The following is a 72,089-nucleotide window of genomic DNA, read 5'->3' on the forward strand; positions in this document are numbered from 1 at the left end:
ATATGATGCACAATGAGTATACTTGAGAATAGGGCCACTACAGGAGCATGCTGCTAGGGTTGGTAATTTGCCTGTGATCACAGCCAGTACTCCAGAGCCATTGTTAAGAAGACATTTCAATTTGAGAGCTCAAGCACTATATTTTTCTCTTTGCAAGATCTTGGGGATAGATGAGGGTGATCAAATTCCAGGTTCTGTGGTCCTTATAATTGCTCAAACCCTTCAATTTGGAATGAGGACCATTCTGGATTTTGCCACTTTCCTAGCAAAAGAGATTCACAAAGGTCTGGTTGGAATAGCAAAGCGGAAAGTAAACAAACCATTCTGTTGGTATTCATTGATGATGCATGTATATTTATACAAAGGATATACTTTCTTCTCCAAGGGTATGGAGTTAGAAACAACAAAGAATGGAGAAAGGAATCTAGTGCAGTTATGGAGTGTGGATATGACTTCAGAGGCCACTAATGCTAGTTATGTAAGATTTGACAAGTATTTTGCATCAAAGCTTAGACTACTTTTAAGAGGAGATAGCCCTAGAATCCCACAAGCATTATTAGAATTGGTCAGACCCAAGGACCATGCTAAAGGGCTACTTGTTAGTCACAACTGGGGGGAATATAATTCCCTAAAATGTTTCAACAGTAATAAGATTTTATGGTTTCTTAGGAAAACCTAATGTGTTACCTTTTCATGTACCTTTGAAGATAGGGATAGCTGAGCTCTTATGGCAGATAGGTACTATAGATGAGAGGGAATTGGTCAAGAAGGGCACTTTCTTTCGAATGGTTATTGTAGTGCATGATTTTGTTTTTGTTAAAAAGGGGTGGAAGCATTTAAATTTGTTTTTGAATAAATATAACATGGCAGAATCTCATGCCAAATTCATTGACCCTAAAGGATTCTATGATCTATTAAGAGAAAGGGTGAGAGCTTCCCATATGGTACATCAGGTTTACTATCTAGGAGATATAATTAGAAATATTTTCACATTGTAGGAGCAAGAATTAAGAAAAGAGAAATGGATAGTTTTCAGTAAAAACCTAGAATTCATTAATGCTTTTGACCCCTAGTACGACCCATTGAAAGATAAGAAATACTGGGGAGATAAAATACAGGCATTAATGAATAATTTTGCTATAATAATTAAGACTATGAATGAAAAGAAAGATATATTTATTAAGACATACCCAGACAAGGCAGTAGAAATACAAAGAAGAATGAGTGGTAGAAATGTGGTAACTCCTGGCCAATATACATTACAGAAAAGGGCAGGTTATTTCATGGTTCAAAGTGTGCAACAGGTACCCCCTCATAAGGAGCCAAGGTCAAGAAGCCCATCTGCAGCCAGCTCTCCAAAAAGACAAAAATTAGAGCAGGGGTCTTCTTGTTCTCAAAAAGAACAATACTCCCCAAGCAAATCTCCAATCCAAATAGATGATGAAGCATCTCTAAAGGAACATCTTAGACAAATGGGAGGAGAAGGGGATGTGATTGTCACTTCTATAGACCTGGATATTGGAGAGCCACAAGAACCTCCTACACCTTCCTTGGACCTAACCATTGTTGATTACCAAGGTAAGGAAATTGACCCAATTGTTGCCCAGGCTTCTAAAAGATTTATTAATGATGAAAATGTTGTAAGATCTAGTGCTTTTTCTCAATTTTTATGGAGATTAAATATAAAGAATTTTGAGAAAGCCTATGAGAAGATCAAGGCTGAGCAACCAAATAAATCTGACCCAGTTATCAAGGAAGAGGTAAAATCAAAGTTTTTGAGTGATTTTTCCCAGTTCACTCCTGAAGCTGGAAGGCAAATAGTTAGACAATCAGGAGTCCTCCTTCTACTAGAATGGGATATAGAAAATGCTATTGTTTTTTATTCAGTAAGGAAGCAGAAGGATGTTCAACTAACAACCGCCGAAGAAGTACTACAGGCTCGTAGAGGGGTCAAATTTAGTGATGACCACCAAGCCCTTATTTTGTGGTCCATAGATAAGAGAGAAAGTACCAGGATGCATGAGTTTCCCACTGTAGAACATACTGGTACATTGACAGTATACAGGGCTGGTGAGGTAAGTAGTAAACAAGTAATGGGAATGGCTTCAAAAATTCTAAAATTGGGTGGTGTTGTATCTGGACAAGAAGAAGATAAGTTTTCCCAACTCAATGCTAGGTTTGAAGAAGTTTTGAAAGCATATGAGGAAAGGGGTATACAGATACAATCACTGGAAAACAAAATGTCTCAAATGGAGAGGATACTTGGGAAAAGAAAAATGGGAGAATCTAGTGCACCTACAATTGCATACCCTTCATAGCCATTGGTTGGATCTGGATCAACCCCTATTATTGAAATACCTGACATCCCTAAAAGGCCCCAATTCTATACTGTAGAGGACTTTGAAGAGGAAAAAACAAAATTGCATGAGTTGCAGATAGAATTGAGAAATCAATATGAAGAGAAATTAAAGCAGGGTGTGATATATTTGAGGGATAAAATACAATGGTCAACTTTTTTTGATCAGTTGACAAGAATTGCAACCCTCATGGATGAGTTGAATAGGGATAAGGATAAACTAACTCCTCTTGCACCAAAATGGAGGGAAAGGAATAATGATATTACAATCATATGTATATCTTCAATCCAAATGCCTTATCATCAAGTTGAGAAAATTTTTGATCTATTAAATAAGCTAGAAAATTTTGATGATAAAAGAGATTCTTTACAGAAAAGATTAACACTCTTTTTTTCCAGATATATTGCTAAAAAATTCACCCTATTTCCTTGTGCTTTAGAATCTATTGATACAATAAAGGAAAAGGAAAAGTGGAAAAGGGAGATGGATGATTTATTCAATGAAAGAATAATAAACATCATGAGTGAAACTAGCCACTGGTTTTGGGCAAAGACAAATGAAGAGCTAGTGAAAATACAGTTATTTTATACTACTATGAGAAAAGAATTTGATGATTTAGAAGAAAGTGGAAATTCTTTAATAATGATACAAAGAGAAGCTCTAAGTTTTGATTGGCCAGATGATGATGCTTTTAATAAATGGAAAAACTAGTTTCCCGAACAAATGTCAGAGGATGATGAGGAAGAAAATGTAAAAGTAAAAGTCACCCTCGTAGTTAATAGTGAGGACATGGAAAATCCCCAGGTTGAAATAAATTTACAGGTAACTGAAGCTGATACATCACTTTCAAACCTCATGCCTATTTACTCTGAGGATGAAGAATAATTGAAGAATCAAATCTTATCTTCTTTTTTCAACAACTGAGAAGCATAACAGAAAGGGACCCACCAAGGATTGTTCGATGTATTAGCTTTTCTGTTATTTGTTTTTGTCTTTTATGATAGACATTTGCCAGTATCCTTTAGAAGACACATGTCACTTTCTTTAGCCCAAAGCTTGTTGCATCTCACACTATTTAAGTGAGATTCCAAGGCTAAAGAATGGTCCAAATTCTATTTCTTCTAAGTATTGTGCTTAGTCTAGTTTTTGGTCCAAATTTTGAAAGTAAGTTTGTAATGTATTTTTTTGTCAATTCTTTGAGAATACATGAATATAGAATGAGCTATGTTTCTTTCTGAAGGCCATTCTGAGTCTACTGTAAAGGATATACCATTTTTAAAGGAAATGAATACAAATTATGAACTGTCCCCATATCAGTTCTTTCTGAATTTTGTCTCCTTTTAAATACTTAGCTACCTTGATGTTGTATGAGTAAAAGCTTGTGCAATTGAATGCAATCTAGTTAGGTTGTATATCCATTTATCATTGTTGTTAATTCAATGGATTAAATAAAGGCTTTGATGAATGTGATGAGATTTCTTAAGTATTGAAAAGGATTTTGAATGATAAATTCTGATAAGAATTGCTGATAGAATTTGTTGTAAAGCAACAAATTAGATCTAAGAATTTGCTATAGACTCTGAACCCCAATGGATTAGGCACTGATCAAGTTATTTCAGCTGAAGGAGAAGTATATTATAAATGGTTATTCAAATGCATCATGAAATCAAATTTTACTTTTATTTCCTGTAGATCTTCAAATTTGGCCAGCACTTGTCTACATGGAATGTTTTAACTTCAGTTAGCCATTGTTGTTGAAAACATCTACAGATCTATAGAAAAATTCTTGGCCATATCTATTTATGGGATGTGTTTACCAAGTTAGTAAGAATTATGTATATGTTTGAGGATCTTGAAATGAGAATCAGAATGAAACAAAGAATAATCATCATATAGTTGTTCCAGTTTTGAACCATCCCTGGGTACACCCGCCTTGGTTTTGCAGAGCCAAAAGAGTAAAAAACCATCTGTGGTTTTGTTGAAGTTGGGTCCAAATACCTTACATATGCAATTGTTAATAAGAATAGGCTAGTCTTTAGACTGTGTATGTACTGTCATTCTGGTATTAAGCATTTTGTCGCTTAGTAGTTTTAGTACTTTTTAAAACAACAACAAAATGGCAACTCTGTTGGGGAGTTGTCCAACACACTTGTGAAAAGTACTGTAGTTTCTGTGGTCCTGTTGTGTACGTGTGTGTCATGTGATCTATGTTTTTCTCGTGGTTATAAGGGAATCTTTTAATGTCAAACCTTGAGAATTTTAAGAAGATAGAGCCCAAGTACCATTGCTACACACTGACGTACCCAGCCTATCCAAGTGCCTTATCTAACAAGCAAGAGTTGCAATCTTACGACATTAGTGATTGGTTTGTCTGTGCCAGATATTTTTGTTCCTACTTGTGTATTTTTTTCCTTCAGTTAGCAAAAGTGTCATTACATATTTCCCTGAAATAGGGTGGCAACTCAGTCAAGGTTTTGAAGCTAGTGCTTATTGTAACAAAAGATGAATATGGCTGACAAGAGAAAAAACACAAGAGCTTACATGAGAGCCAATCCCGATGTATCAATGTATACTGATCTACCCCATGGTGGTAGGAAGAACCAAAATAAGAAAAAGATAGATCCAAATCCTACTTGGAAACCCAGAGGTAATGCATCCATCAATTCCCATTATCAACCAGTAATAGGAAGAGAATCTTCTTCGCTTAGCTTTGAATCTGAAACTACAAGACTCTTAGGAGGCATTTTCAGCACCCCATTACCAGATGAAAGAGTTTTTCAAGACAAGGGCGTGTCTACTATGGGAATTGCTTAATTAAGACCAGATCCTATAGCAGATATGAATTATAGGCTAGGATTTAGGAGTTCATCTGATAATCCTTTTAATCCCAGAGTAGCCCCATATGTAGAACCAGACCTTATAGATCTGGATGACCCTGCTGATTCCAAGGCAACTTCTGCAAATCCTAAAGAAGTGCACTCTGAAATAGAATTTTTGAAGAAATGGATTGCTGAGGAAGAAGCTAAACACATTCGTCTTGAAAAAGAGAAGGAGCAAGCCACCTTAGATGCCACAATAGAAAGAGATGCTCTGCTAAGAAGGATGGCTACTTTGAAAGAGCAAAATAAAAAATTAGAAGAGAATACCACAACTCTCCATAAGGATGTTTTTGGAGATGTTGATAATCTGAGAGCTAAAGTTCAAGAACAAGAGAAATGCCTAAATCAAAGGCAAGAACCAGTTATTGCTCAAGTTCAAGCCTATAAACCTGTTCAAGTTGATCCTGTAGAGCCTACTGCAAAAGCTCTAGATAAAGGGAAAGGAAAGGCTATAGGAATCCAAATAAATGAGCCTCAATATATCCCAAGCAAACTTATACAACCCTCCATGTCTAAATTAGATCTAGATCTTGAGAAGGCTCGAAAAGTGAGGGAAGATCTTGCAAAAGAACTTGAGAAACTTGAGAATGAAGCTCAAGCTGCAAAAACTAGAAGGAAAATCCAATTCATAAAGTCTAATTCTACATTGGCTTCATGGCCCAATTTGTCTATTCCACCTACAAATCCTGCACCAGTTAGTGGTCCCACAATTTCAACTTAGGGAGTACCCCAATCTGCTCCTACCTTATCTTCCACTATTGGCACCCAAGTCCCATTTGTCCCACCACAACAGTCCCAAGTTGCTCCCCTGAATCAAGCTAATATAGCTAGTACCTCAAATGTTCCTAGTTTCCAGAAGAAACCTATATACCTGGAAAAGTATAGACAGATATCATTTGCTGGTATTCCTGGTGCCCCACATCCCATATCATTTGATTTAAGAGATAAAGTGGTTAAGTTTTTTGAAAACAATGTTGTTACTGGTGAAGAACATTTGAGGATTTTCATTGACATGTTGAATGATTATGAAGTTGAACATGAAGACATGGTAATGAAATTGTTTGTGCATTCACTAATAGAGGATGCAAGGGATTGGTTTAGGAGGTTGCCTGATGACAGTATTACCTCATGGAGTGATTTGGAGAAATTGTTCAAGGAGCAATATGGGGACAATACTAATGTAGGATTCATGTTGAACGAGTTCAATAATATCAAGAAGAATCCAAATGAGTCCACATTTGATTTTAATGTGAGATTCCAAAAAGGTATGTACAAAAATTTTCAATTTATGAGGTTAAATGAAGACGTTTGTCTCACAACCTATTTCAATGCTTTTGATAGCAAAATGGCTTATCAATTGAGGGATAAAGATCCTAAAACTTTAAGAGATGCCTATAGAGTTGCAATAAATATAGAGAATAATAGAAAGGCATCTAGAAAACTAGGTAGGAGGGATGATCCTAAGCTTTTTAATCCTAAAAACAATAATAAAAGGGAGGGTGACAAAACTCCTATAGGAAAAAAGCTCGAAGAACCTACTATAGGCCAGGTTTTAGAAATGCTCAAGAAGATGAATCCCACTAGTTTCAATAAGCCAAATGTTGTTGAAAGACCCCTTGTGAATAACAACAATTTCAATTAGCAGCCTAGGATGCAAAATTACCCTTACACCACTCAATGGAAAGATGGTAAACCAGTGCCCAACAAGACCCAAAATGTGAAGGATAAGGGTACTCCAAACCCCTTACAAAGGAACACTATAAATATGAATGATGATGTACCATGGTGCATTATATGCCAATCACCTCATTCTGCTGATTATTGTGTTGTTGCTCAGTCATTTTCCCAAGCCCAAGGAGTGCAAGTTGAAGAAGAAACTGAAGAGAAAAGCCATGACGATATAAGTTGCAATATGGTGAGTATGTGTGATGATTTGATAGATTCTGATTCAGAAGAGCCTGAAAATGATATTACTAGCCAGAGAATTTCTTACCAGCTACATCATCAGCAAGTGTTTTCAGATGATGAAGGGTATGATACAGATAAGGTATGCAGTAAATTTTCTGATGTAGGTCTCACAAGTTTAAGAATGCCCTCCAAAGAGGAAATTGATAGAATTACAGCCGAAATGATTTCACAAGTCCATAGTAATTATAATTTGAGAAATATAGCAATAAATAATGATGTAGGAAGGCCATCTAGTGTGTTCATCAAAGACATCACTCATAAGATGAATGATCAAAACAAGAAAGTCAATGTAGATGTGCCTAAGATCAAGGAGAACAAGGGTAAGAAATGGGAACCAAAGAAGAAGGTTCAATTTCAGATAAGTGAAGCAACAAAACCAGTTGTGCAACCAAAGAAGTCAAAACCAGATGTTATCAAGCAAAATGTGGTGCCTACTACTCAAAAGACTCTGATTCCAGGTACTATTGTAAAACCCACTGTGGTTGAACCTGTTGATATGATATCCATGTTATCTCAAATTACTGTAAAAATGCCCTTGTCTGAACTTTTTAGAATTGAAGAGCATAAGAATAAGGCTTTTTCATGGTTGGGTGGAATAGCAAACAATAATATTATTGTACATCAAACTATTTCCCAAAAGACCCCATTAGTAATAGAGGACAGTGGTATCATATTCCAGATTCCTCAAATGTTTCTAGATGATTCTTCAGTGGCATTCATAGAAGATATTGATCCTTTTTTCCTCAGTCTAATCATAAAGGGGAAGACCTTAAAAAATTGCATGATAGACTGAGGAGCTTCCAACACTATAATGCCTTTCAAAGTAATGGAAGCCTTAGGATTGAAGGTGGATACCAAGCAGGGCAGATGCAGAGGGATGGATGCTAGGGAAGTCCCAGTCATAGGTACTATAAATGCCTTACCATTCAAACTAGTTGCATATCCTAAAGTAGAATTAACCATGTCTATCCTTGTGGTAGATATACCTCCACACTACAGAATGTTACTCTCCAAAAAATGGAGTGCTGCCATGGGGGGAAGCCTACAATGTGATCTTACTTATGCCACTTTTCATATAGTAGACAAAGCTGTCAAGGTAAATAGGGAACCAAGGGTTAACCACATCTTAGGTGAAGAAATTGACAAAGATACCACTTGTTTCCTAGACACTGGGATTAATGCTTTCAGGGCTAAATTAATTATTCAAGAAGTTGAAAATTTACTTGCTATCATCAAAAATGAAGTTGAATGTTGCATGAATTCACCAAAACTATGGACAATGTTCTTTGATGGGGCTAGTTCTAAAGAGGGTGCAGGGGCAGGTGTAGTCTTTGTGTCCCCTGAGAATAACACTTTTAGGTATTCATTCACCTTGAAATTTTCCTGCACTAATAATATTGCAGAATATGAAGCATTGTTGCTAGGACTCAAAGTTGCCATCCATCATAAAATTAAGAAATTATGTTTCATAGGGGATTCTGAGATCAAAGGAACCTACTCATCCAAGAATAGGAGATTGAAACAATATAGAAATGCAGTCTGGGATCAGATAGAATTCTTTGATGCATTTGGGATCTCATGGAGAGATATGACCCAAACAAGATGGCTGATCTATTGGTAAATGTAGCAATCAAGCCAAAAGAAATATCATTTGCAGGAATCTCCCAGATTGAGATGCAAAACAGACCTTCCATACCTGACAACATTGAAAATTGGCAGGTTTTTGAAGATGAAAAAGATATTAAAAAATTTTTGTTAAATGAAGACAAGTACCACAGTCAAGAGATGGATTGCAGTGGACTGATTGAAACCATAAATGGGAAGGAAACCATTTTTGGTCAAGAGATAATGCAATTGAAAAAAATAAGATGTCGAAGGGGTTAGTAGTCTTGGAAAATATTTTTGATAACCAAGACAGAGTAAAATCAGGAGTAAACGACCCCAAACCTCAGGAGTTAGAAGAAATAAACTTGGGTACTGATGAAGTTCCTAAAAGGGTTTATATTGGCCAAAATTTGCCTATTGAAATTAGGAAAACATTGATTGACCTACTTAGAAAATACAGACATGTTTTTGCTTGGTCATATGATGACCTTAAGGCTTATAGGGAGGATCTTTTCCAGCATGTCATACCATTGAAGGAAAATGTAAGACCTTTTAGGCAAAAATAGAGACCAATCAATCCTACCCTTGCCCCAAAAATGCAAGAAGAACTGACAAAACTAAGAGATGGTGGGATAATCAAACCAATTAGGCATTCCACCTGGGTTTCAAACTTGGTTCCTGTCAGGAAAAAGAATGGAGATATTAGGCTTTGTGTTGATTTTAGAAATTTAAACATTGCATCTCTGAAAGACAATTATGGATTACCTAATATGGAAGCCATGTTACAGCAAGTGATTGGCTCTGAATTGATGTCAATGATGGATGGTTTCTCTGGATATAATCAAGTTCTAGTAAAAGAAAGTGAACAGTTCAAGACAGCCTTCACAACACCTTGGGGAACATATGTGTATGTGAGGATACCTTTTGGCTTGATTAATGCAGGAGCTACCTTCCAAAGAGCCATGGATGTAGAATTTCATGAGTATATTGACAAATTTATGGTTGTGTACCAGGATGATCTTATAGCATATTCTAACAAGGCTGAATATCACTGCAAACATTTGGAAAAAATCTTTATAAAAGCCCCAGAATATGGAGTATCTTTAAACCCAAAGAAATGCACATTCGGGGTCACAGAAGGAAAATTATTAGGACACATAGTGTCTAAGGATGGGGTAAAAATAGATCTTGAAAGGGTAGTAGCTATTGAAAAAGTCCCCAAACCAAAAAATGTGAAAGGAATTTAGTCCTTTTTTGGCCAAGTAAATTTTCTAAGGAGATTTGTTACCAATTTTTCTGAAATCAGTAGACCCATCTCAAAGATGCTCAAAAAGGGAGCCATTATAGATTGGAATGGTGAACCTTCACAAGCATTCCAGGATATAAAAACTACAATAAAGAATGCTCCAGTGCTGAGGACCCCAGATTATGCAAAACCCATGCATATTTTCTCTTTTGCATCATTCCATACTGTAGCTGCAGTCTTATTGCAGAAGAATCAAGAAGGATATGAGCAACCTATTGCCTTTTTTAGTAAGTCCCTGTAGCCTACTTAACTGAAGTATGAAATAAATGAAAAGCAAGCATATGCTTTGGTAAAGGCTGTAAAAGCTTTCAGAAGTTACTTGGTAGGTGCTACTATTATCACTTTTGTACCTAGTGCTACAGTCAAGGATATATTCTCTCAACAGGAAGTATCAGGCAGGAGGTGTAGATGGATCAATAGAATCCAGGAATTTAACATTGATATACAAATAACAAAGTTAGTAAGAGGTCAAGGTTTGGCCAAACTCATGGCCAAAACTAATCTAGAGGCTAATCAGATAAATCTGGTAAATGATGATCTCAGAGCTAACTTATGTGACATGGACCAATGTGACTGGTACACCAATTTCATATATTACTTGCAGCATATGGAAGCTCCTCCCCATCTGCCTAACAATGAAAAGAGGAATACTAAATTGCAAGCCATCAAGTATATAATTGTCCAAAATAATCTATGGTGGAGAAATTTTGAGGGAGTTCTATTGAAATGTGTTGATAAAGAAAAGGCAAAAGAGGTTTTGAAAGAAATGCATGCTGGAGTGTGTGGGGGGGGCACTATATGACCAAAACTATTGCACATAAGACAATGAGGGCTGGATTCTAGTGGCCTTCTCTTTTCAAGGATGCTCAAGTTATGGTTAGGAAATGTGATCCTTGTCAGAGGTTTTCTGGAAAACTAAAGTTCTCAGGAAATACTCCATTAAAGCCAGTGGAGATTCAAGCACCTTTTCAACAATGGGGTCTGGACTTCATAGGAGAGATTTTCCCCAAGTCTAGCACTGGCTATTCTTGGATTTTGGTTGCCACTGACTACTTTACAAAATGGGTAGAGGCTATCCCCACAAGAAATGCAACAAGTAAAGTGGTAAATAATTTCTTGTTGAATAATATTATTTCTAGATTTGGATGTCCATAGAGAATTTTAATAGATAATGCTATGTGCTTTAGATCTGAGGAGTTCATCAAGTTTTGTGATAAATATGGAACGACAAGGTCATCATTTGCTCCATATCATCCACAAGGGAATGGACAAGTTGAGTCCATAAATAAGAGCTTGTTCAAGGTCATTAAGAGAACCTTGGATGATAATAAAAAGGCATGGGATTCCAAGTTACAGTTGGAAATTTGGGCTGACAAAGTAACTGTAAAGAAAGCAATTAGTGTAGCTCCATTTGATTTAGTGTATGGGATTCAAGAAAAATGCCTCAAAACAACTTGATGGGACTATACAATTGCATCCAGTTATATGATGAAGATACTACAGATGAAATGCAAGAAAGAATGGATGAATTGGTAGGACTGACCGAAACTAGAAGAGAAGCATCTTTAAGGAACCAAAATTTGCAATTGCAAGTCAAGACACTCTATGATAAAAGAATGGTAAGTAGGAAATTTGAAAATGGAGATTTAGTTTTAATGTGGAATGCTAGAATTGAAGATAAAGGAAAACATGGAAAATTTGATCCTATTTGGTTAGGCCCATATCTCATTGAGAATACTTGGGGTGAAGATTCTTATATACTCAAAGATATATTTGACAATATTCTTGAATTGCCAGTTCATGGACAGTTCTTGAAGAGGTATTTTTCTTGAAAAATACTCATTTTCTTCTATGAATAGTAGTTTTAGGGTTTCCTGTCATTTTGTATTTTTTGTAAATCCTTGTAAATATCCTTGAGCAGTCTGGTTCCTTGTTTTTGTGTGTTGCTTTGTGCTCTCTAAAGAAGTTGTCATCTTACCAAATATATGGTCTGCTCTCCCAGAGATTCTAAATTCTTGTATAGACTTAGGTAGTATATCATCCCCAGAAAGAGCCACTGTTGGTGTGATTTTTCATAGTATAGAAATTTTTTGATATCTGGGTGAAAAATCAGTTATGCCTTTGTTTTGTGGCGCCCTCATTTTCAAATTTTTGAAAAAGGTATTTTCTTCAAGAATTTTGGCGGGGGTTTTTATCCTAATGTTTTATTTACATCAAAATGCCTTTGGTAAACCTTTCATGTACCTTTAATTGCGATATTCCATTTGAAAGGACCCCAAGTTGAAGTGTTTTTCAATCACCGTTGATCTATCAGAGATCAAGGGTCAGCGCATCCCTGCATTATAGAGTTGTAGGTCTTTAAGCAATGCGGGGAAGTGCATTTGTGACATGTAGCCCCTGATATTTTATGAGATCCAGTATGCTGCAAAAGCTCTTGTATGTCAGCTTTGTCAGTACTTTTGCACACGTTTTGTTTTTTTGTGATATCATTGGTGGATTCATTGGCAGAGTTATGAAGATTACTTACCATGCAGTATCACCGTTCATCCTATCTTGATCAATGGTTAGCGCATCCCCACATAATGAAGATGCAAGTTTTTAAGTAATGCGGGGAAGTGCATTTGTGATGCGTGTCCGTGATGACGTCAAACACTTTCTTGCTCAAAAGAAGATACGATATCTGCTGGCGTGAAGTGTTGTCAGACAGTATGAGCTAATATGGCAGTTTCCTATTGGTCAGTACAGCTAGCTCGTTGTTAATACAAAATGGATTATTCTGATCGTCGATCTTGTCTTGATCGATGGTTGGCGCATCCCCACATTATGAAGATGTAGGTTTTTAAGTAATGCGAGGAAGAAAAATGGTGACACGTAGCATTTTTCTAAAAATACTTTAAAGCTTGTTATTTTTAAATCAGGACTGTGCAATATGATAAAATCTACGAATGGGATTCAAATTTGAGTACAAATTGCGGGCAACAGTTACTGAGAGTAAATGTGATCCAGACCTGGTGCATGCGCTTTTAATTCATAAAAAGAACCCATGATTTCACCATTAATGAATCACCAAAGTGCAGAAAGAAAAGGGAATTCAAGATTTCAGAGCTAAGGCATGAAATTTCTCGGTTAATACTCCAGTGAAATTGTAGAAGACATCATATAGTGCAGAAGTGTGATTTCTGGCGAGTAAGTGCTCTGTGACTTTGTGAGTAAAATTTGAAGCATCTGTTATTGTGAATTTTCCAAAGTTTCATTAAAAATGCCGCCTCGAAAAGAGTTTACTGGACAAAAAGATTATCTAAAACGTTCAGTGCATGATGATTTTCTTGAACAATTCCCCTTATCAATGCATGAAATAACTAAGGGAAGGGAACTCATTCAAAAAAACCCTAGATTAGTTGTGGCAGAAGGATTTTATGACAAAGCTAATTGGATAAGAGATTACCAGATTTCCATTGGAGGTTTGGAGTTGTTTAAGAAGTGGTTTTCAGAGCGAAAACTAAACACTCCTATGAGCAATGTATGGGAATTTGACATTCAAAAATTAGTAGTCCCCAGTGTCTTCTTTGATAGTGATTTATTGATGGACCTAGCAAAGAAGTATGATCCTATCACAGGGTGGGTAAAAAATCATTCAGGGGTCAACCTTTTTAGGGTTTTCCCTGAGCTGTTCAGTGAGGTTTTCAACCTAAACCCTAACCATGTTGTGCATGAAATCATTGATTTGGATGATTTGCAAGCTAGATATGATGCACAATGAGTATACTTGAGAATAGGGCCACTACAGGAGCATGCTGCTAGGGTTGGTAATTTGCCTGTGATCACAACCAGTACTCCAGAGCCATTGTTAAGAAGACATTTCAATCTGAGAGCTCAAGCACTATATTTTTCTCTTTGCAAGATCTTGGGGATAGATGAGGGTGATCAAATTCTAGGTTCTGTGGTCCTTATAATTGCTCAAACCCTTCAATTTGGAATGAGTACCATTCTAGATTTTGCCACTTTCCTAGCAAAAAAGATTCACAACGGTCTGGTTGGAATAGCAAAGGAGAAAGTAAACAAACCATTATGTTGGTATTCATTGATGATGCATGTATGTTTATACAAAGGATATACTTTCTTCTCCAAGGGTATGGAGTTAGAAACAACAAAGGATGGAGAAAGGAATCCAGTGCAGTTATGGAGTGTGGATATGACTTCAGAGGCCATTGATGCTAGTTATGTAAGATTTGACAGGTATTTTGCATCAAAGCTTAGATTGCTTTTAAGAGGAGATAGCCCTAGAATCCCACAAGTATTATTAGAATTGGTCAGACCCAAGGACCATGCTAAAGGGCTACTTGTTAGTCACAACTGGGGGGATATAATTCCCTACAATGTTTCAACAGTAATAAGAGTTTATGGTTTATTAGAAAGACCTCATGTGTTACCTTTTCATGTACCTTTGAAGATAGGGATAGTTGAGCTCTTATGGAAGATAGGTACTATAGATGAGAGGGAATTGGTCAAGAAGGGCACTTTCTTTCCAATGGTTACTGTAGTGCATGATTTTGTTTTTGTTAAAAAGGGGTGGAAGCATTTAAATTTGTTTTTGAATAAATATAACATGGCAGAATCTCACACCAGATTCATTGACCCTAAAGGATTCTATGATCTATTAAGAGAAAGGGTGAGAGCTTCCCATATGGTACATCAGGTTTACTATCTAAAAGATATAATCAAAAATATTTTCACATTGCAGGAGCAAGAATTAAGGAAAGAGAAATGGATAGTTTTTAGTAAAAACTTGGAATTCATTAATGCTTTTGACCCCTAGTATGACCCATTGAAAGATAAGAAATACTAGGGAGATAAAATACAGGCATTAATGAATAATTTTTCTATAATAATTCAAACTATGAATGAAAAGAAAGATATATTTATTAAGACACACCCAGACAAGGTAGCAGAAATACAAAGAAGAATGAGTGGTAGAAATGTGGTAACTCCTGGCCAATATACATTACAGAAAAGGGCAGGTTATGTCATGGTTCAAAGTGTGCAACAGGTACCCCCTCATAAGGAGCCAAGGTTAAGAATCCCATCTGCAGCCAGCTCTCCAAAAAGACAAAAATTAGAGTAGGGGTCTTCTTCTTCTCAAAAAGAACAATACTCCCCAAGCCAGTCTCCAATCTAGATAGATGATGAAGCATCTCTAAAGGAACAGCTTAGACAAATGGGAGGAGAAGGGGATGTGATTGTCACTTCTACAGACCTGGATATTGGAGAGCCACAAGAACCTCCTACACCTTCCTTGGACCTGACCATTGTTGATTAACGAGGTAAGGAAATTGATCCAATTGTTGCTCAGGCTTTTGAAATATTTATTAATGATGAAAATTTTGTAAGATCTAGGGCTTTTGCTCAGTTTTTATGGAAATTAAATATAAAGAATTTTGAGAAAGCCTGTGAGAAGATCAAGGCTAAGCAACCAAATAAATCTGACCTAGTTATCAAGGAAGAGGTAAAATCAAAGTTTTTGAGTGATTTTTCTCAGTTCACTCCTAAAGCTAGAAGGCAAATAGTTAGATAATTAGGAGTCCTCCTTCTGCCAGAATGGGTTATAGCAAATGCTATTGTTTTTTATTCAGTAAGGAAGTAGAAGGATGTTCAACTAACAACCACCGAAGAAGTACTACAAGCTCATAGAGGGGTCAAATTTAGTGATGACCACCAAGCCCTTGTTTTGTGGTCTATAGATAAGAGAGAAAGTACCAGGATGCATGAGTTTCCCACTGCAGAACATACTGGTACATTGACAGTATACAGGGCTGGTGAGGTAAGTAGTAAACAAGTAATGGGAATGGCTTCAAAAATTCTAAAATTGGGTGGTGTTGTATCTGGACAAGAAGAAGATAAGTTTGCCCAACTCAATGCTAGGTTTGAAGAAGTTTTGAAAGCATATGAGGAAAGGGGTATACAGATACAATCACTGGAAAACAAAATGTCTCAAATGGAGAGGATACTTGGGAAAAGAAAAATGGGAGAATCCAGTGCACCTACAATTGCATACACTTCATAGCCATTGGTTGGATTTGGATCAACCCCTATTATTGAAATACCTGACACTCTTGAAAGGCCCCAATTCTATACTACAGAGGACTTTGAAGAGGAAAAAACAAAATTGCATGAGTTGCAGATAGAATTGAGAAATCAATATGAAGAGAAATTAAAGCAGGGTGTGATATATTTGAGGGATAAAATACAATGGTCAACTTTTTTTGATCAGTTGATGAGAATTGCAACCCTCATGGATGAGTTGAACAGGGATAAGGAAAAACTGACTCCTCTTGCAGAGAAATGGAGGGAAAGGAATATTGATATTATAATCATATGTATATCTGCAGTACAAATGCCTTATCATCAAGTTGAGAAAATTTTTGATCTATTAAATAAGCTAGAAAATTTTGATTATAAAAGAGATTCTTTACAGAAAAGATTAACACTCTGTTTTTCCAGATATATTGCTGAAAAGTTCACCCTATTTCCTTGTGCTTTAGAATCTGTTGATACAATAAAGGAAAAGGAAAAGTGGAAAAGGGAGATGGATGAGTTATTCAATGAAAGAATAATAAACATCATGAGTGAAACTAGCCACTGGTTCTGGGCAAGGACAAATGAAGAGCTAGTAAAAATACAGTTATTTTATACTGCTATGAGAAAAGAATTTGATGATTTAGAAGAAAGTGCAAATTCTTTAATAATGATACAAAGAGAAGTTCTAAGTTTACATTGGTCAGATGATGATGCTTTTAATAAATGGAAAAACCAGTTTCTAGAACAAATGTCAAAAGATGATGAGGAGGAAAATGTAAAAGTTAAAGTCACCCTCGTAGTTAATAATGAGGACATAGAAAATCCCCAGGTTGAAATAAATTTACAAGTAATTGAAGATGATACATCACTTTCAAACCTCATGGATATTTACTCTGAGGATGAAGAATAATTGAAGAATTAGATCTTATCTTCTTGTTTCAACAACTGAGAAGCATAACAGAAAGGGACCCACCAAGGATTGTTCGATGTATTAGCTTTTCTGTTTCTATTTCTTCTAAGTATTGTGCTTAGTCTGGTTTTTGGTCCAAATTTTGAAAGTAAGTTTGTAATGTATTTTTTTGTCAATTCTTTGAGAATACATGAATATAGAATGAGCCAAAAGAGTAGAAAACCATCTGTGGTTTTGTTGAAGTTGGGTGCAAATACCTTACATATGCAATTGTTAATAAGAATAGGCTAGTCTTTAGATTGTGTATGTACTGTCATTCTGGTATTAAGCATTTTGTCACTTAGTAGTTTTAGTACTTTTTAAAACACCAACAGAGTCTCTCATCTTTTGAATTCCCCACCCATTCTACAATTAACAGTTCTACAAGAACAAAGCTCAAATTACTTACACAAACAACCCCAAATAAAATGATTGCCCAAAATTTTGGAAACAAATTATTTAATGCTTTGTTCGCTAAAAATACCCTTGGAAAAGATGAAATGTTTCATGCACATAAATAAATTTATTTTTGTAACTATTTTCCTTGTCATCGTTAATTGTTAAATTGCTACACTTGTATTATTTCTTATCCTAATGTAAGACAACACTAAGATTGATCATTTGAATTTTTTTGTTTACTTTTGGATTAATGGTTTTTCACCACATGTTGCCTAAATCATTACCAAAGGGGGAGGTTCTTAGGAATTGTGGATATTATTGGAACTTTGATGAGCTTATTAGATGAAGTATAGGTTTTTTTGTGATGACAATATATGCTATTATGTTCATGAAAAACTCAAATTTTGTATATCACAAGCTATTTAGAAGATGAACAATGATAGTGGTTGACATATTTAGATATGAAACCTTATAGTTGTGAAGTATAATGAGTGTAGACATAATGTCTATGGTATCTCTACTTTGTGTGATGTTTTGGTTGAGTTACATTAATAGTGAAGATTCGTCGCAAACTAGTGTACACAAAATAATGAAAGAGATAGTTGTAGGTATTTTTCTATATCTTATTTAAAAACAAGAATTGATGTTGGCTTGCATGGAATATGGTAGAAGAATTTTTCATTCATGTATTTTCATAAGTGAGAGGCACTTGAATTACTCTAGAAAGGTTAATGGTGTGTAACATGTGATACATTTTATTGGAAGCTAACTATGTTATTTTTGGACAAAACTAAATTGGTATGATTGACTGGGAAAATAATGAGCAAAGAACTCAAGCATTGAGTAAGTGTTGATGTGTCTTCATTGATTAGGAACTAGTTAACAATAGGATTGAAGTTTTGCAAGTACAACCACTGGTAGACTGGCATACTAGTCTCAACAAAGGAAAGAAGACAAATGTGGAAGTTTGATGATTAAAGCTTAGTCATTATGGATGTGATGAAGCTAGAGAATGTCTAAAAGAAACATGGCATGCATACAGATAGAAGTGTTGGATATGATAGAAGTACACAAGGAATCAAGTCTACAAGTAGACTTGTAGATGGAAATGTGTGCCTACATGTATAGGCACCTACGGATAGATAGTCATAGGTGTCTTATTACTATGATCACTATGTGATTCAAATTTCAAATTCATAGTTTGAGGGAGATAGTTTTAGGGTTTCTACCCATGAATATGATGCATGATTTAAGGACACTTAGACTTCATTTTTTAAGTTGTGGTTGTTTTTATTTTATTTATTTTAATTGTGTTGAGTAGAGATCTGGAGAGGCAAAGCAAAATAGTTATGAACAAAGTAATATATAAAATTAGTGCACAAGCACAAGGAGGAGGACATGAATAGAACAAGTTCAGTAAGGTAAGCTCTATTAGAGGAAGGATATCATAGTATCTTCAAAGAATTTTCATAAAGGATCTATAATTCAAGGCATGCCAAATACCTAGGTCTAATCTTTATATTTCTTTCTCATCATTGCAACTATTATAAGCCTTTGACAAGAAAAACATGTAATAAGTCTTTGAAATCCTCTAGCAATGTATCTCTTATAAAAATATCAAAATCCTCTAGCAAGGTAGCTTTAATAAGATTTTGTAATCCTAACAGGTTATATGCATTCCTAACAAGATGAGTTCTAAGAAGGAACAAATGTGATCCTTTAATAAGGCACCCTTTTACTTTCAAGGAAAGGCTAGTTGGTATATTATCCCCACTGTAGTTTTTATCCTCTCTTCGAGGGTTTCCACATATAAGTATATGTGCCATTGATGTATTCATCCTTGTGTAGTCTTGTATGGTGTGCAACATTGCCTTTATTATCACCTTAATAGTATAAGTGTTCGTAATAAGGTGTGTGGTTAAAATAGTTACATTAATTAATAGAATTTATAGAACTGAGTACCAATAATTGGTATCAAAGCACATACCATAATAGCTACAAACCTGATAGCTTGAGGGAAGATTAGATAGAATCCATGAAGTATAAGAAATATCTTGATGAAGCACTTGACACTATTGAATATCTAAAAGACAAGCTGGGAGAATCCTTAGCCAAAAGAAAGAAGCTAACGAAGAAGTTAGGATAAAGCCAAGAGTTGATTAAAAATATTTGAAGAGAAAAGTGGTTATAAAGAATCTAAAGAAGCATTATCAAAACTCACAACTAAGAATGAAAATATAATAAAAAGTGGGAAGGTAATGAAAGGGGAACAAGAATACATAGTAGTTAGACTGTGTGAAGTATAGGATGATAAAGGAAATGCCATCCTAGTGAGAGATCAAGCTTATGAGGAATTCATATTAGATCAAGAAGAAAAACAAAGAGATGAGGACTTTCTTAAAGAAAAATAAGATGAGATATCCCTAATGGAAGTAGTACACCCATGCATCATACAATAAAATAGTGTCCTACAAGAGCACTATCATGAAAAACTAAATAGCTAAAAGTCCTAATTGAAGAAGCCAAGCAATTGGATGAACAAGTTCATCAACTAATGGGTGAACTGAAGAATTAAAAATAAGAAAATAAATAATGAGGAAGGTTTTCAAAAGAAAAAATAATCTTGTGGAGTAGATAAAGATTCAAAGGAATACTATTGAAAAAATTGGTCTAGGATTCAAAGGAATCAACACAACTAAGAAAGGAGAGTCTTGAAGAGAAAAAGACTCAAATCCCACATAGAATAAAAGGATGAAAAAGAAATTTATGTCATCATTAAAATATAATTTTTTTTGTTTTAGTAAAATAGGACACAAGTCAAATGTGTATTGGCATAGTTGAGGCTATTGTGATATTTGTCACTGGTATAGATATAGTACACATGAGTGCAAAGATCTTGTAAATGATGCAAGAGAAGAAGGATAATGTTATCATAGTTTTAGGTATGATCATAGTACCAAATACTATAGATCAAAATCTCAATCATATTAGTCATCTCAAAAATTAGAGAGACATACTAGAAGCAAGTGTGAGAGATAGGTTTTCTTCACTTGTGCTAATGATGGGTACTTGGCATTTTACAAAAACTTGAAGATAGATCATTAGAACTAGATTGGACCATTGAGAAAAATAATAAGGTTATTCTATAGATGTCATAAGATGGTTCATATTTCCAAGGATATTTGGGTCAAGTGTAAACCCAAAAAACATCACAATGGATAAAAAGGAAAAGATAAGGTCATTGATATTGAGAAAGTTAGAAAAGATTTTCCAGAGTATGGAACAAGAAAAGGTCAGATGATACTGGAGTAAAGATTGGAGAAGAAAAAACTCATTGAAAAGTAGTGAAACTTCCTAATTAAGCTAAGATAGTAAATCTTAAGAAGGGTTAGGAAAGAAAAGTTAGTCTTACATCGGTCCTTGCATTCAAACTAGTTAGTCGTGGCTAATGACGTACTAAAAAGGGAAGATAGATTGTCTCTAAAATCTATCTTTCTAATGATGTAGATAAGAAATGAGGTTACCATTAGGACTTCAATGTTAATTTTATTCAGATCTATAAATAGATGCATCATTTTGCAAATGTCACTTTTGCAATCTTGAGATCTAAGGAGATTTTGTTTGTAAAATCCTTGCTACCAAAAGAGAAATCTTTGTGTGAATCTGAACAAGAAAGTGCTAGTCACTTTGAAACCCTAGAACCACTCTAGTACAAAAAATCATGTGAAAGGAGATAATTTTAGATTAAATCTATGATGGTAGAAGAACAATATCATGATCTATTTGATATCAAACTGGTCAATGGATAGGAAAGAGAGCCAAATATCTATGAAACATCTTTCAAAGTATTGATGACAAGGACATGATAGGAGCCTTATCCTCCCTTTAAATTAATTTTGTATTTATCAAAGACATGGATGGATATCTAAAAGAAAACATATTTGATTTGGGAGATATAGACATTAGATCAAAATATGAAAAGTTTCTTGATAATGATCGATGCAAATTAGATTTTGAAGACCTAGAGGAAATGATCCTGGGTCATATTAGATATCCCTAATTTCTCCAGGGATAAATGGGTGAGATTCATGCTCAAAAAAGTGCATGATGAGTACATGTCACTTGATAATTTTAGAAATAGCGAATACTGAGAGGGGGTTGAAGCAGTATTCTACAAAATTTTGCCCACAACAGGATATTGTTACTTACTTTGAACTATGCATAAGAAAGTAAACTAATAATGCAAAATAGTAAAGATAACCATACACAATGAGAACTCATAACAACATATTTTTTTAAATAGGGAAACCATGGCCAAGGGAAAACCTCGGTGGAGATGGTACCTACAAAATGACCACTAAACAAAAGTATATGGTTAAGGATATTGACCCTGTTAGGAGTCTTTTATAAAATATAGTGTCTCAGTCCTTGTTAGAGGACTAGGACATGTTAAAAGTCTCAACCCTATTAGGAGTTGCTTCAACCCTATTTCAAGTTGGTGATATAAATACAATGTATGTAGGATGATCCCACTACCCAAACATGCAATATATAATTAATCTTCTTTACAAAAATAAAGATACATACAATATTGTCTCACTATTGTACTTCATAGTTCCTTTAATCATACATCAAACTTCACATCATACAAGGCTTGAATATCACAAATAAAATATTCACATAAGTTCACATATGATCTATGACCATACTTAACTTCACAAGTTAAGATCTTTACTTATACATTTGCCTTTTAGCAAAACTATTTCTTGTCGGCCTTGATGCTTCCACACGCTTGACTAATTATAAAATAAGCATCAGATAACTTAGGGTTAACATCTAGGATATCATCACATTATAGTTAACTAATTATTTTTTTACCAAAATAATTCCTTAAGTCTAATACTCAATCTTTTGTTGTGTTATGTTCTACCTTGCTAATTACTTGTAAATCTTCTGTAACTATCATCGTACTATCTGTACACATCTGTGCACTAGCACACATCATCATGACACTACCAACTATCTATCCTCAACTATTTACATGTCAACTTTGACTCTATCATCTATACATATAGAATCTATCTATGTGCTAATGCAAATTTTCTAACACTTAGACCATTTTATGTCTCTGATCTCATAATCAAATACCAAAATATATGTTTCCATAAATGACAACACCAAATCAACTAAATGCTCAACTAGCTTAACCATATTTTCAATGTATAAGCCCTATAAGATCATGAAGGAAGTAATTAAGAGATTTACATAGTTCAACAGTATCATAATAGAACTAACAACTCATTAGGATGAGCCAGCAGTAGTGGAAAAGTTAACTGGATGTCATCATGATGGTAGAATGTGTTTACTGAAAGATGTCATAGATGAGAAAGTGTAGTTCATAGCAAGGGTGATGGCACATAATATTTACTAGTCAAGTTGGATAATTAGTGCATCCAATGGAGTGGTGTATAGTGTACACCATATCATAATGGATAAGATTAAGCTTAACCTAACTAGGTGACTACAAAGATAGATGATGAAAAATCTAAAGAAAATTAAGGGATAGTAGTGCTTGTATATTCATGTTTAGTACAAAACTAAAAAGCAAATTTGTCCACTTCAAGGAATAATACCCTATATATAAGAAGTTCTAGTAGAAGTCAAAGAGTTGCATTAAAGCTCAAATAACAAACATGTATACCAGTGCCCTTGACAAGCTTGATAGGAATTTCAAGTAATTTAAGTCTAATATGCAAATAAGAAAGAGGATAAAAATGAACCTAATTAATTATTATAGAAGAGACAATTTTTTCTTAGCAAGCACAAAAATGTGCATTGTAAAATGGTCAAACCATAAATCTAAAGAAAATTAAGGGATAGTAGTGCATGTATATTCATGTTTAGTACAAAACTAATAAGTAAATTCTTCCACTTCAAGGAATAATACCCTACATATAAGAATTTCTAGTAGAAGTTAAAGACTTACATTAAAGCTCAAATAACAAACATGTATACCAAGGTGGATAGCAAAGCCCTTGACAAGCTTGATAGGAATTTCAAGTAATTTAAGTCTAATATGAAAATAAGAAAGAGGATTAAAATGAACTTAGTTAGTGATTATAGAAGAGACATTTGTTTCTTAGCAAGCACAAACATGTTCATTGTAAAATGGTCAAGCCATAAACTCATTGGTTGACCAAGTTTCCTTATGAGGTTGAAGAAGACCCAACCCAAAATAACATTGACCAATTACTAGCATAATTGAGAAAAGAGTTGAAGGAATAGTTAGAAGAGATCTAAAAGGAGAAGAAGTAAAAGAAGATAAAGAGAATAGGAAAAGTTGTGTTGAAAATGAGATGGAAAAAGATAATGAAGGAAGTCCACAATTGAACACCAAAGGTGTCTCTATACCTAAACCAAAATCAAGAGAGGAAGAGGAAACATCTAGTAAAAGGGAATTGGTTATTGTCAAGCCTCCAACAATGAAGAGATACAAGAGGAAGGAAATAGATAATAGAAAAAGGAAACCTCCCACCCATTCAGAGGAAGAAGAGACTGAAAAATAGAGTCGTATATCACCTAAAGAAGGTAAGAAGCATTTATTGAAGAAAATTGTTGAAGATATTGAAAATAATAGAAATTATGATACTTTGCTAAAAAGATTTTTAAAATTCAATAAACAAAATAAAATTAGAATTGTGAAAGTTATACTTGTAAGCTTAAGAGTGCTCAATAGAATACTAACCAAATTAGAGTCATAGGTTTTGAGTGAACTATTTGAAATAGTTATGGAAATGTGGTCCAAGGCCATACTAGAGTGGAAGAATATTCCAGATGATGATATATATAAGATTAGACATGACCTAAGAAAAAAGGATATAAAAGACCCAATTGACTCATGCAAACAAAATGCTAACACACTAGACAATATAGCTTTGATAAATATAGGTCTAAAGAAGGAAGCCTTTATAAATGCAAGGAATTTTTTATCTCAATTGTATGAAAAGAAGAAATCCATTTTGAAAAGAAGCAAGCCTAAGGCCAAGAGGAAAAGGACAAGATAAGAGGGAAAGAAAAACCAAAAACTACAGGACCAAGAATTATAAAGAAGAAAACAATAAAACAACCTATTAAATAGGTCAAGAAAAGGATCCAAATAAGTCAAGGCCTGAATAAAGAACCAAAGGAAAGTAGAGAGACGCAAGATACCTCCACAAAATCAATCAAAGAAAAGGGATAATAGAAAGATGATAGTAATGCAAGGCGAGATGATTACTAGTGCCAAAGGCTTGTATATGTGAAATTGGGGGTCTTTGATCCTCACATACACTTCAACATAGTCCTTACCTACAAGATCATCCCTAGATAAACATTGAATTTTTCATTCAAGATGTATGATAGAGCAACCTGTTTCCTTCTAACTAGAAGGATTTTTCCTATTTGCTCTCAAACCAAGAAGTAGGGAACCAAACCTTTTAGTGTGAAGAATTTTATGTAGCTGTATGATCATGCAATTAATCTAAATGAGAAATGCAATTTATTCTAATAAAAAAAGGAAATTTAAACTAAATGAATGCATTATAATCTAGATGATATTTAAAATGCTAAGTAATATGGAAGCTAAAAATCAAATGAATACTTAATTTAACATAAATTCAATGGAATTCCAATTATAACCCCCATAATGAGGAATTAAAAGCCTCTTATATAGAATTCCCAAAATTAATTGATGGTTGAGATCAACTCAGATCAATGGTCAGGATTGAAGTTGAGATCCAGTCAGGATGGAAAATTCCTAGTGTAAGTGAGGTTAACTAACTCAAATCCTGAGTGTGATGGAGAGTTAATTGAAATTCACTTGAATGTGAGAATAAGTTGATTAAGCCAATTCCAATTTGAGAGACAGATCACTTGGAATTCCCATTCTTGAATTGAAGAGAAGAAATTAGAAGGTTATTTAATTTAATAAAAATGAGATATGACCTCATAAATGCATATTTCAATTAATTTAATAATTACATTCAATAATTAAAATGAGAGCATTATTAAATTAAATACATTTAATTCCCTTAGTACATTAGCTTAAAGAGATGATTTAATTAAATTAAAGTAAAAAAACACTTCAAATTAAATCAAATCTAATAAATAGGTTTAATGTAGCCAATTCGAGTCCATACTTTAGGAATTAAATAAATAGTGTGATTAATGCAAATTACAATTTTTTGCATTTGATAATTAAGTTAAGTAGCAAAATTAGAATAAGAATTTTCTAGTGAGATAGGACTTTAGGGTTGATCAAAATAGACCAGAATTGGTTGTCATGGCAATGAGCCAATTTTGGGGTATTACATTTGCCCCTCTTTGAATGAATGTGCAAGTAGCACGTTCAATTCAAAAATAACAAAAAGCATGATGCATAGATCAAGAAATGAGATTGTTTCTACATTGATGACACAAAGACCAATTGATAAGCTTTAAAGGTCATCTCCAAAATGGAGCTTAACCTTAAGGGATCCAGATAGAACACCTAGATACCTAGGATGAATAAGCTTTTAAGGACTATCTCCAGAATGGAGCTTAATCTTAAGGGATCTAGATAGAACACCTAGATACCTAGGATGAATAAGCTTTTAAAGATTATCTCCAAAATAGAGCTTAATCTTAAGGGATCTAGATAGAACACCTAGATACCTAGGATGAATAAACTTTTAAAGATCATCTCAAGAATAGAGCTTAATCTTAAGGGATCTAAATAGAACACCTAGACACCTAGGATGAATAAGCTTTTAAAGATTATCTCCAAAATGGAGCTTAATCTTAAGAGATCCATATAGAACACCTAGATACCTAGGATGAATAAGCTTTTAAATATTATCTCCAGAATGAAGCTTAATCTTAAGAGATCCAAATAGAACACCTAGATACCTAGGATGAATAATCTTTGAAATATTATCTCCAGAATGGAGCTTAATCTTAAGGGATCTAGATTGAGCACCTAGATACCTAGAATGAATAAGCTTTTAAAGATTATCTCTAGAAAAGAGCTTAATCTTAAGGGATCCAAATAGAACACCTAGATACCTAAGAGAACAAGATCTAATCATGAGTCATAGAATCATCCCCAAAATGAGGCTTGATCCTTAGGAGTTGGGATTCAGACTATCTTGATACTTGTCCATCGGACACTGATAATGACTATTATAAGGTCTGATCAGCTGATGAAAAGGTAAGATAAATGACAAAGATGCTAGATAGAGGGGAATAAGATGGACCAAGTGATGAGATGCCCCTACTGATGAGCACATAAGATGGGAACAAGATGCCCTAAGTGATGAAGATTCAAATTGATTTGAGATTCAAGTTCAATGATATAATCATCCTACCCCCTTAGGAGTGAAATTGAAAGATGACACACCAAAAATATGATGTAGAGTAGTATATCAAGAGATACAAAAGAAATGTATGATTAAAAATGTTATAGAAGAGATCCAAATGATCAGAAGAAAATTTGGAGTCAATTCAGAGTGATTTCAAGGTCCAAAAGACCAAGTTTGATCAAAAAGTTGACCAGATTTAACCATAGTTTACTTGAGTTGACTTTTTCCAAGAAAGTTTGAAAATTTTGAGAAAAATGTAATGGGAAAAGATTCCAAAATTCACAAAGTATCAGAAAAATGGACTGCACAAGCATTTGATCACGTCGATCCCAAATTTATAAAATGTGACTTTGAGCTATTGAAATGTATTAGATTTTGAATTCAATCCCAAAAATGGATTTAGAGCGGTCAAATTAGCCAAGGGATGATTTTTGCGCAAATTGGAGCACTTTAAAAAATTAGGTCAAAACCTATATAAGGGCCTAAAGGGTTATGTTCAAATCATTTTCACTTTTCTCTGTAGTGAATAAGAGAGCTCTAAGGTGAAAATGGTGGTCCTTGTATCTTCTCATTGATTTGAGGGCTCTCAACAACATAGCCAGTAGGCGGACTATGGACCTCCAATGAGTAATCGATAACCTTGCCTCGCATTAAGTTTTTCATGCATTATGATGTATTTTTAGTACATTTTAGGGCTTTTTAAATTTTTTCTCATCGATTCGTGCAAGGAGATCTCATTCTTCACACAAAGCCAATCTTTCCTTATGCAAAGATCCATTAGTCCAATGTTTCTTCGCACGGGGTAGGGAGGTTTCTCATGAGGGAGATACTGACCTTTTGCATGGAGAGCCCTAATTTTTGGGATCTTTTCACTTATAGTCTAATTTCTCTTCACGCAAATAATTGAATCCTCATGCAAAGAAGTGTAATTTCATGTGAGGAAGTAAAATTTTGTGCAAGAATCTAGTGTCAAACATAAAATTAAAAGTTAAAAATTTGATGCTTCGTTGCAAATTTGTATTTTTGTTTTCATCGTATTTGTTTTTTGAGTGCAGACTAACCATTTGTATGTTATATTTTCTCATACGTGTAGGTTATCTGTGATGATATTGGATTTTGGTCCCATTATTTGCCATATGGAGCTCTATTGCAAAGCCTTTATGCTACCGATATGGCACATATAGATAGATTGGAGTTATCACATCTATGCTAGATTCTATTAGTGCTAGTGAATCATAGCCTATTAACTACATTGGTGGAGAATTTCCATTCAAAGATGAACACATTCCATTTACCATAGGGAGAGATGATTGTGACTCTTGAGGACATATATAGGATCATTCATATACCCCTCCATGGACCAAGAGTGGTGTACAATACAGTTCCCTGAGTTGGTATAGAGGCACTATAGGCCATCTTTCAATAGGACTTGATTATAGGTTGAGTGATCACATGGGAGGAGCTGGTGCACACCTATGGGCTGACTCATAGATTAGCATCATTTTTGGTGATATTCATCAGCTACTTCTTGATGCCTAATAGAGGCTAGCATGGATTGGAGTGAAGTTAGGGCAAGATGCTCCAAAGAATGTTGGATACCTTAGAGAGATATGAGTGGGGATAGTGCATGCTCATACACATGTACCATGAGATGCATGAGATAGTGTATCATGATCAAAAGAGCATGGCCACCAGGGTGTATCTGCTTCAAATCTGGGCATGGGAGCATCTGCTAGTGATGTGGCCCATTTTTAAGGATGAGAGGCAGCCAATAGAACCTTATATTTGTAGGTATATAGGCTAGCTTACCTAGGAAGCTTTGGGTAGGACTGGGTAGTAGAGGGCTCATCTTGATGACTTGGTATCTATATGATGGTGGCCTTAGAAAGAAACTGAGGACTGGTACAATGCACCCCAAGAGTTGAGCCATATCTTTGTATCACGGCCACTGATAGGCTGATCAATGCAAATAGTGGAGTGATTCCCACTAACTCATGTATGGTGATAATATGAGAGGCCACAGGATATATCACAAGAGTACTACTCCTATGTGTGTCTCGCAAGAGATGTGGGGCATGGATGGTCACAGAGACTAGATCCTAAGAGATCCAGATAGACATCATTAATTTTGTTTTGACACAGTAGGACTACTTGCCAGTGGTGGCAGATGTAGGAATGACACCACCCTACCAGGCATATTTTTCTAGCATTCCCTTCCCACACTTCACTAATCCAATGGGGATGGTAGCACCAAGATAGCCAGTGCAAGCACCTCAAGCTCCACAATAGTAGGCACCACAACAGGTACCATAGCAGCAGGCACCACAGTATGTACCTAAGAAAATACCATAATAGGCAAGGCATGGGGTTCATCAAATACAAATCCCATCTTGGTAGATGGGGGTAGATCTAGGTGTGGAAGGCAGCGAGACTAGTGAGAGGCGATGGAAGAGACCTCACACAAAGGAGTAGCTACCTATTGAGTAGGGTAATGAGGATATGTCGAATCAGCTTGCTGTGGGAACTGACCTCTTGGCATAGACACAAAATACTCTAAGGAGAGCTAGATAGAGAGTTTGGACCACACAGTAGTAGCTAGGGGATCTACAAATACAGGTGGCTATGCAAGATACACAAATAGTAGAGAAGGATCAAGAGATCTATGACTTACGGGGTCAGCTAGAGCTAGTGACCCAAAGACCTAAGCAATAGCAAGACAAGATCTGGCTAGAGTCAGTGAAGCTACAAATAACTTTGTGGCCTATGTGGCAATTGTCCTAGATGAGGTAGAGAAAGTGCCTTGATTTTTGTAGTATGCATAAGAGTTAGGAGGTGCATGGCCAATGGCGAGAACTGAGATGCCTCCTCCATCGCCTCCTCCGCTAGTGGGAAGTGAGGGAGCTGGAGAGATTTAGATTGATATTTCTCTAATTTTTGACCTGGCTCTGTATTTATTGGTGTGCCAACACCATTTTGTATCATTTTTTATCGGCAGTGCTCGAGTAGCATACATTTTTTTGCACAGATGTATTCTTTTTTATACTAATATATAGATGAGATTTTGAGTTGAGTACCATGTGCATGTGTCATTGTCTATCTTTTAATTTGGTGTACATGAGATGTGTTTATGTTGTGATTATGAAATGCCAATATAATTTGATATGTGGATGCATATGTGATTTGATGTAGTTTAAATGAGATGAAATGATGAGATTATACATGAAATACAAAATATGAATGAATTGACATCTCACATAGTGTTCCATGTTTTTGTTGATAGTGATAGGTATCCATTTGAGAAGTGAGAGGACAAACCAAAGAGTCAAACACTTGTGTAGCCATGAAGAATCATGATACTTTGAAGAGGCTAACAATCTCTCATCAAAAGGATATAAGTAAATTAATTATCAAACCATGTGCTTATGCAATGGAACCCTATGCTAGATACAACCTTTGGTCTAGTTACCAAACTTTGACCATTATTATCATTGGGCATATAGTGAAACCCCATCCATCATATAATTCCTTTTGACATTGCAATCATAGGAATATGAATAGGACATATGTTCTAGTTTTTTTGGGATTAAATGTAAGCATTCAAGGCACAAGAAGCTAGAATGACCAGAACATTTGTCCCTTTTAATGTAGCAAGTTAACGTAAGCATTAGAGCATAAACCCTAGGATGACCAGAATGTTTCTTATGTGCACACAAACTACACACATGAGAGATCCTTCTTATGCTAAGTAATCAACTTAAGTATTCTATCTACAATGACCCTTATGTTCATAACCTGAGATAGAAGTGTACTATATATACTCATAGTGACTCGTACATCCACTTAGCAGGATAAGTATTAGTATTTACTGTAGCATGAAGAGTTCACTCCAAAAAGAAAGGAGAAGAACCAACCTCACTAATTTATCCATATAAAAGGAGTCAAGATACACATGGCCATTCAATATGAGATGGAGGCTTTTATAGGGGACACCTCTCTTATATGGATGCTTCAGATTATTTGGAACTAAACCACACAAAAAAAGAAAAGAAAAGATCATGTCCCCAGTCCTTTCTTCTCTAGTCAAAGAGGACATCATTGAGTTTCTCAAAGAGAAATTATAAAGAAAAAGTGAAATAAACAAAGAAAAGCTCAGCAAATCCCAAATAAATTCATCACTTTTGAGTTCAATATTTTGTGTTATATGATTGATGTCAAGTATCAATGTTCAAAACATGTATGAAAGAAATATATTCAGTAGGAGGATGACAGTAGATAGACACATTCAGGATGACTAGTGACTAAAGTCAAGAGGAATCTTCAATAAGAAGAACTTGAGTAGGACTGAGCAACAATAGATAGATGCAGTTAGAACAACTGGTGACTGATGTGAGAGACTTTCCATAAGATGAGTCTCTAAGTGACACTAGTGATAGTAGGCAGATGCAGTTAGAACAACTGGTGACTAATGTGAGAGACATTCTATAAGAGGAGTCTCTAAGTGACACTAGCGACAGTACACAAGCATAGTTAGAACAACTAGTGACTATCATGAAAGAGATTATCCATGAGAGGAATCTCTAAGTGACACTAGCAATAGTAGGAAGATGATATTAGAACAATTGGTGACTATTGTGAAAGAGATTATATGACACTATAGGGTATTGTCCCTAAGCTATGACAAGACTCAATCCATGGATACATGACAAAAAGAAAGAAACTAAAGTAGGAAAGCAATTGTACATGAGCCTAAAGATGCACTGTAAGATATAGCATTAGAAACAAGAGGCACTTGTTTCCCAGGTTTTCACCTTCTTGGTAGATATTCTTTTTTTTGCTACCATCATGCCTATTTGCTAGGTTTCATCAATGACACTTTTTTGTTTTTAAATTTTTTTGTATTTTTCTCTTTTTTAATTTTTTTGTATTTTTTATTTTTTTCAAAAAAATTTGTATTACCAAGGTGCCTATTGCTAGGTTTTCACTAGGGTAATGATTTTCTTTAGGACTTTTTGCAATTTTTAGATTTTTTTTAAGACATTTAGATATATGCAAAGAGCTTTTGAAATCAAATTAGCTGTGGAACCACTTTAGGTAGAGAGTGTTGATAGGCTCTTGAGCACCTCTCCCTTAGTTGTAGAAAGCTAATAAGAACCAGATCTCTACACTACAATGACTATGTAAGGACCAAGCTAGTTGAATTCAAACTTCCTCTTTTGGACCCCTTGTTGCTAATTCTTAGGATTTTTCTCTCAGAACAAGATCACCCAGAACAAATTCATGTGCCTTAACTTTCTTATTGTAACTTCTAGATATACGCTACTGATAAGCTCGAAGATTATCACACACCACTTGCTAACATTCATCTAATAATACTAGCTCTTGAAGCTAAGATATTCTATAATCTTCATCAGTAATGAGGCCCTTCATGGAGACTCTCAAATTAGGAATCTCAACCTCAATTGGAAGCATAGCATCCACTCCATAGACCAAAGAAAAGGGTGTTGTACCCATTAGAGTTCTAATACTTTTCTTGTATGTCCATAAATTAGGATTAATCTAAAGGTGCTAGTCCCTTCTAGATTTACTAATTGTGTGATGCAAGATCTTAAAGATCATCTTTTTGGATGCCTCTGCTTGGTCATTACCCAAGGGGTATTAGATAGAAGACTAATGTTGCATGATTTAGAACTTTTTGCATAACTCCTTAAGGTTCTTATTTTTAAATTGTCCTTTGTTGTTAGTAATAATAGAGGAAGGTATACCATACTTACATATGATGTAATTCATGATGAATAGAGGTACAGTTTTTTTGTTTTCTATTGAGAAAGGGACTGCCTTGACCCACTTTGTGAAGTAGTTTGTAGCTGTAATAATGATATTATGTCCATTAGAAGAAGATGGTTGAATCTGACCCACAAGATCAAATGCCCATTGTTGGAATGGCCATAGTGTAATAGATGGAATTAGCTCCCTATCTAGAGCATGGATTAGATTCCCATGGAGCTAATATTATTTGCAAAACTTGGCATATTTGATTTCCTCATGCTCCATATTTGACCAATAATAATCAACTCTAATAAGTTTAAGATCTAGTGTCAAGCCATTTGAGTGAGATCTACAAATACCCTTATGGATATCAATTGATGTGCATTTGGGCTCTTCAAATTCTTGACACCTAAGGAGTGTTCTATCAAGACCTCTCCTAAAAAAGTCATCAATAATAATGACATACTGTGAAGCATTATGGATAAGGTGACATTTTTCATTTAGGGTTAGATTGTATAGAATGGTTTGGTCATGCAGATAAGAGTATATGTGGTGGTAGTAGGATGAACCTTGTCCTATGATAGAATAGATAATCTCATATTTAAGGGTATCATAAGTAATGTAGAGTAAAATTTCCACCAGGAACTTGTGTCGAAGATTATTCTATGGCCTCTATAATAAGAAAGCTAAAGTAGCCATGGTGTTAGTTGCTTTGTTGTCTACTTGAGGAATTTGTTGGCAAGTGATATGAGCTAAGTATCTCTTCATTTCATTAGCCATGCATTTGTAAGGGATAAATTTCTCATCCTTTGTTTGATATACATCATTGACCTAGTTGATTATGAGTTGGGAGTCCCCAAAAATGCTCAATTGATCTACTCTCCAATCAGCTACAATTTTCATGTCATTAATCAGAGCCTCATATTCTATAATGTTGTTGGTACAAAGAAACATAATCCCATACACCTTAGGCAATGAATATCTCTATGGTGTAATGAAGAGTAATCTAGTACCAAATCCCTATTGTATGAAGGAACCATCAAAGAACTTCACCCAAGTTTGGTGTGTGAGTCTCAGAATTGATTCATCAGGAAAATTAATGTTTAGTTGGAGAAGACTCTACATCAGTGTATCTGCTAGCTGATTAGAAATTGCTTGTCCCTTGATAGCCTTTCATTCAATATACTGGATGTCAAACTCACTTAGTATCATGACCCACTTAGCCAATCTCCCTGTTAGAGTTGCCTTACTAAGAAAGTACTTCAATGGGTCAATTTTAGCCACCAATCATGTCGTATGAGCAAGCATGTAGTGTCTCAACTTTTGGGAAGCAAAGACAACTACCAAGCAAGCTTTCTCAATAATACTATAATTCATCTCATAGGAGATTAGCATGTGACTTAGATAGTAAATAACCCTTTCCTTGTTATTGTTGTCTTCTTGAGCTAGTTAGATTCCCAGAGATGTCTCTATTGTTGAGATGTACAAAATCAGAGGCTTCCCATAGATAGGAGGCATCAAGATCGATGGATTAGCAAGATTTTTTTTATCTATGTCAAGATTTTCTCACAATCTTGAATCCAATTATATTTCACACCTTTATGTAGAGTCTTTGTAAAAGGTTTTTATCTATCCGCCAACTGTGAGATGAATTTGTGAATAGATCAAGTCTTCCTCATAGGCCCCTCATCTAACTGATATTATGAGGTGGAGGCATATCCATAATTTCTTGAACTTTCTTTGGATCCACCTCAATTCCTTTTACAAAAACAATATATCACAGTAGTTTTCCTAATGTGATGCCAAATGTGCATTTCTTGGGATTAAGCCTTACATTGAATTTTTCCATGTGATCTAGGATAGGTCCCAAATTTTGAAGGTGAGTACTATGCTTTGCACTCTTGGCCAAGGTATCATCCATGTAGTCCTCCATGGTCTTATGCATCTTATCATGGAAAATTATAGTGACTACTCTCTAATATGTAGCACCAACATTTTCCAAGCCAAATGGCATCATGTTCCAATAGAAGGTTCCCCATGCACAAGTAAAAGCAATATTTTACTAATCTTTTGGTGCAATTTTGATCTGATTATAACCAAAAAATATCTTCATGAGTGAGTACATCTCATATCCTATTGTCATTTCCACTATCATATCAATATTAGGAAATGGACAATCATCCTTAGGACATGCTAAGTTTAGATCGTGGAAGTTAGTACAAACTCTATAGATTTGTCGTGTTTGCAGACTGGAACAATGTTTGATATCCATTCAGCATAATCAATAGCATGGATGAAACCAACTTTTAGAAGCTTCTCCAATTCAGCTTTGACAAGCAATACAACATAGGGATACATTTTCCTAAGTTTCTATTTGACTAGTTCAATGCCTAGTGTGATAGACAGGTGAAGCATAATGAGGTTAGGATCTAACCTTGGCATGTCTAAATATGTCCATGCAAATTTTATCTTTTTCTCTTAGAAGAAAGCAATGAATTCCTCTTTTTCCTCTAGAAATAGTGATTGTGCAAGATGTATCATGTGAGGATGTTCTTCCATTCCCAAGTTAATCAATTGTGTTGGCTCTATAAACACTGATGATCTTTACTGGAAATGACTAGGAAGTGCATCAAGTACCTCATTTTTGGGTGCTTTAGAGAGGTTTTCACCCTTGGATATGTCTTTTATTTTTACTTTTTAAGGTTCTAACACTACCATGATGTGTTTTTCACCATCAAACCTTCTATTTTTTCTTTTTGATTGTATGACTAAGATATTTGATGTCAGCTTCAGTCATATTGATGCTTTGTTTTCTGGTGGAAGACATTACTGGTTTGGTAGCATTTAAGTAGTAGGCAAGAGCATAGTCATTATGGAATGTAGGGACTTCACTAGGTATATCAAAATTCCAATCTATAAGCTTGGGATATGTGAGTGAAAGAGTAGTGGTAGGTTTGATTCTGTTCATGGTATAATCATTAAATTCTTGGACAAGCAATTTGAGACCTAGAGCGATTTCATCCACAAGTGTGTTCGTATGCCTTTGAGTGCTAACATCATCAACCAAAGACTCAAGGACTCTAGTTGGATCAGACTCATTTGACCTAATCCTAGATTTTTCACCTACTTTGAGTTGGTTTTCATAGACATGAACTTGATCTATGTCTTTATCTATAGTTGCTTCTAAGAGAGTTAAATTCATATTCCTTAGAATTAGTGTTGCATGGTGATAGACTGTAGAATTCCCCAATAGTGATAGTGACATACTTTCCTTCATCATTTGGATTTTTGCATAGGTACTCAATGCGTAAAGCTTGACTAGACTCTCCCTATTCTAAATGAGCATGATGTGAATCAATAGTGTCTTTAGAAGAATCACTAGTACCAGTCATAGTGCTAACATGTGGCACAAAGTCATTAGGTTCAGCAAAGAATTTTGCAAGATCATGAGGAATAGGATAAGGATAGGAATCTTCATCATCAATATTATCTTCCTAATCATCAGACTCAACTTGTGATTCATTTCCATATGAACTCTTAGGTTCTAGTATGAATTTATTAATCCCTAAATGGAAGCGAATCTTCTTAAATACTAGACCAGATGTATCTCTATTTCTTCAAGCTATTTCTTTAATAGTATTGATTAGGCCATTGTTGTTGCATCCAATAGGACCAATTCCCTTATAGCTAAAGTATTTCATGAGTTTAAGACCAGGGCCATATTTCTCAGGAGTGATCTCATGAGTCCATTATGTGAGGTCAGTTGGAGTCTCCTCTTTGTAAAGCCACATAGCAATGGCTATGTTTCCACTTTCATCCTCTAAGGGGACTATAGCCTTAAAAAAATTACCATTGTACTTGGCTTGAGGTGTCAACACAAATGGCTTCTTTGCTTCAAATGGTCTCCCATAATGATGAGGAGACAGGAAGAGATGTCAATGATAGCACTAGTTCAATGTGATATTCACTCACGCCAGTTTCTTTCATTTGGAGTGACTATTTTATTTGCTTCAGCTTGTTATCATGATAATTGGAAGATTCCCTATTAGTAGGTTCAAATTTTTTAGCATCTTTTAGCATGTTATAGGTATAGCTAGTACTTGCAAGAATAGTCACTTCAAAGCCATGAAATGGGAATTTTAAGCATTGATGATAAGTGGATGGTACAGCATGCATCTCATGTATCCATGGTCTTCCTAGCAAAATATTATAAGCCAAGGGAATCTCAAGGACTTCACAAGTGACCATCCCTTTTGATAGGACCAATGCAAAGAGGCAACACCATAAGACCTAGAGACTTTCACTCAACTTTGTCATATGCCTTAATAGTGATCTTGTGATGAGGATCAATAGACTCCTCAAAATAGTCTAACTACCTAAGCAGAGTAGTAGAGACAATGTTTAACCTAGCTCCATTATCGATGAGCACCTGAGAAACATGTTTCTAATGTATCATTACCTCAATGTGTAGAGGTTGATTGTGTGGGTGACTTAGTGAATTTTCATCCTTCTTAGAGAAGGACATATAGTAAGGTGAGGTTAGATGACCTACCATAGATTGGAACTACTCAAGATAAAGATCTAGAGGAATGTTTGCCTTAGCGAGGGCTTTGTTGCGAATATACCTAATAGGAGCTGATATTTTAAGCAACTCAAAGATCATGATTTGAGCATTAGTTCCTTGTAACTGATCAAGAATACTATAGTTGGTAGCCACTAAATTTGTCACAATTTTTGCACCTTTGCTAGATGGACCAGCAAGGGTTATATCTTTGTGTTGTTCAAGATCAAGAGAAAAAGGCACAGGGCCTTTGAGTACCAACTTGGCACGAGAACATGTAACATTGTTGGCATAGGATTGTGAAGATTCATTGTCAAATGTGTGGTAAGTAGGGCCCCTTAAGAAAAATGGTGTCTTGGGTTTATTTTTATCTTGCTTTCCCTTGATGGTAATAATGTCATAGTACTCAAAATCTATAGGTTCAACCATATTGATCACATTTTCATCATTAGAGTATGTATAGTTGACCTTGTTGTTAGGTTTTAGTTTTGAGATCTCTCCTTTTTCGTAAGATGAGAAGGGCTCCTTGAAAGCCTTGTGAGTTGAGTTATTGTTATGTCCATCCACCACAATGTCACCATCATCAATCAAGTCTTGGACTTTGTGATGCAGGTTTATACAGTTTCGAGTTTTGTGACCCTTTTTTTGGTGGTATTCACAGAATGTGGTTTTGTTTCATCATGGTGGCCATGGTTGTGGATTGTAAGGGTGAGAGTTGTCTAATGGAGAAATGAGCTTGTCTTGTAGCAAGGTCTTATAGACCACATCCATAGGTTTAGTAAGAGGTGTATACTCTTGTTTTGGGTGTGAGACCCAAGAGTTCCTTGGGTTTTTTCTAGATGCCTTATTGTTAGAAGGAGATTTCTCAACATTCTTGGTTGCTTTGAGATTATCTATGAGATTAAAGGTTTCCTTAGTAGGTTTAGGAGTGATTTTGTCAACAACCCCATCATATACAACCTCTAAGTTCTTTTTCACATACTTGGGTTTGTCCTTGTTAGAGGTGGATCCTTGTTTTCTGTCATTTTGAAGGGTAAGTTCACCCTTCTTGACCACGAATTCCTCTATGCAGATTGCTTGTGTGACCATGTCTTCAAAAGTGCATGGACCTTGAAGTTGGACTCTACCCAAAATTAGGTAGGAAATTATCAATGAAGATGTCAAGCTTTTTCATTTTAGGAATCTTGCATGTATATTTAGTATAAAGTTGTCTCCATCTCTAAAGGAATGTGAGGAAAGGTTCTCCAACTCTATATTTAAGATTGTAAAAGTCTCGAATGTTAACTAGGTGTTGTACATTATGAGAGTATTGTTGGACAAATAGGTTAGCAATTTCATCAAACATTTTGATGCTAGTAGGAAAGTGTGAAAACCATTCTATAGCCTAACCACCTAAACTTTTTGGGAATAGATGCATGAGATATGTCTGATTATGCATAAATTCCATAGACAAGGCCCTAAATTCCTACAAATGATCTTGGGGATCAGTAGTACCAAAGTATTTTTAATGCTTAGGTAAGTCCACTCCTTTAGAAAAGGAGGCATGTATATACTCTTGTCAAATGGGAATGGACAAAGAACCTCTAATGTGTATGTTTTTGCAGGTGTGTCTTTATCACGCATCATTTGGGGTAGTTGGACTTGTATGATTTTTAGTTGTTTTTGGAGCTTGGAATTTTTAGTTTACTCTTTAGGCATGATGATAGTTTCCACATTAAAAGTATGAGGTAGCTTTGCTCCCTCTTGGGCAGGTTTGAGATAGTATTTTTCTTTCTCTTTGTTAAGCAAGATTTCCATGACCTTTTGGAAGTTTTTGTCTTTCTAACACATTTCTATGTGTTAAATAAATATTTCCACCTCTTCCTCATCTTCATAAGTTAAAGGGTCTTTTTTTTTCTCATTCCTAGGTTGGTCTTGGTTTCTACTATGTTCACTGTGTTGGGGTTTGTGATCAACCATTGTAGGAATGTGTTCGGTTTTATTATATTTTGATTAGAAAGGTCCTTTAAAAAGGAATTCAGATGTATTGTTTAGTGATTTAGGACCTTTTCTAGTTTGAGGATCCTCTTGATACAAGGGGTTCTTGGTTTTTCATAAGTTTATACAAAACATTCTCTAGACCTAAGGTGATCTGACAAGTGAAGGAGATTGTGAAGACTCCTCATTGGATGAATTGGACATAGACCATGTACAAAATAGAAGGTGACCTATATTATGATTACAACCCCTAGCTCTACCTCATCTAAGTCTAAGGGTATAAAACACATTTCTACTTCTTGTTCCCACAGTCATAGACAAGGATAAGAAGTAAAAAGCAAAAACCTAGACAAGAACCACACTAGAATGTAGTCTCAAAAAGCAAGAAAAGAGTGTTGTATGCTATGGTACAAGTAGCCTAAGTAAGGGGTAGAACAACCAAATATTATGAATATCATGAAATTGAGTATAATAATCACTAAAGGACAAGAACAAGATAACTAAAGGATGAGACTAGTTTAAGTGTTGATCACAAGTCATCAGCTAAGTAGGATGTCATTGTTTAAGATTGTTTGCAAACAAAAAAGAGGTAACAAGTTGCAAGTACAAACCAAAATTAGAGCATAGATAGCTCTAACAAAAAAATTAATAGTTTCAATTCAATATCTCACATGAATATTCTCTAAAAACCACACGAGGTAGTACCAGGAAGCAAATGAAGTCTTAGAACAACAATTTTGGACCTCGAATCTTGTGTGAGAAAGTGTTATACTAACACGCGAAACCAAATTCTAATAAAAGAAAAAAGTTACAATATATCACATGGAGATTCACATAGGGACACTTGAAGTCTTTTATAGGGCCACACAAAGAAATTCCTACTCACACAAAGAGATGCAAACTCAAAAGGAACCCACGCAAAATCTAGCAAAATTGGGCACAAAAATAGAGAGTAGACTAACAACTGAAACTGGATTTTGAAAAGACTTTGAAGGTTTCAAATTGTTATGGATAGATTATTGGTTAATTTTATAGATTTTAAATAGATATCAAGGTTGGTTTTCAAGTTGTTAAATAGCATTTGGTTTTGAGCAAGACAAGTGTTTTCAAAAAGACATGAGAAGCAAGTAGTAGTCAAATACAATCCAACTGAGGACAAAGCAACTTGGAGGGATGGGGGATTCTTGACTTTTAGTTTGTTTAGACAAGTTTGGACATGTTTAATCCTTGATAACAAACACACTTTATCCCTAAGACCAAAAATGGTAGAGAAGGAAAAACCTTTGTTCCACAACTTATGCGTATGTGTGCACATCACACAGTCATGTCACCCCACTAGAGGGTGCCCATGTTTTTGGTGTATTCAATGGGCTCAATAAAATATATGCTAAATGAACACCCTTGTGGTAGGGATCAAGCACATATAGCATATTCCAATGCCCAATAGCATGCCTATGTCGACTTCTATAGGAGAGATTCTTCCTAATCCTTGCACAAAGATTATTCCCCCTTTTGGAGGTGAACCGCATAGCAACTAACTAAAAAAATTTACATGGCTTCCATTCATATTAATCCTTGGTAGCTTTGAAAGTGGAGTCGAGACTAGTAGCCCACACCAGCATCTAAAAGTGCACACACTTGACTAGTAAGACTAGGGTCGGCATCGGCCAGTGCAATAGACAGAGCCTCTTCTTAATATGTGATATCAGGAATGAAGAGGAGATTAATATGGCTTTGGATTCTTTCACTCTACAAATATTATTTATTATAGTGAGTTTGAATCTCTAGCAAAAGGAGTGTGCTCACTTGGGTCATTCCCAAAAGTTGGATCACTCTGGCAGGCCCCCTAAGGGTTGACTCAGACTGGTGGTCTGGATCTAAGGGTCCAAGTTTCTGATTTCCCTCAAGGGGAAAGAGCATACTCCTCTACCTCATCACCTCACCCAAACATGAAAAACATGTTAATCATTGAGTTAGCTTAATTGATCTAGACTTATCCCTTTCTCATGATTTTGATTCCCTAAAAGGAAATCATCATCCCTTCATAGAAGAGGACTCACACTAGAGAACCACTAACTTGCTTGCCTCCCTCAAATGCCATCTTTCAAAGGCTTCTAGGTTTCTAATTTACCCTTGGTCATGACCTCCAAGTGGTAAGAGCATACTCCCCTATTCCCCTATCTTGCACCCTACGAAGTTCACAAGCCCTAATTATACTAATGTGGAAAGTAGGAAAAAGACACAACATTTTATGTGGGTTTAAAATTGATCTTCGGCATTTGTATTTTTGATAGCGTCCTACAAACACACAGTCAGTTCATCTTTGAAATGTTTGTATAAAAGGAGTCTTTGTCAATCATCTTACAAACAATAGTTATGCTATAGAAAAATCAAAAATCTGAAAGGAAGTGCTTTAGAGAAAATGTGTTAGTCAAATGAAATGGTAAATAGAATTCTGGAAAATCTACATTTTACATGTATTGTTCCAAGATTTTGTGCTAAATCTGACATAGTCCCATGTGATAACATGAGGTGCCACATGATAAACTGCATAATTAGGCATATTTTCATGTGAGAAAGTACAAAGAAAGAGGCAAAATCCTCAAATCTTCACACGAAAATTAGTTTTTCCATGAGAAAATTTTGAAATATGTACTACATGACATGATAGAATGATTCAAATTATAGAAAAAGTAGATGAGGCTAGAAAAATAAATTTTCTCCAACCCCTTAGTGGGTGCTAGAAATGTATATGTGAAATTGGGGGTCTCTGATCCTCACATACACTTCAAAATAGTCCTTACTTGTAAGATCAGCCTAGGATAAACATTGAATTGTTTATCTAAGAGGTCTGGTAGAGCAACCTATTGCCTTCTAACTAGAAGGATTTTGCCTATTTTCTCTTAGACTAACAAGTAAGCAACCAAACCTTTTAGTACGAAGGATTTTATGCAACTGTATGATCATGCAATTAATCTAAATGAGAAATGCAATTTATTCTATTAACAAAAGGAAATTTAAACTATATGAATTCATTATAGTCTAGATGATATTTAAAATGCTAAGCAATATGGAAGCTAGAAATCAAATGAATACTTAATTTGATATCAATTCAATGCTATTCTAGTTCTAACCCCTATAATAAGGAATTAGAAGCCTCTTATATACAATTCCTAAAATCAATCAATGGTTGAGATCAACTCAGATCAACAGTCAAGATTAAAGATGAGATCTAGTCAGATGGAAAATTCCTAGTATAGGCTAGGTTAACTAACTCAAATCCTGAGTGTGATGGAAAGTTAACTAAAATTCACCTAAGTGTGAGAATAAGTGGATTATGCCAATTCCAATTTGAGAGATAAATCACTTGTAATTCTCATTCCTAAACTGAAGAGAAGAAATTAGAAGGTTATTTAATTTAATAAAAATGAGATATGACCTCATAAATGCACATTTCAATTAATTGACTAATTACATTCAATAATTAAAATGAGAGCATTATTAAATTAAATACATTTAATTTCCTTAGTACTTTAGCTTAAAGAGATGATTTAATTTAATTAAAGTAAAAGAACACTTCAAATTAAATTAAATCTAGTCAATAGGTTTAATGTAGCCAATTTGATTCAATACTTTAGGAATTAAATAAATAGTGTAATTAATGAAAAATAGGGTTTTCTACATTTTACAAGTAAGTCAAGTAGTGAAAATCAGAATAAGAATTGCCTAGTGAGATAGGACTTTAGGGTTGATCAAAATAGACTAGAATTGGTTGTCATGGCAATGAGCCAATTTAGGGGTATTACAAGGTTCACCCAATTACCATACAACTTTGTTGAGTTAACAAAATTGAAGCAAAACAATCAAGAGACAACACTAGGAGACACACAATAGATATTTATTAATTCAAAAATTTACTCCATACATTCTATGTTGTAAGGCATTCCTAGTTATGGCCAAAATATAGAGATTCAATCATGTCCTTCATGTATTATGCACAATCTATGAACTCCTAGATTCACACTCTAACTTTTATCTGGCATCCAAAGATATATGAAACCTAAGACTTGACCCCCTTATTTATACATAGAAAAATATCTAATATAAGATTATAGATCTATATTGGACAAAGCTATGGCCCAAAATAGGTCCACATGCTTCCCAATGATCGATCCCATACCTTGAATCCAAACCATAAATTAAATATATAAGTCAGCTTTCAAAGAAGAACCAATGGTGAAAAAATGACCAAAGCATCACTGGACAAACAATCCAAGTCACTAAACATCCTGAATGAAAGAAGTAAATAACAACTCAATGAATGAAGAAAGGGATCACTTGGAAAACATATACACATATCCAATCCAACTTGGTGAAAGAAGACTGAATTATCCACCGAGCCAACTACAATAATAGCTAATGAGAAGGTCCAAATAAGTAACCAAGAAGGATATCCTAGCAACCTAAGATGCTCCTACACTAGTCACTCATGGTTGAAAGAAATGATTCTCCAAATTGTAAAGGTGTCACAATTCAAGATGAATCCAACTCAAATTGAGAAATTCATGCAACATCTTCAATAAGTCTATTCTTTCGCTTTACAAAATACTCCATGTAATATTTAACACATGTACTCCTACCAACTTCATGATTCAAAATCTATTCAATCTCTTCAATCTACTTCTTAGGATAATTACTTGGCATAAAAAATTCATCACCAACTTCATAATACTTGTACAAATTAGCAACATCAAATATAGGTGATATATTCATGTTATTGGGAAACTCAACTTCATAAGCATTACCACTATGAAATCTCCTCAATATATTACAAGGACAAAACTTATTCATCTTAAACTTTTTTTTTTTGGTCAGTAATAGTCACTTTTGACTAGAGCTTTGAACCAGTGAGGCCACAAATCTGGGGGACCTCATCCCCTTGAAACCAATAATCTCAAACCCGTGAACATAGAAGCCCAGTAGGGACACTGAGCTTGAGGGGCATAGAAGAGACACAACTAGCGTGGGACTAGCACAATGTCCACAAGCACTCCAAGACTAGTGAGGGTTTGACAATTGGATCAACATGAACACTCTTATCTTCCTCTTCTTCTACATGGTGATGGCATGAAGAAATAGAAGTCTTTTTGGCCCTTTTTGTGAACATTGTCTATAACATACTGAACTTTATCATCTTTTAAGTATAGTATTTTGAACTTTTGATGTATAATGTATGGATATATGGCATAAGAATGATAATCAAAATTATATCTAAAGAAGGGTTCATTTTTTTGGTAAAAACATTTCTTCATGAATGTTTGATATGGGTAGATCTTCCTATAGTCAAAGAGATTGTAAAAACTATTAGTTGAATAATTAATGCTTTTTCTTTATAAATTAATAAATGTTTGTGGGAAGTTTTGTGTGCATTAAATGTTGATCGTAGGAATACAAGACAAGCTAGAGTTAATCAAAAACAATTGTGAAAGATTAATGCTGAGGAATTGATGGTATTAAAGAGAAACATTATGACATCATTGTAGTTGGAGACTTGGCAGCAAAGTCAGAAGGGCCCTATTTTAATGAATAACAAGAGGGACCTAATAAAGTGGCTAAGTGGGAAAGCAAGCATCAAAGCAATCTATTAAAAATGCAAAGCATGATACTTAGATTCCTGGAAGCTATTTAAGTCAAAAAAAAAAAAAGTAGATCTAGCATCTGCTATGCTCTCTATTTATGGGAATTTAAGGAGATGACTAATGTCTTTATGATTGCATGCTTGCATAAGTCTTAAACTATAACTAACTATCCTTCATGAGGAATTTTTAATTGTAGGAGTCTATTATTTCCTTCCTTTTAAATAAGACCTCGTCTGTATCCATGAGGTTAGGTAGTAAGGAGATTGATAGAGTTGATAGATATCTTATTCTTCCAAGTTATTTTAATACTACATATTTGAATGAATACATGACTTTGCTAAGTTTCTATACTTTCATCTGAGTTGATCTTTCCTTCATTCTTCCATGGGGACTCACATGGAAGGTGAATTTTACTTTAGTAATTAGGAGTTAGACTCATTTTTTTAAGTTAAGATTAGAACTGTTGTTCCTAAAGCCACTGGAAATAGAACCAGTCACTGTTCTTGTAGCAGTAGGTGCATAGATGTATGGTTAAATAATTATAATTTCCTTCCAAGCATTTGATAGTTGTATTTCCTTTGGATAAGATATATTTCCTTAATGGTTATTGCATTCAAGGTAGTAGTGGCTTTTAGCAAAAATTAGAGCATATACTTTGCAAACATCATCTCAAGTCCACACTCCCAGATTGATATTTAATGAAGATCAGCATAGTACTTTAGTAGTAAGGGATGTCCAATCTTGTAACTAAAAAGGTGTTATATTGGCTTGACATTTTCAACACCATTTTCAGGGATGGTGTTAGTCTAGTATTCACTATTGAGTCACCTAGTTAGTTTCAATTTTAGTATTTTGTCTGCATAGGAGAAGAGACCACCTTGGAAGATTTCTTCCCAACTTCAATTAGGAAGATCCTTTTTATCCTAACCCTGAAGAAAGAGAAGAAAGAGAAGAGGAAGAAGAGCTATTTGAGAATGTATTTGTAGAAGTACCAAATCAAGTACAACTATCAACCACATCTAAAGAATCCTTCCATTTGAATAATCCTTTTGCTAAGCCAGAATATCAAGATAATCCATTAGCTCTAGTCATTTATTAGCCACCACTAGGACATCCACAAATGGTAGCAGCTTAGCCTACCTTTCCCTTTCCAATTCCTACTCAGTAGGGTAACCAAAATCTAAAGAACATACCCTTAGCTACCATGCCCAAGTTCTATGGCCTTATTACTGAAGTTCTAGAAACCTTTCTCTTTGAGTTTGACATCCTTTTTCAAAGTTATGACTACATAATTGATGCTCATAAATTGAAATTTTTTCCATCAACTCTCAAAGAAGCTACTTTAAGATGGTTCATGAGTCTAGGTGCCAATGTTGTGATAGATTGGCCAACTATGAGTAACTTATTCCTTAATAAATATAAGGAATATTGTAGAGGCCATGACTTAAAAAGAGATGACATTTCTAAGATTTCACAAAAGGAGGATGAGACTTTGGAGGACTATGTTTCCCAATTCATGCTTAACTTGTAGTGCAACATGTAGCATCAGCTAAATGAGGAATCCCAAAAGCATCTCTTTCTAAAAGGAGTGCATGATAGGAGTATGCAAGCCTTAGAATTTATGGCTAGAGGTGACATTACACATAAGACATGGGCTAAAATCTAGAAAATTTTCTTGAACTATTCTAGAGCAACAATAAAAAAAGGACAAGGTTTGAGGGACTTACTCCAAAAAACCCTAGTGCTAGAGTACCTAAGATAGAATTGTCAAACCTCTTGTTAGATTTCAAGAAAGACATCATTAGTGATTTCACTACACAACTGGACACCATGCAAGCATGAAGGAAGATGTTGATATTATGTTAGCAGAATATTGCCCTCACTATAGAGAGAAGAAATGCAACTACTAATGCAATCCTATTGCTAGTTTGGAATCACAGCACGTGCCTACTAAATTCAAGTCAATTGATGAAGATAGGGAAGTCCTCTATGTTGCTCAATGAAAGTCGTGAGCTCCAAGATTGGGTATTCCTCAAGACCCACTCCATAATTATGGTGGTAATAGTTAATGGCAACAATAGCATGGTAATTATAATAATTGGTAGTAGTCTAACCAAGGTTGGCAACAACCTAACCAAGGGTGGCAGCAACCTCAATAGGGTTGGCAACAACCCCAAAATTGGCAGCAACAACAACATCAACCAGCCTTGACTTTGCCCCCTTAACAGCAAGCCTTAATGCCTCCTATAGCCAATACAACCCCTCCAAAATAGCCATAGTTACCTACACAACCTATTCCTAATCCTAATAGTGAAAAACCTTCAGTGTAGCAACAAAGCTATTCCATCACTTTGAATGATATTCATCTACGATTTGGAACAATGCTTACATCACCTTAGCAGCCCATTATAACAAAAGTAGATGGTACAAATACTGAATAAGTTCAAGAACCTACCACTATTATCTCTCCTAAAGCCAAGAAACCACCATTTCAAAGTAGGTTAATAGAGAAAATTCTGCCTAATGAAAATCCTAGATTTGCTTGAACAACTCAAGCAAATGACAGTAAAAATTCCCTTGCTCGATGCAATAAAGGAAGTACCCATATATTCAAAAGCCATCAAAGAAGCCTGTATTAAAAATTCAAGAAGGAAAAAGAAAGATCCAAAGACTATCCATGTCCTTGGCTAGCTTTCTGATCTTATGCTTGATAACTTCAAGATATCCAAGTATGCAGACCCTAGAAGCCCAATAGTAACCCTTGCAATTCAAGGAGAGCAAGTGCAAAATGTCTTAATAGACCTCAGAGCATCCATTAATGTAATGACCAAGGAAATAGTCTCCAAATTAAACATCATTGGTCTCAGACAAACACCAACAATCTTGCAATTAGCAGATAGTTCTACCATCATTCCTGATGGTATGTTAGAAGATGTCCCTATCACATTATATTCATGGAATTATCCAATTGATTTTATAGTACACTCTCCAAAAGAAAGTACTAGGGGATATCCTATCATTCTAGGATGACCATGGTTAGCAAAAACATATGCTTATATTGCATGTTGATTAAGGAAAATGACTATTTTAGATTGGATGAACACTAAAAACTTAACCTTGTATTCTCCTTCTCAGCCTTTGCTACAGGATGACCAAGTTGTCTTGCCAAATATGGGTGACTTTGATATGGACATAGATTCTATTAAGAAATTGATGATGATCTCACGGGACTTATTTGTAAGCATTAAAGAAGTAGATGATGTCATTTCTTCTATCATACTAAATGAGTATGGAACATAACCTAAGACATCTTCTAAATAGGATTGTGTTTTAGAAAGCATTTTTCCTTTACCCTCTGAACTTCATTATTTTGAGTCTACATAGCTTCTACATTCACTCCTACCACATGAGATAAACTCACAACCAATTGCTCATATTTCAATGGCTGAAAAAGTAGTCAAAACAACAATTGTTCTAGGGAGAGAACTAAACTTAAGCAAGAACCTATCTCAAGATAATATCATGATATCCTGCAGCTGTTACAAAAGCACCAAGATGCTTTTACTTAGGAGTATATAGATATGAAAGGTTTGGACCCTGCACTCTATACTCATAGGATTTATATAAGTCCTAATTGCAAACCTGTGAGACAACCTTAGCATAGGATAAACCCAGCATTATGGGATATTGTCAAAAATGAACTACAAAAGTTACTCAATGTTGGCTTCATATATCCTATTTCAAATAGTCAATGGGTTTCACCATTGGTCATTCTTCCCAAGAAGAGAGGAAAATGGTGAGTCTACATAGATTATAGAGAACTTAACTCAGCTACCAAAAAGGATCATTTTCCATTGTCTTTTGTTGATCAAGTTCTTGACAATCTTATAGGAAAGAAGTACTTTTCATTCTTGGATAGGTTCAGCAGCTACAATTAAATCCAAATAGCACTAGAGGATCGAGACAAGACTACATTCACATGTCCATGGGGAACATTTTCTTATGTTGTCCTAGCATTTGGTTTGTGTAATGCACCTGCAACTTTCCAAAGAGTTGTTATTAGCATTTTTGCTGACATATTTATAGATTGTTTGAAAGTGTACATGGATGACTTCACCACATATGGGTAGACCTTTGAAGAATCCAGAGAAAAATTGGACAAGGTTTTACAAAGATGAAAAGACTACAACTTGACTTTAAATAGTGAAAGGGTTTCATAATGATGCAAGAAGGAGTGGTGTTGGGACACTTTATTTCCCCTAAAGCAATTAAAGTAGATCTAGCAAAGATAGAGGTCATATGCACATTGTCTATGCCAGCTAAATTGAAAGAAGTCAGGAGTTTTCTAGGACATGCAAGGTACTATCAACATTCTATCAAATATTTTAGTCAAATTGCAGCAACCCTATATAAATTGCTTCGAAAACATGCAGAGTTTGTATGGGATTCTGATTGTACAAAGGCCTTCCTACAGCTTAAGGAAGTCATCTCAATAGCACTAGTGTTTTGAGGACCAAATTGGGAGTTACCTTTTCACATACATACTAATGCTTCAAATCATGCCATTGGAGTAGTACTTGGCCAAAAGATAGATTTAGTAGAGCATGCAATTTACTATATTAGCAAAAATCTTTAAGGAGTTGAGTATAACTACACTGTAACAAAGAAAGAACTGCTTGCTATAATTTATGCTCTAAATAAATTTAGACATTATATTACAAGGTACCAAATATTTTTACATATAGATCACTCTGATATCAAATATTTGATGAAAAAACTAGCAATCTCTGGATGATTGGCTTGATGGTTTTTACTAATGCAAGAATTTGACATTACCATTATTGACAAACCAGGTAAAGAAAATGTTGTAGCTGATTTCTTATCTCATCTTCAAACACTTGATGATCCTACAACCATAGAAGATAGCTTTCCTGATGAAGATATCTTTCTTTTGTCAGCATAAAACCCTTGGCATGCTAACATTTCCAACTACCTAACCACTGGTAAAACAACCCCACATTTCTCGACAAAGGAAAAATGGTTTTTGACAAAAAAGAGTTTTAACTTTTCATGGATCTTAGGGTTCATGTTTTATACTGGACCAGATCAAGTGACATGAAGATGTCTCGAAGAGGATGAAACTTATGATGTTCTTTGTGCTTTTCATGATGAACCCTATGGTGGCCACTTTTCTAACAAAAGGCCTGCATTGAAGATTTTAAATACAAGTTATTATTGGCCCACACTTCATAAGGATGCAACTCAATATACAAAAAGATGTGACAAACATCAAAGAATGGGTCGACCAACAAAAATAGATAAAATGCCCCTACAACCATAGATAGTAGTAGCACCATTTGATAAATGGAGGATTTAATTTTTTGGCCCTATTGAACCACCATCAAAAGGGAAGAGTTACATCCTAGTTTACACTAATTATGTTACTAAATGGGCAGAAGAAAAGCCCATGAAGAATCCTTGTGACAATAATGTTGCAAAGTTTTTGTACGAATGTATCTTTACTAGATTTTTTGTTCCAAGAGAATAACAATCAGATCAAGGGCCTCAATTTACATCTAATCTAATAGCAGCACTCATGGAGGAATACAAAATTCAACATGGCAAATCTTCTCCATATCATCCACAAGCCAATGGATAGGTTGAAGTGACAAATCGAGAGTTGAAAAATATACTCACTAAAATAGTGTCCTTGCATCAAAAATATTTGGTAGCTCGACTTCCTAAAGCCTTATGGGCATATAGAATAGCATGGAAATCCACTACTGGGTTTACACCTTTTGAGCTCCTACATGGAAAGACAGCTGTCATGTTCATTGAATTTGAATATAAGACTCTGTGGATAGCTTTGGAACTTGATATTACCCTTCTTGTAGCACAACAAGATCGTATTTTGCATCTCAATGAGTTGGATGAATGGTAGAAGTTAGCTCTTCATAACATAGAATTAATTCAGAGTTAGAGGAAGCAATGGCATGATAGATTCATTAAAGATAGAGAATTCTTTGTTGGTGATTGGGTGCTCCAATATGACTCACGATATCAGCATCACCAAGGGAAATTTTAGAGTTGATGGCTTGGTCCATATGAAATCATTGCAATTTTTAACAATGGAGCAATTCAACTATCAACAATTGATCTGATCAAATTCAAACTCTTGGTTAATGGGCATCGCCTGAAGTTATATCATAAACTAGCAACCTGGGAGGAATTTCCTCAATAGTTCAACACAATAGAAACATCTCTTCCTATACCCACTCTATCTGAGTCTTCCACTCAGATGCCTACAACCCCTTGAATTTATTTCAAGGCCCTCATAATAATAAATTTTTCATTTATGTGAAATTCATTTCTTTTCCACCTCATTCCATCCCATCTTCTTGTCTTTCCATCATCATTCCATTCCATCTTCTTTCTATCGTACGATACTACTTGGAGCATCCTTCCTATCACAACTCAGGTCAGTTACACTTGACCCTATTACATTTATTTTAATTTATTATTTATTTAGAAAAGCATATTATTTTGATTTTAAAAATTTGCAATCTTTAAGGTCTAGTGGGACCTAGTCTCTGATAGGTTGGGGGGAGGGAAAATCAAAATCATAAATGTAAATCAAGGTAAATCTTAAGTTGGCATATAGGATGTATGGGGTAGGGTCATCTCAATAATGAGTTGGTGCCCCTTTGTACTTTTGAAGTGTGTGAAATAATTTTTTTAAAAACCAACCATTAAGTTATGATTTCACAAGCACATAACCCCTCATTAATATGGCGTATGTTTTGGGCATGATCTTTACCCTCATTATGTTTTGGTGATTAAAATGCCATCATGAAGTATTGAAGGATGTGTGAAGTACTAAAGGATGCGATGTTTGGAAAGTGTTGAAGTATTTTAAAAGCTTTTGTTTCTTTTTCCAAATTCCATTGTTGAAACCCCTGTAGCCATCTCTACCCACACTCTCAATCACTTACAGTGAATTTTCTAGTTATAGCATTTTTTTCAAAAAGAAAACATGGGTGGAGAACCTCAATGGCATGAACTAGCAGATCACAGAGTCTTGCTAGCAAACCCAATAACATGTAGCTTGTTTCAGCAATGAGGTTAGTTGGCTTATTGTCTCAGTTTGAAGTAGTTTGATTAGGAAATTGTGCTCCAATTTCATAATACACTAAGGGATGGATATGCAACTGTTAAAGCTATCTAGATAGAGTTTATAGAGGAGGTGGTGGCCAAATTTTCTAGTTTTCCTACAAAAGGAGAATGATGGATAGAGGACATGGATGCACGACAAGCAAAAGAGAAATTCTCAATACATGGAGATCCTTGGCTAGAGGAAAACAAAAAGCAAGGTACATTACAATTATCTCTCCCTCCTCAATTTATCCATCCTACTAAATTTATCATAAGTTATTTCACCATCATCCTGAGTACCACCTTGAAGATAATAAGCCTATTATATGTTGTCATACGCCACATGACATTTCTACTCCATTAATAGCCAACTTTAGTTTATACCAACAGTTTCAATGGAATAAAGAAAATTGAGATTTAGAAAGGAAATAATTTCTCAAAAGTATCAAGGAACAAGCACAGCAAATTGAAGAAAAAGATAGTGAAATTATGGTCCTACAAAAATGTGTCACAAAGGTGACAGAGCTCATTCTAGAGCTCTTAAATTGTAGGTCACTATCTCTAGCTTATACACTATTTCTAAAAGAGAAAATAATTAATTTTCAATTGTCTCAAATTACTTGGGGGTTGGACCCTTCTTTGCACACTCCCCAAGAATTGTATGCAGCATTCAAATTAGTCCTGATGGCTCTGAAGAATCTCCTCTGTGAGTTATATGTTCATAACCTTACTGTTCTAGATGATAAGGATTGGAATTCATTGTTATATGTGGGAGATGTATAGTTTAGAGCAATTATGTCATGGATGCAGAATGAGATTAGTCAAGAGAATCAAGCTACTCCTTATAGGGAAAAAGAAATGTTTGAACCATTATACATTCAGCCTGAGGTGCAAAACACTCATAGGATCTTCTTTGATTGGCTTTCTATTAACAACAATATAAGTGTTGCTGCTAAAATTCAGCTTGTCTAAGAATAGGCATTTCAAGATTGGGAGCAACATTTTTCTATAATTGGCCCTAATTCCATACGAACCTCTACTTAAAGATGGATCTGATTATTAGAAGATCTTAAAACAAGGGAGTTGTACTCTCAAAATTTGGAGTTGACTATCAGCAAGATGCCTAAGGATATGATGTTAGGCAGAAATCAAAAAATTTATTAGGTTCCTCTTCATTTTCAACCACCAATACTCTTGTATCCTATGCTTGGAAAATATGATTCACTTGATGAATATAACATGGTTATTGAAGAACAGAAATTGGAAACGTAGAAATAAAATCATGGATATTTTAATTACAGAGCTCATGAATCAAGGGAGAAGATCACCAATGATCTTAGGCTATGGATGAGGATAAAAAATCTATAGATGTTGAAGGGACCAGCATCAGGATGGTTGGGGAGAAAAATGATGGCATGAAGAAATAGAAGTCTTTTTGGCCCTTTTTGTGAACATTTGTCTATAACATACTGAACTTTATCATCTTTTAAGTATAGTATTTTGAACTTTTGATGTATAAGGTATGGATATATGGCATAAGAATGATAATCAAAATTATATATAAAGAAGGGTTCATTTTGTGGTAAAAATATTTCTTCATGAATGTTTGATATGGGTAGATCTTCTTGCAGCTGAAGAGATTACAAAAATTGTTAGTTGAATAATTAACGTTTTTCTTTATAAATTAATAAATATAAATATTTTTTTTGTGGAAAGTTTTGTGTGCACTAAATGTTGATTGCAAGAATACAAGCCAAGCTAGTTTTAATCAAAAATAATTGTGAAGGATTAATGCTGAGGAATTGATGGTATTAAAGAGAAACATTATGACACCGTTGTAGTTGGAGACTTGGTGGCAAAGTCAGAAGGGCCCTATTTTAATGATTAATAAGAGGGACCTGATAAATTAGCTGAGTGAGAAAGCAAGCATCAAAGTGATCAGTTAAACATGCAAAGCACAATACCTAAATTCCTAAAAGTTGTTTAAGTCAGATAACAGAGCAGATCTAGCATCCACTATGCTCTCTATTTATGGGAATTTAAGGAGATAACTAATGTCTTTACGATTGCATTCTTGCATAAGTCTTAAACTACAACTGACTATCCTTCATGAAGAAGTCATAATTGTAGAAGTTTTTTATTTCCTTCCTTTTAAATAAGACCTCATCTATATCCACGAGGTTAGGTAGTAAGCAAATTGATAGAGTTGATAGATATCTTGTTCTTTCAAGTTATTGTACTACTTCATATTTGAATGAATACATGACTTTGCTGAGTTTCTATACTTTCGTCTGAGTTAATCTTTCCTTCATTCTTCCATGGGGGCCCATGCAGAAGGTGGAGTTTACTTTAGTAATTAGGAGTTAGACTCAATTTTCTAAGTTAAGATTAGAACTATTGTTCCTGTAGCCACTAGAAATAGAACCATGTCATTGTTCCTGTAGCAGTAGGTTCATAGATGTATGGTTAAATAATTATAATTTCTTTCCAATAATTTGATATTTGTCTTTCCTTTGGATAGGCTAGATTTTCTTAATGGTTATTTCATTCAAGGTAGTAGTGACTTTTAGTGAAAACTAGAGCATATACTTTGTAGACATCATCTCAAGTTCACTCTCCTAGATTGATATTTAATGAAGATCAGCATAGTACTTTGGTAGTAAGGGATATCTGATCCTTTAACTAAAAAGGTGTTATATTGGCTTGACACATGGCATGATGCACTCCATGGTCAACAATTCCTTCTAACTCTCATGACTATGATGGTGAAAGATAACTCCTTTTGACTCCCATCCCAAGCACATGTCGAGTGCAATTGTGAGATTTGAACCAAGAATTATGTTGAACAATGATTCCTTCTGACTCCCATGTCCAACATAGATTATCTCACTTGATTACACTACCCATGGTTCGAACATTGAACCTACCTATTACAAGAGCTTGTAGCAACCACTATGCTATGAGCTCATGGTCAAAAAATTGAGATAATAGGTCAGAGCCAATAATGCTCTTTGACCCTTGGTTGTAAGAACTACAAGCAAGAAGCCCCACTATTTCATCAAGGGTCAAAGTCAACAACTTTCAATTAAAAACATCAATAGAGAGCAACCCTGGCGAGACTTGAACCTTAGTTATAGGCACTACAAGCAAGAAGCCCCACCATTTCACCAAAGGCACAAGCCTTCTTCATCTTAAATTTACTATGTGTGCCAATAGGAAATCTACCTTTCTTCAAATGAACCATCACCTCATCACCAACTTCAAAAATCTTATATCTCCTTAATCTATTTTCATTATCTTTATATCTCTAGTTACTTTGTTCCTACTTATGTTTCACTTCTTCATGAAAAGACATCATAACTTTAGCAACTTCTTCTCCTTTAGCACTCCTCTTCTCTTCTCTTATAACATCCCTCAAATTTGATATACCTCTAGGTTGCATTCTTATAACAATCCCAAAAGGTGTCTTTCTAGTACTCATGTTCATAGAGTTATTATATGAAAACTCTTCTTGTGCTAATACTAGATCTTGATTACTTAGTTTATCTCCAACTAAGCATCTTAATATATTACCTAAACTTTTGTTTGAAACCTCTATATGTCCATCGATCTGTGGATGGAATGTATAACTAAATTTCAACTAAGTATCCAAATTCTTCCACGAAGTCCTCCAAAAATTACCAATAAACTTACTATCTCCATCAAATATGATTCTCCTTGGCAATAAATGCAATCTTAAAATATCCTTAAAGAAAATATTTTCAATATTCATAGCATGTGAAGTCTTCTTTAAAAGTTATGAAATGCTCCATCTTAGAAAATCTATCCACAACAACAAATATAGAATCATTCCCTCTTACTAGCTCCATATGTCCACTTAAATTCCTTTTTATCTCCTCTCATTATCTTAGTCATAGCATTACAAATTGAAGTAAAACTTATGATGAAAATCTTATATAAACTTGTCAATCCATGAAATTATCTAACTTCTTCAACATTCTTAGGTGCAAGAAATTCAAGAATTTATTTTACCTTCTCAAGATCCATCTTTAAACTATCAACAGAAAATAGAAAACCCAAATACACAATTTCCTCTTTCATGAATGAACACTATTCTAAATTAATCAACAACTTTTCTTCCTTCAATCTCTCCAACACTTTCCTAATATACAAAAAAAAATTCTTCTCTAGTCTTATTGAATATCTTAATATCATCAAGGTATACAATCATAAATTTACCTATAAATCCCTTCAACACCTCATTCATCAACCTCATAAAAGTATTCGATGCATTAGTAAAACCAAAAGGCATAACCAATCTCTGATACAAACCTTTCTTTTTCTTGAAAGTAGTCTTCCATTTTTCACCTTCTCTAATTCTAATTCTAATCTAATGATAGTCACTCTTCAAGTTAATCTTGGTAACTCTTTCTCCACTTAAACAATCCATTGCACCATCAATCCTTGGCATAGGAAAACTATATTTCACTGTGAGCTTATTTATCACTCTAGAATTAGGAGACGTTCTCCATTCTATCATTTTTAGGTGCCAATACAATAAGTACTACATGCAGGCTTAAAATTTCTCTGATCAATCCTTTCTACAACAATATGTGCACAAGTTATTCATTCTCAATAGGTGTCAACCTATAAGGTGCTTTGTTCAATAAACTAGCTCTAGGAATCAAGTCGATATAATGACTTGTACTCCTTATTGGTGGTAAATCATTAGTTACATTATCTAAAATAATTTCCTCATACTTGATGAGTGACTCATTGATGTAAGAAGGGTATGAACAGCTAGGGCAATTGCACATGTATCCAAACACCTTGTTGAGTAAATACAATGGAAGAAAACACATAGAGAATAACACCAGAGAGAGAGAGAGAGAGAGAGAGAGAGAGAGAGAGAGAGAGAGAGAGAGAGAGAGAGAGAGAGAGAGAGAGAAAACACTTTTATTGACCTATCAAATGATCAACATACATGTCCAATTATAAGGCCTTATGGGTTACAACCATATACAAAATATAACTTCAAGATCTATGATCCAACTTCAAATTTGCAATTCTAGAAACATTTTCTCTAAACTCTCTAAGTTCTTCCTCTAAACTAAACCAAATACCTCTAGTTATACTTTCCAAAATGGCTTACATAAGATTCTAGATCATTACATAAAATAAAGGTCAACCTCAAAATGGTTAGCACTCATCCCAAGACAAGATCCTATCATTAAATTCATGATCCATATTAAATACATGAGTTAGCAAAAACTAATAACCAATCACAAAGAAACCTAGCCAAAGAAGGACCCAAGCATCAGCAAATATCAGGTTCACTTGGCACATGAAGGAACACTCGGTCAACACTAGAGAACTTAGCTAACACTATGTGTACTCAACTAACACTATTTATACTCAGTTAACATTGTGTGTACTTGGAACTATGTGTACTCACCTAACATTATGTGTACTTGGATAACACTATTTGTACTTAGCTAACACTACATATTTGGTGAAAACATTGCTAGAATGAAAAAAATATTATGATTACAAGGCAACCCAAGATGCTCCTACATCACTCTTCAACTTCTTTTCGATATCAGTTAATACTATCACCACTCAATTTACTAAGAATTACAAAAAAATAAGCATTCTTCTATACATCCTTGATAAACTAATTTCAATTTACCAGCCAAACCCTAATTGTCATACAATGATCCTCATTTGGTTTATCTAGAAAAGGTAGCGATAATTGACCCTTTTCATTAGCCCAAATTGTAACTAGTTAACCAATTTCTCTTATGCCAAATAATCTAAATTTCCACTCTCAATGATTACCTTATAGCATCTATTTGCAATCTTGCATCTAGTCTTGAAAATACTTCTCAATAAACTTTCATCATCTTTCTCGTTCTATTAGGTTCTCCTCATCACTAGATTCCTTCCATTTTTAGGTGGACTTAAAGATTCTTCTTGAGCTAAGGTATTTGTGCTACTATTCCCAGTCTTCTTCTTAGAGAAGTACATTCAAAAGATCTATGACCTTCTTCTCCACACTTAAAACAAGTCCCAAAAAACCCTTCTCTATTGTAACCACCTCAATAAGAACTACCTCATCCTTGATGTGAGCTACCACCTTTCCACTTGGTTTTTACTTTATCTTTGCCTTTTCATTCACTTTTTCCTTTGTCTTGCACTGTATTATTAGATCTTTTATTTTCTCCATTAGATCTATCCCTACCTCTTTGAAATCTTCCTCCTCTTCCTATTTGTCTTTTCTCATTCCTTTTTGTTAAAAACTCTTTAGCCTTCAAATAATATGATATCTTTCATCCACACTATCTATTTCACATAATTGATATCATCTTGATTCATGATCCTCAATCCATTCAAGTATCTAGCAACTTTCTCAACACAATTATGCATATGTTGAGATCTAATATCTAACTTGTAGAAATCCTTAGCATAAGCCTTCATAATCATATATGTCTATCTCAAGTTTTGAATTATCCTCATCAAATTAACTTGGTAATTTACAAAGAGGAAACTCTTATTTATTTTGAGAACCATCTTCACCAAAGTTATGATCTTTTCTTTTCCTCTTCTTTTTCTATTTGTTTGTGAATGTTCCCACTTAAACAAAGCATGACCCTTCAATCTAGTGAGTGTTTACTTCACCTTCCTATTATTAGGGGTTCCTTCATATTCAAAGAACTTCTCTATATCATAGTTTCAATACAAAAAATCATTGGTTTCTAAATTTTTATCATAAATAGAAACTTCAAGAGTAAGTTTAGAATTCACTCTAGAAAAAACCCTTATAAGTTTTTCTTCATCTTTTTCTACTTCACATTCAAGATTAGGTGCCACCACTACTTTTTCATCACTAACATAATCAACATGTACTCCTCTTCTTTGGGTTATCTCAACATGTCCATGATATAATTGTCTATATTTTCTCTATCTTAAATCATTTTGACAATAGTTCATGCAAGATCATAAACCTCTACAAGTTATAGGTCATAAATCAGATTTGCCACCCTACAACCAATCCAACTAGGGTTCTTTGTAATCCAAACTTTACAAGGAAAAATTCACACTCAATACCACCTAATGCAATATAGGATGACAACTAGGGCTAAAGTCTCACCCAATTATCATGCAGCCTCAATGAGTTAACACAACAAAAGCAAAACAACCAAGAGATAATGCCAAAAGGAGAGACACAATATATCTTTATTAATTCAAAAATTTAATCCATACATGCTAGGATATAAGGTCTTTTTTGTTCTAACCAAAATATGGAGATTAAATTATAAATTATATTCTTCATATGTTATGCAGGATCTACAAACTCACAAACTCTCACTCTAACCTTTATCTAGCCTTTGAAGATATATTAAACCTAAGAATCGACCCCTTTACTTATACTTGCCAAAATGACTTATAGAATATTCTAGATCTAATTTAGACAAATGAATGCCCAAAAATATGTTCACATGCTTCCCAATGATTGGTCCCATACATTGTATCTAGACAATAAATTAAATACACAAGTCAGATCCCAAAGAAGAACCAAACATATAACTCAATGAATAAAGGACCAAAGCATCATTGAATAGACAAGCCAAGTCACCAAGAAAACTTAGTAAAAGAAGAAAAAAACAATGCAATGAACTAAGAAAAGGATTGCTTGATGAACATACACACCAAACCAAGCCAGCTCAATGAAAGAATACTAAAGTATCTACCAAGCTAACTCCAACAATAGCTATTGAGAATGTCCAAAGAAGTAACCAGTAGGATAACTAAGAAACCCAAGATGTTCCTACATCACCCAAGTATCATCAATGTGATAACAATAGACTCTATTCTAAAAGATGCAAAAGAAAAATGCCATGACACAACCAGTCACACTAAGGGAACCAAACAAAGAGAGAAGGAAGAAGAAAGTGAGGAAAAAGAAATAAATGATGCAATGGGTGACACACAAATTCTTGAAATGGAAATACCTATAGATAAAGGGGAAGAACACACAAAATAAATTGAGAAGACATAGAGGCAAAAGGAATTACAATCAACTCAATAGGAAAAGAGTCCAATAGAGTTCTAACCATCAATGACACTATCTAAAGGTCAAAGGAGTGTCAAGAAACTAGAAAAGAGAAAAGACAAGAGGAAAGGATATTTAGAGGATTCCAGAAGAAAGAAGAAGAGTAGACAAAGAAAAAAATCCCTAAAATTGGTAGAGTCATCAACATCAGAGAATGAGGGTGAACTCTATGATATTGATGTACTAGAAGCTACAAAGATGCAAGATCTCTATGAGAAAGTTGAAGAAATGGGAAAGTGTGTTTGATAGATGAACAAAAAGTAGATAAATAAATATGCCAAACTCATAGAAAGTTATAAGTTGATGAAACTAATTAGCAAGAGGTATGACTAAGTAAGCACATTGATAAATACATGTAACATACTGAAAGGACTTGTGAAAGGAACATCTAACAAGGAGGAGGAGAATTTGATAATTCATATAAAATATGTAATATGAAATTGACATAAGAAAGAAGGGAAGATTCTAGTGATCATTGAATAAAAGGTTCCAATGAAACACCTTGAAGAAGAAAAGAAACTCATTGCAGAGAAGAAAGGGGGGTTAGCGGTACTCAAGGATGAGTTGTCCAAAGTGCTAAAAGAAATAACCCTATTATTCCAAAAAACACATACATCACACAACTTAATAGGAGATGTGGAGCATGAACATGATAAATATGCCTAGGCTTTTGATCCATTCTCTGGATCAGGCTTAGAACATATTGCTAAAATCTAGAGTATAGTATATATGGTACATCAACTAAAAGTCAAGGAAGAGAAGAACAGTATTTGACTAATGGAATTTTATTATTTCCTAACCCCACTAATAGGGATCATTAGCAAAGATCTAAAGGATGAAGATATTCATTTAGCCATGCCACCAACAAAGATAGAAAGTACGCTTTACAGACAGCTAGAAGATCTTTGGAGTGCAATATTGGCACTCACAAACACATTAAAGATTCATGGGAGACTCTACTAAAATTATCATGAAACTGATACAAGAACATATTTGAGAAGCTATAAGCCCAGAAAAAAACAAATGTGAAGAATAATAAGGAGGAGAATATACACAAGAGTGAGAATATATAGGTAACCCAATGATACCCATTATCATTGATGACAAAAAGGGGGAGATGAATATGTAAGGGAGAGATGAAGAGGATAATATAGGAGAAAATAGAGAAAGGAGTAAGAAAACCAAGGGGAGAAGTTACAAGTAGAAGGAGAAGAATAAGACATGCAAAAGAGAGAACATAAAAAGAAGTCTTTAGAAAGGGGGAGTAGACTCAAAAAGTCTAAGGCTTCAAAAAGGAAGAAAGAAGACAAGCTAGAATATACAATGAATTAATTTAAGTCTTGTCAAGCTACAAATTTATTTTCAAGTATAAAGATTTTTCCATTGATACCAAAGGGGGATATTGTTGGACTAAACTATATTGGCATGATTGATCGAAAAAATGGTGAGTAGAGAACTCAAGAATTGAGTAATTGTTCATGTGCTATCATTGATTGGAAAATTTTAAACAAGAGGATTAAACTATTGCAAGTGCAACCATTGATAGCTTAGCATATCAGTCTTGACAAAAGGAAAGAACATAGAATGGAAGTTATGGTCAAGGCCTAGTCACCATTGATGTGATAAAACTAGAGAAGGTCTCAAAGCAACATGACATGCATGTAGAGAGAAATGGTGGATGTGATAGAAGTTAATAAGGAATTGGTTCTATGAGTATACTTGTAGGTGGATAGGTAGGCCTACATGTACAAGCACTTACAGATAGAGATTTGTGGGTATAATTTACCTATGCTCACTATGTGATTCAAATTTCTAAATTCATAGTTTGAGCAAGATAATTTTGGGTTTCTAGCTATGTGCTAAAAATATGTCACTTCTCTAAGACATTCTATGTAAGGGATCCAATAGATTAGGAATGTAAGGGATCCAATAGATTAGGAACCTTGAATGAAAACTTAGAGCTCTCTATCTATCATGTGCAAAGGTGAAAATTGTGGCTTTCAAATTAACCAAATATACAAAACACTTGCAAGGTGCACCATAGAATGAGAGATTTAAAGAGTAGAGGCAATGAGTACCAATATCCAAGAATCCTCAAACGGATATGCAATGAAAATGCCAAGTAAACTAAATGAAGTGCAAGATGCAAGATAAGCTAACAAGAATGAAAGTGTTACAAATCCTCCTAGTTAAGCTATGTGATCTAAGCTATAAACATAAAGGAAACTAAGATACATGAAAGTAAGCCATGATGCAATTATGTGGGATACAAGTGTGTGCATGCAAGTGAAGTAATGCTCAAAGTTCTCCAAAGCTCCAAAGTCACCTAGAAATCCTACATCATAATGTTAGTACAAAGCATAAGAGATGGAGAATGAGGAGAGAGCCCTCTCTTTTAATTAAAAATAAATGGTTGAGATTAAGACACAATAGGGACTTAATCAAGGGTGGATGATTCATCTAGAGTTATCCATGTGCACAAGCATCTCACCTAATCAAGATCAATGGTGGAGTTTTTAAACATGAGAAATGTATGGAAGAGAATGAAGATTCCACCCACCTTGGAAAGTGTGAATCTCATGTGATACAAAAAGATTTTATTTTATTTTTAAAATAAGAATAGTTCTTTATGTGTGCACACTTAGGATAAGTTGGATGTGAGATTTTTATTTAATTAAAAGGGAGCATGTTCTTTCTATTAGAAATAGGGAATATTGAGAGAGAGGTTGAATCAGTATTCTATAAAATTTTATCACCAACTAGATATTATTTATTACTTTGAACCATGCATAAGAAAGTAAACAAGTAATTTTGAATAGTTAAACTAACCATGCATAGATAGAACCCATAACACCATATTTTGTTAATTAGGGAAACCCTGGCCAAGGGAAAACACTGGTGGGGATGAGACCCACTAGATGATGTGCTAATATAAATGTTCCTCATTAGAGGATGGACCATGTTAGGAGTCTATAAACTCATTTAGTACATATGAGTCCCTATTAGGAGACTTTGAATCCATGTTAGGAGATTCCAACCCTGTTAGAAGTTGTGGTTCAATGAGTGCAAGAAGAGCTCACTACCCAAACAAGTAATTAAAGTTCCTTTAATATAGAATTATAGATGTTGTACCTTCTCTTACCTAAACTTTAACCTTATCTTGATCTCAAATCACAAAATTCATGTTATCAAAATTTTCTTCTGCATATGATACAAAACTTTGCATTCACAACTTTCACATATCACTTGCAAAATTACTTCACACTAATCTTGCAAGATGTCTTTGCATAAATACCATACCTTTTCACAAATTTATGTTGGTTCAGCTAGGACCATAATATACTTTTCCAACTCAAAGTAAACATCTAGAATGTCGTCCCTAATTGGTCAAACAATTATTTTGTAAAAAAAATAATTCCTTTACCTTTTATTCCAATGTTTTGTACATCTTGAATATCTTTCTTCTGTAATCTTTGTATTAATTTTTGAGGTTATACACGTGAATATCAATATCTATACTATCTCCATCTAACCTCTCTCTCATAGATAACATCATATAAACAAGTTATACATCAAAATGATACACTGTTGTAAACCAATTTCATACTTAGACAATTTTATGAGTACCAAAAGCTATGTATCTTTATTTTTGAGGTTTTCTACAACATGTACATCATGTGTTTCCATTAATGACAATAATTACATCACTACATATAGCCAATTTTCAACAATCTCCCCCTTTGGCATTGATGGCAACAAAGTAAGGAAAATTGGCTAAGTAACAAAAACCTTATCAAAACTTACAATACTTATCATCTAATACATGTACTTCATATTACAAATACTCCCTCTTTTGATATCATTACTACATACATAACTTACTAAAAATTTCTTTCTTCTACAACTTCTCCCCTTTTGAAATTAATGAGAAAGGTTAAAATGTCAAAAACTATCAAAAAAGTGTTGTCTATCTGCTGTAAAAAAAAAAACTTTCAAAAACTATCAAATTTTATGTCTTGTTGCCTAAAGTTTCTATTATCTTCATACAATCATCAAAGTTTGCCTTCAGATTATTCATACCTTTCTCCCATTTGTCCTTTGCTACTTTGGTAGTAGTGAGAATTGCACATAAGGCATAGATGCAATCTCAATTGCATTAAGGTCAGAGTAGGTGAAATTGGAATAAGTGTCCTTTGCTTTCACACATTCCTCCAACTATCTCTCAATGGTCGATATCTTTAGAGAAATAGACTCTCTAAATTTTGATAGTCTTCTCAAAACTTGCTCTTTTTCAAGTTGTAGTTTCTTGATGTCTGTGTGAACACTAGAAACTTGTCCTTCAAACTCATCAACTTTGCAAGAGGGTTGCTATATCTGACTAGTTAGAACATCTAGCTCACTTAGCTTCACTTGAACCTTACTATCCAAATCTTTGGTCAACTTATGAGATAAAGTACATTTGATGTATAGTAACTTGCCAACTTGTTGACATCTTCAAAGTTCCTTGATACAAGTATCAAGACTTAGCAAATCATTCAAAATGTTTTGACAAATGGTGCTAAAAAGATTAGCATCATGTGAAATTAGAGCCTTAGACTCAAAAACATTCAACAAATTTGTGAACTCATCATCAAATGAATTTACAACTATATGAGCTTTCTGTTTGCGGTCTACTTCTGTATGTTTGGTTGTGAGGGTTTTGTGCAATTTGTTAGTCACTTCCATTAATGCTCTTTATAGAATCTTGATTGTCATGTTCTTCTCAATTAACTTGTTCAAAGATGAGGTCAAGTTAGATTGATCATCATCATCACCTGTAAGGTTAGCAATAGATATAGGAGTGGATGAGTGAGATTCTTTTACCTCATCTTCCTATTGTTTCTTCTCTATTGTCTTCTTTTACTTTCTCTCTTCTTTTTCCTTCTCCTCTCTTTCTTTTCTTTCTTTTTCTTTATTTTCTACGACTTTCTTTTCTTCTTCCAATTTTTTTTTTTTCTTCTTTTCTCCTCTTTTCTTCTTCTTTCTACTTCTTCTCCTCTTCAAGTGATTTCATCTTGGCTTCTTCAATCTTCTTCTTCTCTTATTCTAGTTGTCTTTTCTCTTCTTCAATCAGTCTCAACTTATCATAAATATCTTTAGAATGGGGCTCAAGATGATTAAAGCTTTCAAAGGGATTCTCATTAATGTTAATAGTAACATTAGTCTGATCAATTTGCATGGTTTCACCACTTACTGACACTTTTGAAGTTTTCTCTAAAGTGGTAGGAGTTTCCCCTACCTCAATCATCATTTTATTGATAGCTGCAAGAATTTCACTTCTAATTATATTCTTATCACCACCCATAAATAGAATTGGCCTCATTTTTTTCTATAGATAGGGTGCTAGTTTACCCATCAAATTCTTTATTTATTCTTCATCTTTAGTCTTGCACATATTTCTTATCATCAATTTTGAAAGTTCCATATCTTCTTCCCATACTAGTGCCTTCTTTTCTATAAGTATGTCATAGACTTTCTGATTGACAAAACCTTTAATGTCTTTGAATTTCAAATTGTTAATAATCATATATCTCATAGTAGAGATATCAATATGTTCTTTCTCAATGCCAGTGTACAAATCATAGAACTTGTTCATTTGCACAAATTTTCCTTCATTAATAGTGGTTATGTTAATTTTCTCTATCTTTGGTTTTCAGGTTTGACTTGTTTTACTTGCTGACTACTTGGAAATAATAACCTTCTCTGGCTATTTGTCTTCTTATTCCTCTTCTTCTTCTCCATCACTAGAATCTTCAATTGTCAACAATGTCTTCTTTCTTTTCTCTGGTCCAGTAGCTTGTTGTTTAACTCTCTTTAACTACCTTTTAGATCCACTAGGTTTCTTGGTTGATATAGTAGCGTATGGGATGCTTTGTTTTTTAGGAGTTTATGCACTAGATATACCAGATGCTTGGCCAACTGATAGAGGTGTTACATATATTACACCTTGTTCACTAGTTTGTTTCAATATGGAGATTGTTTGTCTAACTACTTATGATTCTTCTTCTAACATACCAACCTCAAATAGTGCTTTCTTCTTTATAGTTGCAACCTTCTTATGAGATGATTTCTCTAATGATGGCTAGTAAGCTGACTGAGTTATCTCCTCATACATTCTAAATCTATATGATGCTTGATTTATTTCAGATTTCAACATTAAATCAATGTAACCAATAGCTACATCATCACTTAACTCATAACCTAAGGCATCAAGAAATGTTTTACAAGGTTCTACTACTTCAATATAATTTAGGTCTATATCCACCATAAAACATATATCATTCTTAAATCTATCAACAATTGCATGTATAATTTTGAATCTTGGTTTCATCTCATTCTAAAATATCCTCATGATTAAATTACCACTATCCAAGATTTTCTCTATAGGATGCCTTCTGCATACATTTTTTATCTTATCCATAGTGCATCTTTCACTACTCATAATTTCTATAATTGATAAAAATGGAAATCTCTTAAGTACATGAAATAAAATATGATTAATTAGAGAGTGAAATCTGAATACACTATTCTTATTTCACTTAATCTTCTCCAAATTCTCAAGGATTTGTACTCTTAGAATCTCACTCAAATTCACTTGCTCCTTCTCAACACAAATCTTGTAGGTTCCATAGATAAAGCCTACTGATTGTACACTCAAAAGGTGTCACACTCTAAACCCTTCTATCCAAATGATTCCATGAGTTCGAAATGCTTGGATGTCATCTTAGAGCTCCCTATCCATGGAGTGCAAGAGAGCATGTTTCAAGAATAAGAAGGCTCATAGCAATGGGAGGTTCCAAAGATGAGATACAAGAATGGAAATGTCCGCAAGGAGTTTCTCAAGGATGCAATGCAAGTATGAAGATTAAGCTACATGAATATGCAAAATGAATCTATTCTAAGAAATGATGAGAGTGTTACAATCCAACTATTATGCTATGTGATTTAAGCTATTGCAAAGAAACTACATTAACATGCAACTATTCTAAAATGTTATATGATACTAAGCTAATATGTGATGGATGAGAGAATGAGACAAGATATGAGAAGTTCTCCACAAAAGGCTATCAAGAATTCAAATAGTAAACCTGCACCATAACAATATTCAAGAGTGTGGATCCTCTAACAAGGGGAGATCTCTCTCTTTTGAAGCCATATGGATGGTAAAGATCAATGTCAAGATGATGGATGATCAACAGTGGAGTTTGAAAAGAGGAGTGATCCATGTGTACATACAACTCAACCAATAGAATATAAGTTGACTTCCCATATAAGACAAAAGTCACAAAGCCTTTTCTTTTAATTTGTAAAATAGAAAATGGAGTTTATGTGTGCACTTTAAGTGGGTTACAAGAATGGGGTATTTTATTTAATTAAAAGGGGACATGTTATTTTAATCAAATAATTAACTTAGGATAGCATAGTCAAACTATAGGTTACAATCAAATTAATTGATTATTAGCAATTTGGTCTAGGTAAATGATTAATTAAATTAGCCAAAATGTTGAGAAGGGGGCTAATAGTGTAGATGACCATTTTATGTGATTACACTAATAACTCGTCACTCTTAGAACTAGCAAAAATAGAATATGAAATGATTCTACTCAATAATCTCACATCATGTTGTCTAGTGGTGTTGATCATCATTGTCTTACCATTATAATCTGCTTTAGTGTTAAGCTCCACTTTTGTCTTAACCAGTTTCTCACTAATGGGTATATTGCCTTATTTGCTAAGTCTGGTAACCTCATGAATAAGGTTGATAGAGATGTCAACTACATCTTCTTGACCTCATCCAAATCTTTCCATTATGAATTCTACTTAATATAATCTAAGTTCATTCTTCAATATCAAGTTCACGATAAAAGTAATATTTGACTAAGTCTAAATCCTTTAGATGCACATATTTGGACTTTGAAATCATATAATGATTGAAAATAACTTCCATACCTTTGTTCATGAATTCTCCTCCAATATTTTCAAATTTACTAGATAAGTAACTTCCTACATCTTCCAAATATACTACATTGTTTGGAGTAATAGATAAATCTAAATTAGGGTTTTCTTCTAAGGGTTTCATAGGAACAACCTTCAATTTGGATCTCTCAAAATTCTCAACATTCTAAACTATAGACATGTTCATGATTACACCAAATAGAATTTTATTAAAGAATTTTTTGTGTGAAAATGATAAAATACCTTTTTTTTTGAAGTAGGGTTTTTCTTAAAATTACCTTGTCAAATTGCTTCTGAGTGCTCTAAGCTTTTGAGATAATTACAATGTGGAAATAATCAAGTTTTTACTCCATTTATTTAGATAGAACTTGCATTAATTATATACTTTTCCAAATCAAAAAATTTGTTTATTTCACTTCTAAAATCAAATATCTACTCAAGATCATCTACATGATCTTCATATACTATCTGAGGTTAATCCTAGCTTCCTTTCATCATGAAAATGCTCCACAAAATTTTATGTAAACAGAGATTTCATCTTCTATCATAGAATAAACTTTCTTTTCTATAACAGTAACTCTTATTTCCTTTGTAACTTGTTTTGATAATCTCCAAATTACAAGTGAGCTTAGCTATAATCTCAACTCTTCTAGATACATCTTTTCTCAACCTCGCTACTCATAGTTCAATCTCTAGATGAAGTTTCAAATTCTAGTGTTGTGAACAAGCTTAATTCAACTTAGTTGAATCAAACTCAATTCTTGACTTCAATCTTCTTGTATCTATTTCATCTAAATTTTCCTCAAAAATATTTAATCCCTTTATAGATGCCTCATCAAGTTCTTCTCAAAGTTCACTAACTACATTTGTTCAATCTTCATTGTCTTTCTTAGTTCTGGGGTTACTTTCATGATTCCTTCTATCATTTCCAAAGTTTCTTCCATTGTTACTTATATTTTCAAAGTTCCTTTCATGATTCCTTCTGTCATTTCTAAAGTTTCTCCCATTGTTTTTTTTGTCCATTCTATAATATTTTGTTGTATGTTTGAAGTTGTTACATAACTAACACACTGGGGTTCTACTTTTGGGACTCTATTGATCAATATGTGCTTGAAAATTTTGGATTATGTGTCCAAAGTTATTACACTTATAACACATGATCTACTTTCTTTCATCAAAAGGTCTTGTTTCTCTTGATGTCCTCTCATTAGATCTTCTATCTGTAGGGTTAGTATTTATAGACATTCTACTATTTCTTTTATCATTATAATATTTAGGCTTCTTTCAATCAATTGTTTTATGACCCATACCATGACAATTATTGCAATTAAAATCCATAACATGATTAAATGACTTATTTGTACAATTTCTTTTCATATGACCTATTTCATTACATGAAAAAACTTACCTCTAAATTCATACCTAGTTTCCTTAGGAGATTCCATTTGCTTAGGTTCATCCAATTTCACAATTTCCTTCTCTTGTCCAACTTCTTTGGATTTATCATAAGATTGACTAGATTTAATCTTATCGTTAGATTTTTCTTTTTCTTTCAGATCTAATCCACTTTTAGGTTTCTTTGTAGGTAACCAAGACTAGTGTTATCATAGGTAGGTCTATGTATTGACATTGATTCATTAAGCTTTTCTCTACTAGAATAAATCTTTTCAAGTTGTAGCTTTTACTAAGTTAGTTCACCTTTCACAATAGTGTTGTACTTATGAAGTTCTTCATGATCTTCTTTTAATGTTTCAAATTCAAATGTCCTCTTTGCTAGATTCGCTCTGAGATCTAAATTTTTAGTCTTCAAATCATATTCAACTTTGCTAGGATCATTCTTCAAAATCAACTTTAGATTGTTAATCTTTAATTCATGCTTCAAGATCTTATAATCTATCTTCAATTTTGAATATTCATCATCACTAGTTTTAGATTTAGTAGATTCAGGCTTTGATTTGAGATGTTCAATCTTGTCCTTTAGTTGTCCAATGCATACTTTGGAGTCTTCATATCTATCTCCCATCTTATCTCTTTCTTTATTAAGGAGATCAATTTGTTCAAGTGCCCCTTCAAGGTTCTTCATCAACTATTCCATGTCCATAGGGATCTTACTCAAGCTATTAAACCTCTTCTAAGTAATTGTGCTTTGATACCACTTGTTAGAAATAGGGAATACTAAGAGGGGGGGTGAATCAGTATTCTACAATCTTTTGTCACCAACTAGATATTATTTATTACTTTGAACCATGCATAAGAAAGTAAACAAGTAATGTTGAATAGTGAAAGTAACCATGCACAGATAGAACTCATAACACCATATTTTGTTAACTAGGGAAACCCTGGCCAAGGGAAAATCTGGTGGGGATAGTACCCATTAGATGATGTACTAATATAAATGTTCCTTGTTAGAGGATGGACCCTACTAGATTTCTATAAACTCATTCACTACATATAAGCCCCTTCTAGGAGTCTTTTAATCTATGCTAGGAGATTCCAACCTATTAGGAGTTGTGGTATAATGAGTGCAAGAAGAGCTCACTACCCAAACATACACATTCAATTACAAGAAGAGTTCATTTCCCAAACAAGTAATTAAAGTTCCTTGAATATAGAAGTATGGATGGTGTCTTTTAGCTGAACTTTTACCTTAGCTCAATTTTGGACCACAAAATCAAGTTATCAAAATTCACTTCTGCATATGATACAAAACTTTGCATTCACAACTTTTGGATATCACTTACAAAATTACTTCACACTAATCTCACAAGATGTCTTTGCGTAAATACCATGCCTTTTAAAAAATTTCTATTGGGTCAGCTAGGATATATTTTTCCAACTTAAAGTAAACATCTAGGATGTTGGCCCTAATTGGTCAAGTAATTATTTTGTAAACAAAATAATTCCTTTACCTTTCATTCTAATATTTTGTAAATCTTGAATATATTTCTTTTGTACTGTCTGTACTGATGTTAAGGTTTATACACATCATCATCAGCATGTATATTATCTCCATGTAACCTCTCTCACACAGATAACATCATATAAACAAGTTATAAATCAAAATGATACACTGTTGTAAACTAGTTTCATACTTAGACAACTTCTAAGTACCATATCTTTATTTTTGAGGTTTTTACATGTACATCATGTTTGCCCATTAATGACAACAATTAAATCACTACATATAGCCAATTTTCAACACTTTTAATTAAATAAAAGGCTTAGGAGAAAGTAGTCAAACCATAAGTTATAATTAAATAAATAGATTTTTGATGATTTGATCAAAGATAATCAATGGATAAATTAAGAAAAAATGTGAGCAAAAGGGTTCATAGTATGGATGACCATTTTTAGGTGACTACACTACCCATGAATAGGATGAGTGATTTAAGGAATCTCAAACTTCATTTTTAAAATTATCATTATTGTTGTTTTTGTAACTTTGTTGAGAAGAAATCTGTAGAGGTAGACCAGAATAGTTATGAAAAGAGCATAAAGTTAGATAGATGCACAAGGATGAGGAGGATTATGTGAATAGAGAAAGTTCACTACAGCAAGCCAGACCAGAGGTAGACAATTAGAGTATCTTCAAAGAATTTTCATAGAGGATCTACAAGGAAATGTATGTCAAATACCTAGATCTATTCTTTAGTTTTCTTTCTCGTTAGTGCGACCATTGTAAACCTTTGATAGGGAAGACTTGTAATAAGTATTTGAAATCCTCTAGCAAGGTATCTCTTAGAAAAAAGATCAAAATCCTCTAGGAAGGTAGCTTTAAAAGGCTTTTGTAATCCTAACAGATTATATGCATTCCTAACATGATGAGTTCTTAGAAGGAACATATGTAATCCTTTAATAGGAAACCCTTTAGCTTGCAAGGAGAGGCTAGTGGGTATCTCATCCCCATCATGGTTTTCATCCTCTCATCAAGGGTTCCCACATATAATTATATGTGTCATTGATGTATACAT

The sequence above is a fragment of the Cupressus sempervirens genome, chromosome 6 (assembly GCF_028749045.1).
Source record: "Cupressus sempervirens isolate cs-2001-9-10 chromosome 6, ASM2874904v1, whole genome shotgun sequence".
NCBI lineage: Eukaryota > Viridiplantae > Streptophyta > Pinopsida > Cupressales > Cupressaceae > Cupressus > Cupressus sempervirens.